We start from the raw sequence: 72,089 nt of genomic DNA, 5'->3' as shown, positions 1-72,089 counted from the left end.
ACTGAGTTCTGGACAGAAGCAAAGCACACCTCTTCTCAGCTGGATGACTAAACCATCTTGCACATTCTTGCACCTATGAGTGGAAGCAAAAGATTCCAAGATGGCCGATCCACAAGATAAAAGGAACCAGGATCTTTGAGTCACCACTTGGAGGAGAGACGGGCATCATTCTGGATCGTGCAAACAGATATTCTTAAGTTAGTTACTAAACCACGCTCTATCCTACTTTGTCTTGTATGAAGGTCCCGTTTCCATGAGGGTCTGATACAATACTCTATGGAGACGTGGAGGAATCTTTGAAGAAATGGACACAAATATTAAACAGGTCTGTGGTGTCCAGTACAGCAACCGAGCAAGTGAAATGACCCCAAAATGAGTCAGAAGGATTGCATGTGGACAGATGTATTATGTTCTCTCTAGAGCATATGTGTGTCTGCTTCCCCCCTCATCTCACATGCACACAGACATAATCAAATCCAGAAAATACATGTTGAAGCTAATCCCTTGCCTCAAGTCGGGCCTGAACGTGGTGTAATAGCCCTTGGTAAATTCCTTTCAAGGTTCATGTCTCAGTTTCTTCCTTTCTTCAATGGAATAAAGCCCATGGGTCTCCTTCTGGAGTGTTCTTAAGGTATACAAAAACCGCAAAGCAGACACTTGGTCAATCTAAAAGGAAAGAAGGAATCCAGGACGTTATCAGTAGAAATGACTTAAAGAACCACATGCATGTACAATTTCTCACTCAGGTACATAGTCCAGGCAGGGTTAAACTCTGAGAAGCCAAACTAGTGATTATCCCAAGGAGATCAACTTTTTTAAAGAAGCTGTCAAAGAAAAGTAGGTGGAGAGATGGATTAGTGGACTGGAAAGGCGCTAGAAGCTGCTGGTGAAAAGTAACAAAGATTTCGAGGAGAGGATTTTGAATCCTTAGACCTCCTTCTCATTATATAGCATCTTCCATGGTATGTGACTGTTGATAAATATTCATTGAAGGGGGAATGGACCTAATGTAATGCAAATCACATGCAAAGCAACATGTAAATTGGAACCATTATATGAAGTCAATAGGTGAGGTACTATGCATATTAAAAGTACAGGACAAGAGCTCCGAAAGCCCCAGAAGAGGCCCGTAATACTAGCAGGGGACCTTCCATTCCCAAAGGAATCTGATGGTCGAAGAGAGAGCCTTGCTATCAAAGAATGTCACCAAGCATGAAGTAGGGACGGTGAGGCCAGGACAGAGGGAAACAGGGATGGGGACAGCCTCCTGCCGGCTCTCCCCACCCCTTTCAAAGCTGTATTGAAAACAAGTTCCCCTTCATCGCCTTCCCATACCGATCAGACCTGATACTGACTGATTGGTCAAATCCACTTAGTGACAGGGAGGCCGTCTGATCTGCTTGTCCATTCGCCACGCTATTCAGGATGGCTCCGGCAAGCCTTCCAGCAAAAGAGCAGGGGACCCTGAGACAGCCCGTGAGGCTGGTCACTTTGAACCCGCTGGCACCACAGGCAAGACTTTTACAAGCTTTTATATCGCCCCAAAAACTCTCTTCCTGTGAGCACGCGTGGGCCTCAAGTACAAAGACGGGCCCAGAGACTCTCAGATACAGGCTTTTCCACCTAAGTCCTAAGGGAGTTGCAGGAGTTTGACCATCGTGAATGATCTGAGCCAGGGAAGGTCACAGGCTGTTTCTGATTGGAGCCCTCTTCTGTGTTTGCTTTCTGTGCCCCCATGGACCTCCTGACAGGACTGGGGGACATGGAAATAAGTCAGGGGTGACCCTTCTGGTGACCCATAGCCTCACCAGCCAACTCCTGATTGCAACCTTCTGGCTTCAGTAACAGCCTTTAATGCGGGCCTTCTGGCTCCACTGAGGCCAGAGCTGCTGCAGAGCTGGTGGCAGTAACCACGGCCAGGCTCGGAAGCTCCGTGCTTTCTCTCCACATGTGAGACAAGCCAAGGTCGGTGGGATGGGGGGCACCATACAACGGGAAGGAGCAAAGGCAAAGGAAGACGGGAGAAGCTTCTGAATTCAGCAGATACTCTCCCTTTGGCTACTGTGCACCCTTCTGTGTTCATTATGACGCTGGTACCCAAGCTCGGAACTGCTGGTGTTCAAGTCAATGGATGCAAACCTCATAAGACCGCCTGAACAATTGCGGAACAAGTCCTGCCTTCAAATCCCTGCCTCTCTGACATTAGGTTGTAGAAGCCCTTCTCACAATTCCCTGATGATATAATAAAACACAAATGTAGATGCTGACACCGCTTTATATACCCACAGCACACACACCACTTCTAAGGGGTCCCCCCCCTGCCCCCACGCTTACACACACACCTCTGCACATGGCACAGTCCGGGCAGCCCTGTACACCAGGCACACGTGGCTTTTTCAACAAGGATCTTATGTTGAACAATTGACATGAAAGGGTCAAAGCAACCTCCCTGTTATTTGCAGCCTTAGGTGTGGGACTTTCTCCCCGACACAGACAGGACATCTAATAGACTCTGAAATTGATAACTCCTCCCATCCAATTGTCTCCTTTTACAGATGATCGATCTATAAGAAAGAAGTGACCTGATCAGAGTTAGTCACACTGCTGAGTCATGAGGACAGCAGGGCTGGAATCCCAGGGACTGGACTCCCGGCCCAGGGCCCTTCACCACCACACACATTCCCAGATGGCTGGCCAGTGCCTAGTACCTCCAACCACTGCTTCCACAAGCCTTCCCCATCAGAGTCCCCTCTCTCCTACACAGGACTCTTGCAGGAGTATTTACAGCAGCCAGATCCTAAATAAATAGCAGTGATGACCCAAAGAGAGGTCCAAGTAGGAAGCAGAGGTGAAAGGCAGTAATCCAGGCTGGACCTCCACTGGCCAAGAGCCCAGGTCTGATCCAGGTATGTCTGATAGCCAGGTGCCACCCCCTCCCTCAGCTTCACAAATCCAAATCCAAACATATCCTATCTTTTGGAAAACTTGCTTTTCAACTCCAAGGTCCTTTGAGGCTCAAGGAGTTCAAAGACATATAGTATAAAAAGATGAAAGTTGCTGGAAGGAAGTCAGCGTTGATAAGCAGTTCTTTACAGGGGTGTAAACCCAGCTCCTCCCTCTCTCTGGGGAACCAGCAGGATTGCCTTTCCAGTCCATTCTGTGGCTCAGCCCCTCCCAGCCCAGCACAGAATATCAGGCTCCCAATGGAAGAAAACTGGCTGCTTAAGACCCCCGCTGCTTATACACATCGTAAACCCACTCTGTCGAAGTGATACGGGCTTAACATGTCACCTGCTTTCATTTTTCTCTCCTTTTGCAGTAGTGGTGGTGAGTTTTTTTTTTTTTTAATTTACTTCTTTTGAAAATTTCAAAATGAAGCCCATATCACATTATTTAAAAAGTAACTGGCTAATCATTCTCAGGGTTCCCTTTCAATGATTGGCATGGTGTTGAGCCTAAATGCTCTTTTTTTTTTTTTTTTAGTTTTTTAAACTAAAGTATAGTTGATTTACAATGATTCAAGTGTACAACAAAGTGATTCAGTTTCATATATATATATATATATATATATATATATATATATATATGTTCTTTTTCAGATTCTTTTCCATTCTAGGTTATTACAAGATATTGAATATAGTTCCCTGTGCTATACAGCAGGTCCTTGTTGTTTATCTATTTTATATATAGTAGTGGGTATCTGTTAATCCCAAATTACCAATTTATCCCTCCCCTACTTCCCCCCCGTAACCATAAGTTGGTTTTCTATGTCTGTGAGTCTGTTTCTGTTTTGTAAACATATTCATTTGTATCTTATTTATTTATTTTTTTTAAGATTCCACATGTAAGCCATGTCCTATGATATTTGTCTTTCTCTGTTTGACTTACTTCACTTAGTATGGTCATCTCTAGGTCCACTAAATGTTCTTTCAAATGCATGCTTTGCTTTTAAAAAGTGGACCCTTTTCTGTACGTTTGTGTGGAAGCATTATTTAATCAAAGCCTGAGACTCAGACTCACGTTCAGGCGGGGCTTCAGAAGAACTCCTTTCCCAGAGTTCATGACCTTCAGTTACCAAGTCTCCACAGGATTAAGGGTTTCTAAGGCATCACCTCCTTTTTGAAAGGAACTTTTAACCTTTTCAGTCCTGGGTAGTTTATTAGAAAAGGACCCCTCCTTGAACCCCAGATTGGAAGGCTGAGCGGCTGAACATGAGGCTAGGGTAGTTTTCCAACTGCAAGCTCCCCAGGTGATCCATCCATCCATCCATCCAGTCAATCAACAAACATGGTGGGCAGATAAACATAACCCCTGACTTCAGAGAGCTACAACATAGTCAGGGAAACACAATAACCAAGGGCCAAAATTGATGGAGCTTAGTTGCCAAGGAAGGGAAAGGTACAAGCTGAATCTGAGAGTCAGGCAAAGGCTCATTCCTCAAGGCCAGGAGGCCCCAGAGGCCATCATAAGGGTTTTGGTGTTCAGCCTAGAACAGTGGGAGGCCCCGGGTCCTGCTTCCTCCTTTCTCCTGCCCTCATGCTCTTCCAAAGAAGACACACCCTTCTGCTTTGCGTTAAAATTTTACTTCCAGGGCTTCCCTGGTGGTGCAGTGGTTGAGAATCCACCTGCCGATGCAGGGGACATGGGTTCGTGCCTCGGTCTGGGAAGATCCCTCATGCCACAGAGCGGCTAGGCCCGTGAGCCATGGCCGCTGAGCCTGCGCGTCCGGAGCCTGTGCTCCGCAACGGGAGAGGCCACAACAGAGAGAGGCCCGCGTACCGCAAAAAAAAAAAAAAAAAATTTTACTTCCATCCACACTAAAAGTCTCTCCCCCAAACCAAAGAGTATTTTTCATGTGATGCCACCCACAAGAGCCCCAGACACCACAGGCCCTGCATGAAGAAGACAGAGAGCGGGGTCAGAGTCTGAAGATCAGTGTTGAGAAGGCTCAAAAGAGTGGAGGTTCCCAGACTTGACCAGAATTTCAACCCAGCTGGAAAGCAAGTGTAAAGGTGATCCAATTGTAAGTTGGCCAGACTCTCCTGTTCTGTTTGGAAACATGTCAAGATGGCGCAATAGTCGTGTTTAGAAGCCGCGATGGGTCACTGACCATCCCATTGTGGGGCTAGCACATGCTCACTCGGGCAACGCCAACCATTCCCTGCAAGTTCTGACACAGGCAGCAGGCTCCTGCCCTATGGAAAAGTGGTTTTGCTAAGGGTCACCCTTCCCAGTTCCACAGTTGGACAGGAGGCAAAATAAGCTGCAGTGTAATTAGCAAAATGATGGGAAAATATGTAAGCAATTCAAGTACCATTACCTTCCCTCTAAGTGAACACATGAACAGCATTCAGTGCATGGGTGAAGGGGAGATGCAACTACCTGACCCCATTGGACAATTTTGCAAAGATCTTTCAGAAATCTTTAGATCGTGGCAACAGTTCAGTTTAAAATCTTCTTGAAGAATCCAGCTCAGAAAACTGGTTGTCACCTATTCCTAAATAGGATGAAACTGTCCTCAATTTTATCTTTTCCTGCTGGTCTTCAGAATGCAGGAGCTGCTTAGAATGGTTTTAAAGTCAGGCTGGTGGCTGGACTGTGAGTCTCCAAACCTTTCCTCTCTGAGTAGCAGAGGCCCTGCACCTAGAAATAGATGTTCTTATCTTTTCACATTGTCTGAATTATATTCTTCTAAGGTATAGGAAGACTTGACTTTGTCTAGTAAGTGGTTTCATTGGCTGGGAATCAAAAAGAAAAAGGGACTGGACTTATTTACAAAACAGAAACAGACTCACAGACATAGAAAACAAACTTACGGTTACCAATGAGGAAACGGGAGCAGGGGAGGGATAAATTAGGAGTTTGGGATCAACAGATACAAACTACTATATAAAAAATAGATAAACAACAAGGACCTACTGTATATCACAGTGAACTATATTCAATATCTTGTAATAACCTATAAAGGAAAAGAATCTGAAAAAGAATATATATATATGTGTATGTATACATACACATATATATAACTGAATCACTTTGTTATGCACCAGAAACTAACACAACAACGCACAACATTGTAAATCAACTATACTTCAGTTTTTTTTAAAAAAGGGAGGAGAAAAATAGGAAACAAGTCAAGTCAACTCTCGATCAGTCCCTGACGTTTGGGGTTGAGATCTTCCTTCGTTTTCTTAGAGGAGAAAGGATATTATATAAAACTTTCCCAAGATCTGGAGTGACTTCTCAGTAGGAACAATGGTCAGGATATGGAAGAGAGTCCAAGATATGTCACCAGCCAATGAAAGACAACATAGTCATTTTTTTCACTATTTTTCTCTAAAGAAATACTTTTTTCCCTTCACTCTATGTCCTAGTTAAGTGATACTGCCAGTCATTGAGATGATCAAGCCAGAAAACCAGGCGCCATCTTAGATCATTTTCCTTATTTCACTTCCCAAAGCTAAAAATCCTGTCAATTCCACATCCTAAAATTTCCTGTCATCTCTCCCTACCATCACCATCTAATTTGGGCCGTCCTTATTCTCATCAAAATATTTGTATAGTTTCCCCCAAATGTTGCCATGGCTGGATCCCTCACTTCATCCAGCTCTCTGCCCCAGTGCCATCTGCTCGGAAAGCACTTCTCTGGCCACTCGGTCTAAACTGTGACTCGCCATCACTTTTTATCCTTTCTCACTTCAGTTTTCTTAACAGACCCTACTCCCACCTTTCATCATATGACACATACATACATATATACATATGTATCACATAGTTACATATCACATATTTATATATCATATATTTAGTTGTATATATGTCATATATTTCTTGTTGGCTTTCCCTTCCAAAAAATAATCTTCTTTTGTTCACTGCTGTATCCCAGGACCTGAAATGATGCCTGGTGCACCAAAGGAGCTCTATCAGTATTTGCTTAAGGAATGAAGAACCAGGCTCCCTGCTTCCACTCTCATGTATCCTCCATATCGGTGAGACTTACTTTCTGAAATACAGATTGGACCACATTATTTCACCGCTGCAAATGCTTCCATGCCGTCCAGTTGCCAGCATGTCACCATGGCAACCACAGTAGCTGTGGCCTGGAGCCACCACTTCTACAGCCTCATTTCCCATGCCTACCTCCAGCTCCCCAGGCCTTACCCACCCAACATACCAGCCATGTGCAATGACTACGGGGTCCCCAAACATGCCATGCTCTTTCTGCCCTCAACTCCTTCATGGGGGACTGGGCTTTGACTCCCTTTGACTGCTGGGCAAACTCTGAAAAGCCATCCCTCATCCCCTGCTGTATCCTGCACAACACTCCTATGACAGGTTACAGAACCTTGCAGCGTATAGAGTGTGCACGTGTCTTTGTCTGTATCCTTCCTTGGTCTAGGAGAAGAGGCCATATCATAATCATATTTTGGTAGACAATTTTTCTAGCATTGGAAAACTTCTTTCATGTTGGTATCTCTTGTGAAATAGGGCAAAGCTTTTGAAAGAGAAGAAGAAAAACTCTTTCGATCTCTCAACTCTGCTTTTCTACATCCTTCCCCTGAGATTTCTTTTTTATTCAGAAACAAAATAGAGAGAGAAATCACAAAGAGGAAAAGAAAGGAAAAATAAAGAGAGTAGTGAGAGGTGAAATTTTCAGCCAAGTGAGAGAAAAAAAGTAACTGGCTTTTGCATTGCATTGATTACATAACTGAAGCCTGAACTCAGATGACAGAGAACTTGGCAAAATGACTGTCCCCACCATGAAGAGCTGCTGACCAGGTCCAGTGAGTGAAGATGGCGAGAAGCCAAAATGGACTGGACATTGCTTTGGGCTTTGACTTTTCTTTCTCTGGAGTGATGGGAAGACTGAGCTGGGAGATGAGGGTGCCTCAGATCCAGCCCAGGCTATACTGCCCCTGCTTACCAAACCTGTGCAGGCAAACCCATTACAAACCCGACCCGGCCTGCTTCCTCCGGCTCCACTCCTCTCCTCCCCACTTCCCAGCTTTCCTGTTAAAGGATTCCGTCCGTCCCAAGACCAGTTTCCTTTTCTTTGCTCTGTTTTCTTTCATGAGCTCACACTGAGTCAGGGGGGCAGCTGGGAATACTGACTGTCAGTGAATGTGTAGGCACTTGAGTCACCCTTGTTACCTCTGCTGCCACCACCCAGAGGAGTGAAAACAATATACATAACATAAAACATAAAAATACACTTCACTTCAGTGAGAGGGAAAGTGCACTAAAGCTTTAAAGGAGAACTAGAGCCTGGATTGGAACCCAGTGGCCGTGGGCTGTTCCCTTGAAGGAGCATAAACTTGAGGGCCGTCTTCAGCTCCAGTCTCTGGTAAAGCAAGAGGAGTTGGGTGGGAGGGGTTCTTGGGGTTGAGACCCCCCCCCAGAAGAGGGACCCTGGGGGTGATCATGCCAATTTGACTCGAGCATATTCCCTGTTCCATGCATTTGAGCGGGTAACTCTATCTTTGAAACTTGAATGTAAAGATCTCTGGTTTGACCCCTGTTGCCAGGTCTCCTAGAAAAGTCTGGAAATGGGGCAGGTGGTATCCCTAAGCCTCCAGAAAATATTTTGGCAGGACAGCCTAACCCAGGAGGGACATCCATTCTTTCATTCAAAAAATATAGTCACTACTATAAGCTCTGATATATGGTGAAACACACACCCTCCTACACACAATTCTTGCCCTCTAGGAACTTATTTTCATTTGTGGGGAAAAGAGAATAATAAAATTCTTTTTAAAAAGAAATAATTCAACTATGTGGCATGCCAGATAGTGAGGGCTAAGGAGGAAAAGAAAATAGAGGGAGGGTGTGTGAAGCGCTGGGAGCTCGATTGACTTGGGTCCAAGAGGGCTGCCCCGGGGAGGTGCCATGCAAGGGACCACATGAGGGACGGTGCAAACCTGTAAAGCAAAGGTTTGGGGTTATAATTAAGCTTCCTGGGTGTCGCACATTCTGTCCCACCCTGAGGCATGAGGAGCAAATAAAAATAAGAAGGGAGGAGGAGAACCGGAAACCACATCACCCACTGTACTTGTTGCCATCTGGTAGACCCTGGAAATCATCAGTGCATTTGGTTACCGTGTTTACACAGCCGGCAGGACACACATTGCTTGCTCAGGGCTCCCCAGAGCGGCCGGAATGGTCCCCGCTTCCCCGGATTCCTGAGGCCCCCGCATCCGGGCGCCGGGGCTCCACCCCTCACAGGGTTTTAAAATCCCCTTGGGTTGTCCAAAGACAGGGGCCTCCAGGAACTCTCTAGACCAGGTTCAGATCTTTATCTGGACCAAGTCCTGCGCCTGGGGGTCAAGCTGGGGTGGAGGGCTTTGGAAGTCGTTTGCTCAACCAAGAAGGGAGACAAGGCTGGGCTGAGCAGGCCACTGGGCTGAGGATAGGAAATGAATGAATCATGTGACATCTACCTGCAGTGCCTGACCCATGGGAAAGCACCCTGGATGCTGGCGGTCGCAACTCTGTTTCAGGTACGTGAAGTATGTACCTGCACCCCGAGGAAGTTACATGCAAGTTTTTTTTTTCCCATGACCTTCTATTTTTGACCGACTTTAGACCAAAGACACTGAGGTTTAGAATGTTCCATACCGCTCAAAAGCTGGCACAGGGCTTCCCTGGTGGCACAGTGGTTGAGAGTCCGCCTGCCGATGCAGGCCCCGGTCGGAGAAGATCCCACATGCCGCGGAGCAGCTGGGCCCGTGAGCCATGGCCGCTGAGCCTGCGCATCCGGAGCCTGTGCTCCGCAACGGGAGAGGCCACAACAGTGAGAGGCCCGCATACCGCAAAAAAAAAAAAAAAAAAAAAGCTGGCACAGTTAATAAGTGGTGGCCAGAATTTGAACTCAAGCATCTCCGGTCCTAAAACGGGCCCCAATCCCTATGCTTTAGGCTCTACCTACATTTAAGTGATGAAATCGAGGCAATACCTCCTGGTCTCACGACAAGCCTGACTCTTCTCTTCCTACTTCAGAATCGGGAAGAGGACAGTTTATACACTGAAAAATCAAGGAAGGGCGATACCCATGTATCTCAATAACTTCTAGTACTTCTTTTCCAAGAGGCTCTATTTATTTCAACTGCTAAGAATGGTACTTAGGATGCTGTGAAGAAGAAGCAGGGGGCTTAGAGTTTAAACAAGTATAAGGTCCATCAGAGGAAGTGCCCAGTCAGGCCTGAATCTTGTAAACACCGTGGCCTCTGTGAGCCTGGACCGTCATGGCATGATCTGCCTAATGTCTCGGATGAAATATTTGTAGCAATTCTGGGACTTGTTTCTCATTTCAGTGGCACTGAAAGCCACCGTAAGAAAGGCTCCAACAATCTGTGGCTTCTGTATAAAAGTAAGCAGACAAGAAGCCGGGGAAGTGAGAGGCCCTGTTTGAAGTCACTCACCAAATTCACGAAGAGCCTGAAGCCGGGGAGGACCCAGCTAACTCCGGGCATCACAGGCCATCGGGCTGGACACACAGGAACCAGACTGTCTTTTAACCCTTGGGCTAAATCATCAGGCCAGCAAAGAAGATCCGCATTTAGAAGAAGAAATATGTTCCGGTGCACCCTAACCCTTTCCCACCACCTGTCACCCCAAACCCCCAGACTCAGAGCTGCTGCATCCGAGACACATCCAAATAGACCTTTGACGCCAGGCTGGGCCCGTTCACCCACATGAAAAGGCAAAGGTAAACACTTTCCTCCCAAGGACTGGCCAAGGCGGTAGGTGGACCAGCCTGGGCCAAGCCAGGCAGGGGCAGGGCATCGGAGGCATTATTGACAAACTGGGTGCGTTCATGGACCCGAGAGTGATGGATGGATGCTCCCGAGAGAGTGTAAGAGAGAAAAGAACTTCCAGAATCTCTCCTCCAGCCTCAGCTCCCCAGGTAGGACGCCAGGGTGTTTCACTTCCCTCCCTCCCCGCTTTCCTGCCGTTGCTCAGAGAGCTGGGCCTTCCTTCAGGCTGGCTGTTTAACGGGCCGGTAGAGAATTTTCAGATGGGGACTCATGTGTTCTAATCCTATTAAATATGCACCGGCTTCCAAACCCGGCTTTTAAAAGCTTGCTTCCCCCCCCACCCCCGGCTTTGCCTTACTTAGTCCGACTTTGCTCCCTTCCAGCCTGAAAAGCCATTGCTCAGTTGTTGGCAGGGGTCCCACCGGCATTTTTGCAAGGATTTGGGCTGTGATTCAGCTACCTGCAGCTGTTCCCCGGTTACCACCCACGTAAAGGAATTTCTGATATTAAAACTGGTGACAAACTTCCTCCCCCCTCTTCCCCAAACACATTAGTTTGATTGGCATCCTCAGTCTAAGTGGCCAAGTTCACTCTTGCTTGGTTCCCCATGTTCTCTTGATGATACATTTAATTCCACCCAGCCACTGCCCCACCCCCACCATGCCTTATACACACGTCCCCTCACCCTGAAGGATGCCCTCTAATAAAGACCATTGAGATACCATTGCTGGGGGGATATTTTAAAAGCAATCTACTAAATCTCTAGAGAACTAAATTTTGTTCTCTCTTTAGTTATCAAGTGAAATCTTCTTACCGCCATTGCAAGAAATCTTCCTAACTTCTCCCCCAATGTGGAATGCCGGCCAGTGGGAGTGGGGAGTGGTAGGGCAAAGGGAGAGTTGAAGATTCAAGTTCAGAGAGTTCCACGGAGCCTCTCAGAGCTAATGCTGGGGACCACCTGCTTCTCTCCGACAGCACAGAGATGCCGGGGGTTCCTTTGGACCAGATGGCGTTGTCTCCACCAGGGCACACTGAGGGGGTATCCCCAAAGCTGGGCACAGGTCTGAGCTTCCTGGCTCTGGCTACTTCCCTTTGTGCGTGTGCTGGGGTTGGGAGAGACGGGGATCGGGGGACATGCAAACAGTGCAGATGGCCCCATCCTGCACTTCTGGCAGAAGTCCCATCTCACCCTGGGCTCGTCAAAGGAGGAAGAGATGGAGGCCGGCACAGCACTTACGAAAACATCAGCATTTAGCATTCTAGGTACCTACCTTGAGAGCAGACACTCAAAGGCGGGCTTTTGAGCACTGATTACACTGGAGCCCCTGGATGGATGCCGAGAACCTGGGCTTTCTCTGAGTTTCTCCATTCGGCTTGGCAGACACTCTGCGGGGAACAACAGAAGGGTCCCACCCGTCTCATCCACCCCGAGGCCGTGTCCCCTTGCTTCTGGGCAGTAGCCAGTAATGTGATGCTTCAAGGCCGTGCCAAACCCCCCTGTTGGGAATTCAGCCAATCTTGGGGCTCTTCAGGGAAGAAAAATTCCTTTCCCTGACCTCTGCAGGTGATCAGATTGAGGTCCCTGCAGCTTGAAATTTGATTTGATCTTTGATCTCTGCTTGCACAGCTGCGATGGTTATTATGCACCATAAAGGGTCCCGGCGCCCTTTCTCACTCACCTGCCCTCGGTAGCGAGTGCTTGGGGCCAGGTATTCGTGCTCTGGGGCCGAATATTACTTCTCTGCTTTTCTCATACTGCACTGCCCCCAGTTCAGTCCTACTTTCTCATTCCCCTCATTCCCAGGACTTAACCCCAAATTCCAAGACCCTGGACATTTTCAAGTCCTTCTAAATGAGAGCATGTGGTTTCAGGAAAAAAAAATACCACTGTGTGTTAAAAGCCAAATATTTAAACAAGGTCACAGTCCTAGAAGAACACGGCATATGTCTCAACAAGTTCTTAGAGGAGAGTGGTCCTCAAAATGAGTTTTCCTGGATTTAGTCGACTCTGTCACGGTGAGGTCATCCCCTTCAAAGTGACATATTTAAGATTGCAAGTTTGGTGGAGTTCATCAGACCTATATTCTTTTTTTATTAGTGGTAAGAGGCATATTAAGAGGTGACATTCATTGCAAGCTGACTGTGTTTTAGACATTATGCTAATGACTTTACCTTCATGGACACTTCTAAGCCTCAGAAACTCTATGAAGAATATAATTTATTCTCTCAGTTCACAGATGAGGAAACTGAAGCTTGGAGGGGGTTAAGCAGCTGGTTTAAAATTATACAGGCAGTGAGCAGAGTTGGGATTTCCTCATGGGCCTGCGTGATCCTGAACTCAAGTTCTGAACCAAATTCATAGACTGGCCACCTCAGGAAATTATGCGGTCAAGAGAACCTTGATATCTTGTCTATGCTGTTCCCTCAAGAAAACCAATTCAACATTTATTTTGTGGCTACCTCGATTTTAATCTAAAAACAAGATCAGAATAACATATTTCACCCCTTCTCTTTTGAAATTAATTAGGAGCTTGGGATGAACATATACACACTACTATCCATAAACTAGATAACCAACAAGGGCCTACTGTATAGCACAGGGAACTATACTCAATATTTTGTAATAACCTATAAAGGAAAATAATCTGAAAAAGAACATATATATGTGTGTGTATATATATATATTTGAATCACTTTGCTGTATACCTGAAACTAACACATCATAAATCAACTATACTTCAATTTAAAAAAATAAAAATTAAATTAAATTAAATTAAAATTGAAATTGTATTCAACAGCTTACAAGAATCATAAGAAGATTAAGTCCATCTTTTAAAAGAAACATCCAAATGGGTATAATTTACCTTCATCTTAATATTTAATTCCTGGGTCCCCATGTGAATCTTACCTTTGAGCCTAGACTTGATAAGAATATTTCTCTAGCTAGCTTTTTTCTTTTTTTTTTTTAGTCCCTATTAAGTGTCCGGCATTAAAGCATTGCAGTTGCTTTAAAGCTATGACTATCTTCCATGACTTCAAGGAACGGACTCATTCCTGTGCCTGCTTACCGCTTCCTCTGTGGTGGTTTTGTTTCCCCCCATTCAGCTGCTTTCTCTTCCATGAGGAAGAAGCATAGAGAAATCTGTTGTGTTTTGTCCCTTTGCCTATGCACGAACCCTGAAAGATCATCTTCCAATTTACAAGTTGTCTCCCAGCATCTAGCTCTAGCCATCTTCTTTCCTTTTATTTTTTTATTGGGTGGATGTTTGTGCTAAGTTTTCCCCACCTCTGATTGAGAACTTCAATAGACCTTCACTTACTAAAATATGATTGTATGCATTACTCTTGGCATCCCGCAACCTTTACAACTGAATTGTGACAAAGAGCTGAGTTACAAAATTTCAACTTATGCAAGTAACTACATCCTTAAAAGGGAGGTGACCATGACCTTTCCACTCAAAAGCATTTTCTCAAATTTTCATATAAACTTACAGGAAATTAGAAATAGTATAGATAACATCTATATAGTTGGTCCCTACACTCAATAATTGTTCATAATTTTGCCATATTTGTGTGTGTACTTTTTGATTTTTGGTTTTTGTTTTGTTTCTGGGCCACTTGAGGATAAGTAGCAGACTTCAGGACATGACACCTCTCAAAAGCCTAGAATGTTGGCATCCTCCTATGTAACCATATAGCACTGATGCACCTAAGAAAAACTCACAGTGGTTACTCATCATTATCTGCTACCCAGACCATGTTAAAATTCCCCAACTATCTTACAAATGTGTTTTAGAGCTGTTTGAGTTTTTGTTTCTGCTTTTCACTCTGAATTAGAAGTAAGATGACAACTCTCTTGGTTTGGCTCTATGTGTCCCATCCTCGGGAAAGTCTGGGGAGCGTCCCTCCTGATTCCATCCTAGGCAAGCTGGAGACGGTCAGTCCCCCCTCACCAAGAGCCAATCAAATTCCTGCATTGCACTGGATTATTATACCTACTTCGTATTTAATCTCTTTTAATCACATGTGTCACCAGACTGAACCCAGAAAGTTCAAGTTTTCCAGTTCAGTATCTGAAGAAGACTTCTTATACCCAGGGTGAGTCTGGTTTGGGGTGATGGTGGTTTGTCCACAGAGAACTGGCACAGACATCCAACAGATATGGTCTTACCAGCGAAAACCTTCGCAAATGAAAACTGTTGACTGCCACCACCAAAATAGTGTTTTTCTTTTGTTGTGCTTTGTTGTCTAGGGTCTGATTTGTTATTACGTTTCAGAAGCATTTACAGGTGAGTTGATGGATGGAATCATTGGCAGAGGCAACATCAACAGGTGAATGACCCGTTCAGATGCTGGACCTGGTCATTGGCTGCTAATGCTGAGATATCTGAGTGCTTCTGAAACTCTTGATTGTGAGACTGCGTCGAGGAGGAATCAAAGGGTGGCTATCAGACAGCCTGCTCCTCTCGTACACCATACCCTTTGACAGCACGTTCAAGATGTTCCTGTCTACAAAGCCCTCCATGAAGAAATGTGGGAACCAAGGTGACACCCAGCCTCAAGGTCCAGCTCTACATACAGTTGAACAGTACCACCTTGGTCAGAGCATCTCTCTTCTCCGAGGCTCTGTTTCCTTATCTGCAAAGCGATGAGCTGCTCTAGCCACCTTCTTCTTGGCTGGCCTCACTTCAGGCTCTCCCAGGAAGGAACGCCTGGGGCTCTGAGCACTTCCTCAGAATATAGTTAGAATTTCCTCACTCATCTCCAGGAAGTCACCTGTCTCACGCACACCTGCTAAATCAGTGGAAGGTCAGGAGACCGGCAATGAGCAGGCTTCAAGGGTCTGCTGTGCCCTCTTCCTGCCCCAGAAGAGTAGTACAAATGATACACCTGGCCCTCAACCCTCAAGAACAGCCCTACCTCATCCACTCTTTTAGCCCCTTCTGTGCTTCCCATGGATTGGGAAGACCTCGCTTCACTTCATCCAATATCTTTATGAAACGGTGGGAAGTTCAAGTAAGAGTTAAGATATCAGCCCTAAATTAGCTGAGTGCTCTGAGCTCTAAACCTGTCCATTGGCTGCCTCCCCCGCATCTCCAGCTGGATGTCCAAGAAGCATCTCATTCTCAACTTTCATTATGTCTTCAACACAACTCTTAATGCCCTTTAAACCACTCCTCCCCTAATTTTCCCCAAAGCATAAAACCCATGACTGTTTTACCCAGTTGCTCAAGACAGAAACCTAGGAGTCATTCTTGATGCTTCGATTTCTGCCACACCCCAAATCCAATCCATGCACCAGTCAGGTGAGCTCGACCTTCAAAATACAGCTGAGATGTTCCTTCCCATCAGCCCCACTGATGTCCCTCTAATTAAAACTGCCACTGCGGGCTTCCCTGGTGGCGCAGTGGTTGAGAATCTGCCTGCCAATGCAGGGGACACGGGTTCGAGCCCTGGTCTGGGAAGATCCCATATGCCGCGGAGCAACTAGCCCCGTGAGCCACAATTACTGAGCCTGCGCGTCTGGAGCCTGTGCTCTGCAAGAAGAAAGGCCGCGATAGTCAGAGGCCTGCGCACCGCGATGAGGAGTGGCCCCCACTTGCCGCAACTAGAGAAAGCCCTCGCACAGAAACGAAGAGTCAACACAGCCATAAATAAATAAATTAATTAATTAAATTAAAAAAAAAAAAAAAACTGCCACTGCCTCTTGCCTGAGCTACTGCAAGCATCGTCTGTATTTCCAGCTTCGCTTTGCCCTCCTACTGTCTAATCACTGCTCAGCAACCACTGAATAATCTTTTCAAAACCATCAATCAGACCAGATCTCTCCCTTATTTGAAATCTACAAAGAGTTTCCCACCGCATTTATGATAAGTTCTCAACACCTCGCCTTGGCCCTTCCTCGTCCTCTGTTCACCTGGGCCATCTCACCTCACTCCACTTTCTCCCTTCCCGGCTGCAGCCAGCTACAAAAGGCATCTCGCTGTCCCTAAACACATCGGGTCCATTAGACCCTTTACCCTTGCTGTGCTTGTTCACCTGGGCTGCACTTCCTTTAAATGCCACCTTTGCCACCTACAGGCCACCTACCTGCCACCCCACGCCCACTATCCCTGCCCCACTTCTCTCTGCCCTCCTGCCCCACATCATATTATGTGTCCTATGCACTTGCTATTTGTCTGCACACTGTGCCCTGTGACAACAGGTGTTTGGCTTGCTTTGTTCAACATCGAATCCCCGGTACCGAGAACACTTCCTGTCTCGAGTAGGCACTCAATAAATCTTTATTGAATTCATGAATTCATTATTCCAATTAAGACAAACGAGGATGCAGGGGATAAGCAAAAATACCTTCTGTACTTTGCCATTTTGTGTCACTGCCTTTCATTCACTTAAAAATAAGATTGAACTGTTATGGAGTTTTACCAAACTGGTCCCCAGCGCATTTCTGTCACAGTAGAACATCACTCTGTTCATTGTCTTCCTGGCCCTTCTTACAACCTGCAATTATTTTATTCATCACTACCCCCCTTTTCGTCTGTCTCATCCATTTTAGGATGTAAGATCATGAGGGCAGAAACCTTTTCATACTTGTTCCAGGCCATATCCCCAGCACAGAGCTGTTGACCCGGCACACAGGAGGTGCTCAATACACGTGTGTTGAACAGATAATTAAATAAGAAAGTAATCAGAGCTGGAAACCTCATTGAAAGAGATCGTGAGCTATTCAAGAAAAATAAGCAGGTTTTTTCTTCTTCACTCCCTACTAAGAGCTAACACAGTGCTTTGCACTTAGTAGGAGTTCAGTAAACATATTTATTGAGGGGAATTTCACTGAACAAGCCGAGTTTCAGAGGCTCCAAGCCCTAATTAGAAAAACTCTTCTGGAGAGGGTAAAGGCTTGGAGGAGGAGGTGTCAGGAGACCCAGGTTCCCAGCTTGGCAGGATACAGACAAAGGGTTCAATGGACTCATTTGCATTTGTTTTGCATAAATATGCAAAAGCTGAGTGGCTGAGATGGTGTCTCTAAGTATGTCAAATGGCAACTGACCGTGTTCTCAAATAGGATATTCAGGGTCTTACAAACTGGCAGGAGGTTCCCACCCCCAAAAGAAGGCGCTTCATCTGTGCTGGTTATGGGGAGACACCCCGAATCTGGCTGAGCAAATGTCACCTGACTGGGTCCTCCCCATGCCCTGGCCACTGACAGCCACTTCCCCATGCTCAGCCCCCGCGGAGACCTTGGCGAGCCTGTCTAAGGTGTGGTAACTTCCAACAGGGCGCCGTTGACAGAGCTTGAAACAAACCTCCCTGTTCACACAAGACTCCAGTGGATGGAAAGAGCCAAGTTGGGCTGTGGACTTGGTACTGGCTGAGGCTCCCAGTGCAGGAGAGAAGTTTCTAACAGAAAACAGTACCTGAAAAAAAAAATCATCTTTTCTGGAGCCAACACAGAGTGCTGGGAAGGCTCAGAGAGACCATGGGATTTTTTTTCTTCCCAGTTAATCCAGTTGTCCTGATTTGCATGGGATTTGCATAAACAGCACATTGTGTTCAAGCAGCCCTCACTTCAAGGGCCAAGATTAAGGCTGAGGATTTGTCCCACCCACAGTAGTTTTGTTCGACTTCCACTGTTGAGAAGCTCAGGGATCCCTAAAATAGCTCTTTATCTACTGACAGAGGTGAAAAGGATACAAATGATGACGGAGAATCGGAGGGCCCTGGACCCAGGGGATGGAGCACTCTGTCTTCTCTCCCAGGAGGGGAGGTTGAACGATATGAATTTTAAAGTTGCTTCTAGTTCTGGAATTCTGTCAATCTCTGCAGGGTGCCAGGCACCAAAGGGCTGGCCTCGCCAAAGCCTGGGATGACCCTGGGAGCGAGATGTACTGCGGCCAGATCCAGGCTGAGCTAATATTTGTGGAAGGCTTTTCTGTGACAGTCACTGTCATGTGGGAGAAGGGAGGAGATGTAACGGGAGTGGACAAGGGGAGGGATGGGCAAGACGGAATGTGGAATTCTTCCACCGCCCCACCACCACCGTCGCCCTGCAGGCCGTGAAACTGGGAGAAGCCCTCTAAAAGGCTCTCATTTACAAACCTCTCTCAACTCCCAGCCATCAAGCCTTACCTGGTCCTTGAATAAGAAACAAGAACTCAGAAGCACTTGTTGGCACGGGCCAATAGTCATATTCCATCTCCCAATGTCAGCTTGACTCGGAGTACTTCCCTGTGGCCCTTCCCACCCACAGTTGGCTCTCCCAGTGCCAATGGGGTCTTTGGAATTCCCTGGGTTTTTTAGCTTGGAGGAAGTTGCTTTGGCCCGAGCTCTCTCAAGCCCACACCCAGATGGCCCAACCTTAGCTTCTGCATTTTGTCAAGAAAGATCCTGGAACGTACTAGGCTACCCCAGGTAAAATGAACAGAAGTAATAACCTTCCAAGAGCAGATCGGGCCAACCTGCAGGACACTCATGAAGAGGGATGGGGGAACAATGTCCAAGGTCCCTGTTTCTTTCTCCCCCAACTTCCGCCATATGTGCAGAGTACTAGTTGCTGAGTACTACCTGTGCAACTGAGCGCCTGATACACGCAGCTTCTAGGAAAGCCCTGCCTTGAAAAGGGGAGAGAGGAGGGCAGTGAAAGGGAAAGGATTGGGGCCCTAAGATCTTCCTGACTTGGCTTCATTAAGCACCACTCACTTTATCTTCATAAAATCATGTAGGTCATCTCTCTTCTCCGGAGCATCATGGGGAAAGAAAACTGGACAGGAGTAAAATGAACAAGCAAAACCAGAACACTCATATCTAGTCTTAACCCTAAGGCTTGAAAGTTATGGAACTTACTCAAGGCATTTTAATTCTCTAGGGTTTTTGCTTATCCATCTTCTTTATAAAATGGAGATTTTAAAAGTCTGCCATACTTATCCTCCCAAGGCAGTTGAGAATCACAAAAGAAATCACACAGGTACTGATGGGGACAGACAGGTGTCAAGTACTGTTAGTCCTGGACTACCCTAACCCACGCCCAGAAAAACGGACATCCCTAAAGTTTTTTCCAACTTGTCCACAGATACAGAGTTATTCTAATCATCCTGAATTTGATTTCCCCTAAACATTTTATGATCAATTTCATTTTCTTCTTTTATTTCCTTTTTTTCTTTCCTGGAAGATATTGGAAGAAAGAAACTAGCGATTCCTGGAGTTTTTCTATCCACATGCAGCTTCTTTAACCGCTGTTAGGATATACACACCTAACCCATATGAACAATAATTCATTATGACCTTATGGCTTAAGAAAACCCTTTGTGATTCAGTGACTCTAAAATAAAGAGGATTTTCCCAAAAGGAGTAGGGTGTTTGGTTTTCTATGGTCTTAGGATGCCCAGGAACCAAACTTACCATTTAAAGAGGTGGAACAGGGGCTTCCCTGGTGGCGCAGTGGTTGAGAGTCCGCCTGCTGATGCAGGGGACACGGGTTCATGCCCTGGTCCAGGAAGATCCCACATGCCGCAGAGCGGCTGGGCCCGTGAGCCATGGCCGCTGAGCCTGCGCATCCGAAGCCTGTGCTCCGCAACAGGAGAGGCCACAACAGTGAGAGGACCGCGTACCGCAAAAAAAAAAAAAAAAAAAAATGTGGAACAGAAAGTCCAGTTCCCATTTTTGATGCTGACCTCCTATCAAGCTTAGATGCTGGTGGATTACCTAGCCCAACTTTAAACAGTTTCTAATAACATTAATTATCCTGCTTCACTTCTCTGTCTCTCTTTTTTAAGGTAGCCAGGAGGCTCAAAAGATTAAACTTGAGGAAAATTTCCCAATGCCTTTAGGCTGGTTTCCCATTTAAAACCCCATTTTCCTCTGAGATCCTTGGCTCTCCATGGCAGATGAACAATATATTTTAGGCCCCCTTCAGCTTGTACCTGAGACCAATGTGCCCCAGCTACTTATTTACAGAAGGTTGGGATGCTCTTCTTTCCACCATGAAATGTTGCCAAAGTCCAGAGACTACAGATATGGGGAGGGAAAAAACCAAAAAACAAAAAGACCCATATTGTTGCAATCCCCTCCTCCCCCTTGGTCATTAATTGTATCCTGCTGGGAGCCCTCCTGTGCACTCTGGGTGAGCATGTGTCAAACACATTTCCCTCTTCCCAGCACTTGAGGCCAAGGGTATGTTAGCCTCTTCGTTTTGAAACCTCCACTTTGAGACAGAGGGAAAGTCAGACCAGAGGAAGGAGGGAGAGGAAAAGATTACAGTGGTACCGCGGGCTGGGGTCAGGCTCTGGGCTGAAGCCTGCAAGTCTCTTTTTCTCCTCGGACAAAGGAGGGGGGCCGGTCAGCTCTTCTGTAGGGACCAGCTGGTGGCTGGGCAGGCAGAAGTGACCCACTGTGGTGACCGGCAGTGAAGAGGCTACAGACTCAGTTGGGGATCTCCTTTAATGATGGAGCAGCTAATCCTCTCTTCGCTCGTTCTGACCAGCCCCCCCACCCCCCCACGCCGCCCAACACGGCTGCTTCCCCTCCCAGCTGTTCTGAATTCTTCTGAGAGAGCAAAGTAGAAAAATCCTTCCTGGTTATTGATTTCCCCCAGGGGGCCACACGGTACACCTCCAGGGACCAGGAACAGTCTGTTACTGTCTATCAGGGGAAGGGGCACTCACACTCTGGGGTGTCCTCAGTCAGCTCTGCTCACGTGGAAGGGTCTTGCATCTCAGAGCTGCTCCCCATGCATGAAATCCAAGTCAGCCTCAGCAATTCCCCTCAAGGAACTGGAGGCATGAGGTTGTCTTCTGCCCCCTGGCTTAGCCCTCTCTTCCCTTTGGCCCCAGCAATGTGGAAAGAAATCAAATTATTCTTGCAGATCAAGGCTGACTCGAAGAGATGCTGTTTCTCCAAGATTCTGAAGGATCTTTTCCCAGGATCCGGAGAGGGAGCTATCAAGCCTTCATTTGGTTTCACCCCAACTTCTCCCTTTTGTAGTATTATACACAGTATCTTCAACTCTCCATTGGTCTCATGCCTGCCTGATCCTTGGGATAAACTGTAAAACTTGCTGGGAAGTGGTTATCAGTATAACAGGGCTACTAAGATGTCAGGCTTAGAGGCAGAGAGATCTTGGTCCAAATTTTCTCTCTTACTCTAATCTATCTTACTTAATCTATCTTGTCTGAACATCATCAGCTTTAGGGTCATCATCTTTTAAAGTTATTTTTAAATTTCCTTTTAAAAGACTGAATGAGAGTATGCATGTAAAGATCATGTATGTAAAGGGCACAGGACGCTCAAGAAATCTTACTTTAGTATTGCAAGAAGGTTAAAAGTGGTTATGTTACCGACCAGGGTTCTTGGCCTCCTTAATCGATAGAAATGGATCAGAGGCCAGACAAGAAATTCAGGCAAGGTTTTATTGGGGTCCCTGCTGCAGCAGCAGAGAGTGAAAACAGGTTACAGGTTCCCCTGCTCACTCACCCTTTGAGCTGGTTCCTTATATGGGGTGAGGGTGGGGTATATCCAGGGGTCGGGCTGGAGGGATGTGGCTCAGGCGTTTTGCCCACCCCCTTGGTGGTGCTGTGTGCAGGTGGCCTGCACAGTACCCTGCTTTTGCTCCCCACACCCTCTTTTTGCACCCAGCTCCTCAGAAGTCTTAGTTGGGTTTTTGGTCTTTTTGTGTCTTGTTGTCCATAATTTGCCCCAACTGCCCATGCATGCACTTATTTTTAGTCTCTTATAGTTTCTTTGTATTTTGTTGCTTGAGGAGACCTGTGTCCAGGCGCAAGCATTGAAGCAAAGGGTCCCAGTTTCCAGCTTGTCTCAGTAAAAGTGACATCTGCAAGCTGTGTTGGATCAGCCACATTTTCCAGTGCCATCGCCTGGCCGTATTGCTCCTACTGCCTCGTTCAAGGTCATCTCCTCTCTGGGCTGAGAGCACAGGCATGCCCATTAGCCACAAACCCTTCACCATCCCAGGAAAACTCAACCCAAATGGAGACAGGCAAAAAAAAAAAAAAAAAAAAAGGCGCCAAAGTCTGGCTCTCTGTGGACCCTTGCTTTACTTCCATTCGGCACGTCACCCACTTCTGCGCTAACTGCACAGCGGCCCTTCCCACCACGCTCGGCCCCAGTGTCTCGTATGTCCCCACAGGCTGGCATCTCGAACCCAAGTCACAGCTGGCTCCTTGAGGCAGCCTGAGGCCTGACACCACCTGTAAAGAAACTGCTTCTCTCCGTTGAAACTGCACAGGGCCCCTCTGCCCTGTCCCGGCCACTCCCCCGACGTTGTCCTACTACTGTTTCCGTGTAGCACATCTGGCCAAAGCAAACAGCTCTCCGGAGCCAGCTCTCCAGCAAGCAGCTGCAGTACAAAGTTGGCAGGCTGTTTCAGGAAGCCTCGGCCTTCCCCCACCTCCTCACCCTGTGAGCGCTCCTGGAAGACACAAGAAATGAGGCCACACCTTTTAACTGGCCTTCACACAGAGCCTGACCTCATTCTCTGGAGGAACTGGACCTCTCCCCGCCCCCCGCTCCACTCCCCTGCCATTGCTGTCATCCATCTTCCATGTGCTGGGTGCCTGAAGCCTGGGATTCACTTCTGTCCTCTTTGAGGAAAGGGATCGTGTACTGTGGACATGGGGTGATAGGAGCTAAAGGAGTAATTAGGAGGCTCAAATGAAGGAACTTTTTTTTATTATTCCATATTCATGGTTCCGTTTGCAGTCTGGGGATGGGTGAGGGTCTCAAATCTAGGAGTAATGAGAAGAGGAAAAATTGGAAGAATAAAGAGAGGAAAAGAAAGGGGGTGGGAGGGAAAAAAGAAGGGATTTTTAGCATCTTTTATAGTTAGGCGATGTGAAAAATGTTTTACGTGTGTTTTCCCCTTTAAACTCTATAAGGCCGTAGGTATTGATTACCCCCAGTTTTATATATAAGACACTGAGGCCCCAAAGACAAGTGTCTTGCTCAAGGTCACTCCGTTGGTAACAGGCAAAACCTGAGTTTTCTGGCTCCGAGGCCAGAAACTTTCCATCACGTTGCTGCTGCTGCCAGTAGCTTTGGGATTGCCTGTCTAATTTACTTATTCAGTCCCATCATCTGGAAAAAGGCCTCCATCTCATTCAACTATCAGCGTGCATCATTTTGGCCAAGGTTGGCAGTCCTCAATTTTGGGTGTTCCTAGGAGCTACTTGGTAGTGGCAATGGTGGTGGTCAGGGCAGTGAGGGCGGGGAGGGAGTGGAGGTGGTAGTGGTAGCAGTGGAGGTGGTGGTTACGGTAAAGGTGGTGATGATGGATGGTAGTAACGGTAACAGTGGTGGATGGTAGTGATGATGGTGACGGTGTTGCTGCGGATGGTGGTGATAATGGTGGTGGGGATGGTGGTGTTGGTGATGATGATCCTGATGATGATGGTGATGGTGGTGTGGATGGTGCTCATGGTGGTCCAACAATGATGATGGTGGTGGTGGTGGTTCCACGGTCTTGTTGTCACTAGTGGCAACTGTGGGGTTAATACAAGATATAGATAAGCCAGCTAATTGGCTTTCTCTGCCTCTAAAATCCTCCCTTGCATCCCACACCCCACCTCCTCATCTTCTGATTTTGTAAAAAATGTCCAGAGTTCTGAACCTTTGTTTGTTGGAGGAGCATCTGTAAGATGATATGACAGCCTTGTATTTATTTATTTTTGGAAGGATGTAAGGGAAAGAGCTCCTCTTATTTAAACAAAACACAGAGTCCCCAAGGCTTTACAACTGGAGGCCATCTCTCCAGGTGGGGAGGGAGGGCTGACCGAGCAGAGACGCCATCTCTCCTGAGTCTCCCCTTTCCCTCGCCCTGCGTTCCCTGTGACTCCTCTCCCACAGCCCTGTCAGCCCAGCCGTGAGTTACTGTTCGTCCTTCAGAGCTCGGGCCCAAGTGTAGCCTGCCATCTGCTCCCTTGATTCCCTTAAGCCCAACTGAGAGACTAGAATTTAAATGAGCAAGAGACAGAGACAGAGATAGAGAGACAGAAAGACTGAGAAAAGAAAACAGAAAGAAGAACAAACAAAACAGGATGTTTAGCCAACATCCAGGTTACAAAGCTTACTTTTCTGAACCTTCACAGCTAACTCAGTCCCAGGCTCCCTCGCCATGTCTCAGTCCTCACCTTATCTCATCAGCACAAGGTGCTTAGGACGGTTTAGGAGACACCTTCCAGGGCTCACACTCCCCAGAGCTCCTGACTTGTCTCCATGGGGAAGGGGTCAGAGCATTTATTACACCTCTACCTCTAGTCACTTGGTGCTCTCGGACCCTAACAAAAGATCACCCATCTCAGCCACCCACCTGGGGTGCTCCATCCCGGCCCCATCGCCCAGATGTCCGGCAACCCTGAAAGAAATGAGCAGCCACCCTGCAGGAGGGCTCAGGGCAGTAGCAGGGTTGAAAATCTGGGGGTCTGGGACCACCTTCAGCCATCTCCCCTGTTCCCTGGTGAAGGCAAAGTTGAAAAAAATTTAAAAGAACAGCAAACTTAAAACCCAAAGAAAAATAATTCGAACATCCCCAGGGCTGCAAACTGTTACTTTAATGACAACTGAATTTCTTTCTGAAGCATGAAACAGAAGGTAAATAGGCAAATGGTACATTGCACTCCCCCCCCCTTTTTTCCATTAGTGCTGTGTTCCTGGGTGATTTGGGGAAAATCTAGGCACTGACTGCAAGCAGCCAGCTCCCCACCCAGGGGTCTCCCAGGGTGGGAATACCGATGTGAGGGTGTTGCCAGACCCCCAGGCTGCCCCTCTTCTGGCCCTCATGCAACTGCTCCCTTTGGGGCTTGATAAAGGACACAGGATGAGAAGATGGAAAACAAGCACGGGAAGCATATCTGGCACTTTTTTTTCCTTCACCATTGTTCAAGCAACAATTTACGCCTGGTTAGTTGGGACAGCAGATTTTATTTATTTTGCTAGACTCCTACCCTATTCCCATCCCAGGGGTGGGGCAGGCTGATATTTTTCTTTCAAGGCTGTACTAAAAATTCCAGCCTCCCTCATGACTCTGACCCCCAGAATCGCCACTGCCGGCGGCCAGTACCTCTTCATACCTCGCAAGACGGCTGCCGAGGCCGGCCTCCCCCCACTCCCATGCTATTTGGGGTGGCCTTGAAGCATTTAGAGACAGTAAAGTACAAGACATTCTTCCCCTCTCCTATCTCTCCAATGTGTTACTTGAGGATTGCAATTGTTTCCTTTCAGCAGAACATCGCTGACAAAACTCCTTGGAGGTTATCGCTCCCCACCATATAATGAGTCCTAATCTTTCTACAGAAGTAAAACTGTTGCCATGCCCTGTCCCTCAGCTGGTGGCTTCCCAGCCTCTCTCCTGAGAGTGGAGTTTGGGGGGAAGTCTGCAGGCTGGTACTGGGAGGGTTAAGTTAGCCTGGCCATGGAAGGAGAGAGAGGGACCACAGCATTCTCCTGATCCCAGATGGAGGATGCTAAATAACTCCCTTCAGCAAGTCAGCTTGTTTGGTTGTCCTGGAGTGTGTACTGGGGCTAACTCATCCTGGCCGGTCCTTCCGGATGTAGCCTTGCTCAAAATCAAGCCTTATTCCCCGGGGGCTGCCTCCCCCTGCCTTGATAAAGAGTCTCATCATGGATGATTCAAGGGCTTGAGATGCAAGCTCTAGTGATAGCTGATGAGGCCTCTAGCCCCCAGCTGACCTCACTTTCTGGTTGTTGACAAGTTCAGTCAGGCTGGCCAAAGAGCAACCCATCCGAGCCAAGACAAATGATCTCCAGCTCTTGCAGCCCCTGTGCCTCCAAGTCCTTCTCCTGGATGGCAGTCCACCTCGAAGCCTCCCCATGGATCATCCCCAGGTGCCACTTCTTCCACAGGCAAATGAGCAGAACGAGATGGGGAAGGCTGGTTCTCCACTCCATGCTGGCATCGCTGGCTGTCTAGGTAGAGCTTGGCCTGGGTCCTCTTGGACCCTCCTTACTTCTTCCCAGACTCTCTCCTTCCCACTCAAACAGTTCAGGACCTGAGTAGGTGGTTTTGAGTCTTGAGTCACTTAAAAGCATGCAATAGACCCAATCCTCCTGTGTTTAGAGAAGACTTTAAACTAGGCAGGGACACGCGTGTGCACGTGCACACACATACACACGCATAGTAGCCCAGCCGGGACTCTAATGGGAACTGGAGGTCTTTTTTATCATCCACACAGCCAGCAGCACTGAGAGTCCCCAGCTCCCGGGGTCCAAGTACAGGACTGGAAGAGGTCAGGGAGATTGCAAGGCAGCTCTGAAGTCTCCATGTGGGCACCAGGCAGACTGGTCCAGGACATAATGTTTTTTCTGAGACTTCTAGAGTTAAGTATCTCTTTGGAAACACTGGAAGGGACAGAAAGTGCCGGGAGTGTTTGGGAGGAACCCTACCCCCTCTTCACCCGCAAGGCCAATTCTTGGGGACCAGAGCTCACGCTGATGTACAGCTTGGGCTGTGTCCACACCGAGCTCAAGACTGAGGCTGAAAAGGCTCCAATTCTGGTGCCAATGTAATCCACAGGGAAAGACCCAAGGGCTTCAATAATACTGAGAATAAATCACACTCCCTGACCACCGAGTGATACTTTGCTGTTCTCTAAAGGTTTTTCATATATATTATCTGACCCTCATGACACATCGGTTAGTTAGGTATTATTACCCCTCTCTCTTTTATCAAGGAGGAAACTTGGCTTGGTAAGAGCAGAATGAGGATACAGACCTTGGACTTCTGGCCCCAGATCCTTTGCTCCTCCTTTGCAGAAGAAATTTAATTAGACTTGGAAATGGATACTAGTTTACCATAACCTAGGGAGTTAAAGGCTTAAAAGCACAATGATGACATTAACAAAGGCAAAGTGAGAGAAGAGAGGAGGACATTTTTCTTTTAAGAATTTTTAAATTGTTCTACCTTGGCACATTGTAAACGTAATTATGCGTTACCTTATGTAGTTAGTCCATGGTTATTGTAGAAAATTTGTAAAATGCTGATAAGAAAAAGGAGAAAATAAACCATTAACTATAATTCCAGCCACTGTATATGTGTACATACAGACATATGTACATATATATCCATGGAGAGTTGTTCTATTTCTTTATGCATATAAATATTATATATAAAGATCACACATAAATATATATTAATTGTACATTAGTATAGATCCCGGCATAGCTTCTTTTTTACTTAGAAACATAGAAAAATGCTGGAACGATCTTTCCATGTCAGTGGATACATTTATATTATTCTTTAATGATTGCCTAGAGTTCCATTGTATTGATATTATTGGACACTGATACTGTTTTCATTTTTTTATAATTGCAAATTATGCTGTAATGAAGCTTCGTATGCACATATCTTTGTGCAGCTGTCTGATTATTTCCTTAAGATCAATTTCTGGAAGTGAAATAACTTGGTCAAAACACACGAAGGTTTTCAATCTATTTTGCCAAAGGGTGTGTGCCTTTTTATAGTCCCAGCAGCAGGATCTAGGGTTCAGAAGGCTTAGTCAAAGGACACGGGAGTAGGAGGAGAGCTGGAGGGTCAGAGAGCCAGCTGTATTTAAGGGGTCCTTGCGTGACATGAAGTAAAGATTGGACTTTGATTTCTAGGGATTAGAGAGGTACTAAAGTTTTTGAGCAGAGATTAATTTGGCCAGAAGTGGCAAGGCAGAAGGAAAGACAGATTGGCAGGGGGACAAAACCGGAATAGTAGAGAACCCTGATGTAAGAAAGGGAAAATGGAGCACTAGGGTACTGAGATGGGCTGTGTCAGTGTGGGGGGAGGTCAGAGAGGGGGGAAGAGATGAAGAAGAAGAAGGAGGGTGAGGGAAATAAGACAGCTGGGAGTCATGGCATGTATGCAGATAACTAGAGAGGATACAAAGCTTCTGAGTCTGAGCAACTGGGAGAACAGGCACGCTAACAACGCCGAAGCAAACGGAGGGAAATTTCAAGGGAAAGTGGGATTTGGGTTGAGGCGTTTGATGCTAACATCCGTGCAGAGCTGGCCCTCGGGCTGCGGGACGCGTCAGCCTCAGCGGCGCAGTCCAGGCTTTAGGAGGTGGCGACATTGCAAGGAGTGACGGACGGTAGGAAAACAGGGCCAAGGACAGATCCCTGGAGAAAACCAACTTTTGAATAGTGAGGGAGACAGAAGGGCCACAGAGGATCGTACAGAGGGGAAGAAGGAGAAGAGGGAGTGCTCTGAGTGACAGGAGCGGAAGACCGGAAGCCTAGAGGAGGAGTGATAGTGTGTTGGAAAGGATGCAAAGAGGCCAGATAGAAAAATACGGAGAAAGCAGCCATTCGCTTTGACTGCACTGGTGAGGTCCACATAGAATGAGACGGGGCACCATCCAACTTGCCGTGAGTCTGGGTAGGACTTGGTCCCAGTCTTTGCTAAGGGCAAAGATGAGAGTGGAGCAAAGCAAAGAGTACACTGGGGCCAGGATGGTGGCAGGAAGGGGACTTCCAGGCCAGGCCCAACCAGGAATGCTTCCACCCAGCTGGCCTGGCTTGAACTATTTAAGCCTGATTGGGGGCAGGGTTGTGGTGGGCAAAGACTTTTTGTGAATTATCTAAATGAATGCATAGCATCCAGGCTGGGTCAAAAATAAAACGAGATACACACGTTTGCATGCTCTGTTTAAGGCAGTGATACAGTGGTAGCCTAATCAATTTTTTTAAGTAACATTCCAACCCAGAGTAAGAAAGGTAAGATCTCATTCTCTGTTAGGGGGAGGTGGTAAAATTTCCTTCCTCTTAATTTCACAAAAAAGTTCTTTGGGTCGACACAAATACCACCCTCCCTCTTAAAACATAAAATCTTGAGGTACAGAAAAATTATTCTCCCGGAGAAGGTGAGCACTTGGTTATAATCTCCACGTCTTGGCTCTCTCTGAAGGCAGTTCCCGTAGCTACATCCCCCGTCCTAAGTATCAGAGGGCAGGAGCTGCCCACCAGCTGAATCCCTCTGCTCTGCTTTGCCTTCCCCAGGACTCAATTGAGAACGCACACTAGGCAGAACAAAACAGTGGCAACTGATGACAAATGGACTGAGCTGCCCCTAGATCCCCCTCCCCACTCTCTGTTACCATGGTGACACCAGCCAGCCAAAGCCAAGAGATCAGGAAATATCCATAAAGGACAGTCTGGTGGACACAGGTGTTTGGGGAATCAATGTGAACCAACAAGATCCTTCAATCTATTGAGGGTCGGAGGGGGATAGGCACTGAGATGGGGAACTGGGGGCTGAGGTACCAACAGGTGGGCTTCGTCCTTGAAACTAGAAGCCTCTTTTCTCTCCACAGGGAGTTGCATCATTCTGATACTTGTTAACACCATATACCAAAGCTCTGTTTTCTTTTCCATGTTCATTTCTTCTTGCCGCTTCTTCTTCACCTACAAATCTGGATAACATCTAAAATGGGCAGCTGGATATATGCTCAAGAAGGCATGAAAAGAGGCAAAATATTTGAAATACGGTCACTGGAACCTCCTTCAGCCACTTTGGAAAGTAGACCACAAGGCCCAAATGCCACCCACTCTTTCCAGTTGGAACAAATGATAAACATATCATCTAACTTTACAGGCAGGAGGGCATCTATTTGAAAGGGTAGTGACAACCAAAGTTTGAGGAAGAAAAGGAGAAGAAGAGACTGAACCTATATTGTGGTTTATTCTTCACTACTTAGTTTTTTTGTATAACAGGAAGCCGATAGTCAAATATTAACTAGAGTTGTATCACAGCTCAAAAGGTCTGGTGGACATAAGTTCCACCAAACAACCATCATCAAATATAAACATAGGAAGAAGGGAGGAAAGAAACTTCTCAGTTACTCCTACTTTTTTTAAAAATGTAAATAACATGTTCCTACTTAGGTGCTTTGAAACTCGGTCATTTGAATCATTCAAATTCTAGGTATACATCAGGATTCTCATAACAAGCCACTCTCCATACTCAGCCCACAGCAGCTGGAGGACTGATTCAGCCTGTTGCTCTAAGCATTCAGGTCATTGCTCTGTCATTGCAGTAGCCATAAAGGTGAAGACCAGGATTTTTGCAGCCAATTGCCAAAACCTATCAGGGTTCATTGCTTGTGGAGGGCACTCAAAACATGTGGGTTTATTGAATATTGAAAGATATTTAAAGTCTTAACTGTAGTAGAAATTATAGCTGAATCTCCACCAACTCTTCGTTCCTCCATGGTTTAGCAGTCATGGAATTTAAGTGGAGATGGACCCCACCAAGCTGCAAGTTTGGACCAATCAGAGATTAGATTCCAGTCCTCCTGTCACAATGATTGGTTCAGGTAGATGAAGTCTGATACATCAATACATGGTCTTTTCCCATCTGAGTCCTGAGGGCAAGATTGCTAGGACTTCTGAGAGAGTTTGTTCTTACCTTTGTCAGAGAGAGCCACCAAAACCCAGCTCCTCCCTCCTGGACAGCATGATATGAAGATAACAATCCAAGAGATTTGGACATTTTGCCATTCTGAAGGAAACTGGCCTGAAGATAAAGGCGGCACCAATGAGAACAAAGAAAAGAGGCAAAATAAAACCAGGTCCTTGATGACTTAATTGATCTGTTGGATCAAACCAACCCTGAATTCCACTTTATCCAGTTTTCTTTCAATCAAGTAAGCCAATAAATCCTCTTTGTTGTTTAAGCCATTTTGAGATGGGCTGTCTTTTCGTGTACTTGTTTGTTTTGTTTTCAAAATAAAGAGTTCTAATAAATTGTTTTAAAAAATTTAATAACAAAGAGTCCTAACCAATATACTTAATGAAACTGTCATCTCTTTGACAATTTTGTCCTTTTTTTTTTTTTTTTTTTTTTTTTGCGGTACGCGGGCCCCTCACTGCTGTGGCCTCTCCCATTGTGGAGCACAGGCTCCGGACACGCAGGCTCAGTGGCCATGGCTCACGGGCCCAGCCGCTCCGCGACATGTGGGATCTTCCCAGACAGGGGCACGAACCCGTGTCTCCTGCATTGGCAGGCGGACTCTCAACCACTGCGCCACCAGGGAAGCCCGACAATTTTGTTCTTAATGGACAACAAAAGTAAGTTTTGGAGTCCTGGAAACTGAAATAGCAAATGGAATCTCCTGTTTGGAGAGATACAAGCTGGGGAATCCACCAAACTGTCTCACCAGGAGTAACCTGTCCAGGGCATTGATGTTCAATTAGTTCTTGATAGTTCTTGTTAAAGGGAGTGGAAAAAGTCCAAGATGATGGAAAACATATTGCAGTGCAAGGTATGTACTCTGAAAAGGAGATCCATCTTTATATGTAGATAAAGCTAGTATTAAAATGAATTTGAGTTCTCTAAGCATAAAATGTGGACCACTGTGAGGACAGACAATGAAAGTGCTCAAGCATTCCAGAAAATAATAAGGAATTTAAAATAGAAGTGAATAATATAAAATGTAAATAATCCCATGTCAGCTGCTGAGAGTCTCTAGGAATTCTTTTGAAATTAAACTATTTGTCATTTAGCTGAAAAGAAATGTTAACTATCAGTCTGCAAGAAGACCCCCTGGCTTCTCTGATCAGTTACACAAGTGAAAGTACTAACAATATGATGCCAAATTTTTTTTTGGAGATTTGGTGATTTATTGGCTATATCTCTTTTCTGCTAATCAAGGGGTAAAGCTGTATTTTGGTTTTTGACCCTCCAGAAATACAGAGTCAAGAAAATATGAGATGCTCAAGAAATAATGGTTCGTTGTATGTATGTATGGAGACGGATGCATAGATGGATGGATGGATGGAGAGATGACAGGTGGAGTTTTACTGGAAAGAAGACTAATCCATACCACCCCTGCTTGTCCTAAACATTCTCTGCAAAGGCAGGAACTAGCCTCTAATTCTGTGATTACTAACAATTACATTCTCCAGTAGCATTTATCACTCACCCTGGCCCTAAAATCCTTATAGTTTTAGATACTTCAGCAAATGTCATGATAGTAGATGACCTGTAGTATCTTAGCCTTACATATTGCAGCATCTAACACATATATCTTATTTATTCCTTCTTCAATGAGGACTTTTATGTGACTTAGGTTCATTGAGTTCCAACCAAACTATGTCCTTTTGCAGAGCCCTCTAACTTTGTTAATAAAACTACCATTTTTCTTTGCCAAGGGTCCAAATTAGGAAAAATGGTTGTTGTTCCAGACTTCTCATTTGGTCCCCACATGCAACTTGCAAGCTCTTAAGAACCTACCTTTTCATTGTTTTACATCTTGTTTCCCCTTTTCCATTTCAACTGCTACCCTCTACTTCAGGTCTTCAGTAGCTTCTCACTTAAACAATATCAATTTCTTCTAAATTCATATCCTATTTCCAGTTTTTACTCCATGCTTTTACATCTTACCCATCATAAGAAAACATGATACTGTTTCAACAGAACCTCCTGTTTTATTTTTCCAAATTGAAGTCTTAACATAAGATGGAAAAAAGCAAAGTTTCCTGGATAAACCTGGAATAGGGTTAGAGGAACAGACAATGCATTACCCCCCATGACAATCCCTTCAGCAATTCTGCAGAACCCTACAGCTCTAGCTTCTCTTCTGATGCAGCCATTGGTGCCCTCTAGGAGAAGGCTGCTGAGTGGATGCAGAGAGCATAGCATCAACTTTGAGATGCTAAAGAGTATGGTGTCCCTTCATCTTCACTGGGCTGTAATCACATCTGGAGCCTGGAAGCAATGGGAAGTGCTCCCATTTCCCCAACTCTGGATCTCATAGTGTCACCTAGGTACATCTCATTTCTGACTTTGAGTTTTTGCTTGCAGCTGTTTTTCCTATAAAAGATCAAGCTTGTGTCTGGGACCAGGCTAGGGAATGGTCACCATTCTGTTGGCTACATTATTCTTGTCTCCTCATCTCTCTCCCAGGGACCAAAAAAATACGATCACACTTCTCTAGATAGATAGATGATAGATAGATAGATAGATAGATAGATAGTAGATAGATAGATAGATAGAAATATAGATATAGAGATAGAGAAATTGATGGAAGGAAGGAAGGAGAGAAGGGAAAAGGGAAGGAGGAAGTAAGAAAAAGATATTTAATTTAGATATAGATATGGATATACCCAAGATTTTCACTGACCCACCAATTTATCATACCCACCCAGAATAGGACTACTGTTACAGTCCATGTCTATAAACTTGTTTTCCAAATGGAAACCTGGAGGTTGACCTCAATGTTTAATTTCTTTCATCCAATATCTAGTTAACTGGTTCTGTTGATTCTACCTCTTAAATATTTCTCATTTCCATCACTTTCTGGCCATCCCCACAGTTCATCACCCTACTTTAGGCCCCAAACATCTAATGCTTGAACTGCTGCAATAGCTTTCTGACAGGTCTCTCTACCTTAAAAATCATCTCCTTCCTTTCCATTTGCGATATATATATATATATATATATATATATATATATATATATATATATATATCTGTTTAATTCTTCAGCGTAAAATTGTTCAGTGGTTTTCCTTGGCCTAAAGACAAAATCGAAACTCCCTTAATTATCTGGTTCTTTCTCTGTAGTGGCTTCCTCTATGGTTGTCTCCCCAGAAACTCTTTTGAGAACTGGCCAAATCTCGCATCCCCATTCATGGGGGCTCAGAGGAGATTGTCATGGTGGAACATAAGCCTGCCCCCGGGGCCAGAGTTGCTCAGTCCTGAGTGGGCATTTGGCCATGGTTGGGTCAACCATGGTGAGTTAACTCACCAGGAACACTGTGCAGTGTTCAACTCAGGAATCACTGTGACCTATGTGGCCCACCATGCTTTACATGCACCTGCTGTGAGATAGAATGATGGAAGCAGCAAACACAGAGAAGTGGGAGTTTGCCCCAGGGTGAGGGGCCTGATCGCTCTTGAATCTCTGGTCCTAGCTGTTCCTGAAGCCAGGCTACGTCCCTACTCTTCCAGGTGCATGGCTGAGAGACTCTTCCTTGGATCCCATGAGCTACACGTGTATTCTTCCTTTCAAGTTCTCTTTTTATGCATGCCAATTAGAGTTGGGTTTTTACATTTGCAATCAAGAGTCCAAGCTATGTATCCCACCCTCCCAACCACCACCACTTCTCAGCTCCTTGAAGCCAGGTCTCAGTCATCTCTGTTATCCTCAAGGCCAACTTATTGCTGGCGCAAACCACTTGTTGAATAAGTAACTGGTTTGTTACCAAGTGTAAGTTTCTAGCAATCTCCTTTTGGCCGCCTTCCTAGCTCACAACCAAAGAGAAACTGAATAATAATTTGATTTACGAGACATTTGCAGCTTTCACCTCTTCCATGCTTCCTGGAGCAGAGGTATCTTCTCTTTGGAGAAAGTTTCAGTTATCACAGCAACTGCAGTGGACACTGACATCCACATGTGCTACTCATTTGATCCTCCCAACAATCCCATGGGGTCGTGCTGATGTTACAACCATCTCCATTTTTACGGATGAACTGAGGCCTGGAGAGATGAAACAACTTACCCAAGATCAAATGGTGACACTGCAACCCCAGCATCGGTCTGCCTGGCTCCAAAACCGTGCTCTTACGATTTCGCTTGCTGGCTTTCTCCTCGGATTTCCTGAACCGATTGCCTCTGTTTTTAGAGCAGAAGGAACCCCAGAGTGCGAGCAGGTATTTAAAATTCCTGTTCGTCTGTCTCCAGCCTCTTCTGCCAGGTGGAAACAAATCCACCTGAACACCTGTGGAGAGGTGACTGGTCATATTTTGTGCTGGACTCAAACCAGATGGTCTTTCCTGCCAGCAAAGTGGGACCGCATGGGCCGGGGACACTCTCGATGGTCTCAGAGCGTCCCACGTGTGGGATGTCACACGCCTCTCCCCCTTTCAGCATCGATACCATCCTCCAAGCCCAGAAAGGTAATTTTAGGAGCTGGCATTTTGAGGAAGGAGCAGAAATTGAAGGACCTTCAGAGGTGGGTAAGAAAGAGTTAAGGCCCCAGCTGCGGGCAGCACATGGAGTGTGGAGTTACGCTCAGACTGGGCCTGTTGGAGACCAAGTCAGCTGTCATCGGAGAACAAAGCATCCCCCAGAGCCGCTCAAGTTGTGTTACACCCGGGAAGCCCTGAGAGCTCCCTGAAGCTGAGGAGCAATGAGCAGGCCACATTCACACAGGCTGCAGCCCGACCTGCCGCTGTCCCCCACCTCCATGCCCTCCCACGGGGCTCCAGAGACTGCTACACCTCCATCGGCTGGGCGGGTATCTAGAGAGCTCCAGCGGGGCAGGGGTGTGGGGAGATTTGCCACGCAGGGGCTCCTGGTGCTCTCAGAGGAGGGGGACAGAGGAGGTCACTCAGGTGTGTGTGTGTGGGTAGGGGGAATAAAGAGGGATCCAGGGCAAGGATGGGGGCAAAACAGAGGCTCAGCTCGGGATTTGGGAGTTCAGATTTGGCTTTCCTGTTTCATTCTGTCCAAGTCTGGGTGATAAAGAGTTTTGTGCTGGGCTTCCCTGGTGGCGCAGTGCTTAAGAATCCGCCTGCCAATGCAGGGGACACGGGTTCAAGCCCTGGTCCGGGAACATCCCACATGCTGGAGCAACTAAGCCTGTGCGCCACAACTACTGAGCCTGTACTCTAGAGCTCGCATGCCGCAACTACTGAGCCTGTGCTATAGAGCCTGCGAGCCACAACTACTGGGCCTGCATGCCACAGCTACTGAAGCCCAGGCACCTAGAGCCCATGCTCCACAGCAAGAGAAGCCACCGCAATGAGAAGCCCGTGCACCGCAACGAAGAGTAGCCCCCACTCGCCACAACTAGAGAAAGCCCAAGATCAAATGAAGCAATGAAGACTCAATGTGGCCAAAAATAAATAAATAAATAAATAAAGGGCTTCCCTGGTGGCGCAGTGGTTGAGAGTCCACCTGCCGATGCAGGGGACACGGGTTCATGCCCCGGTCCGGGAAGATCCCACATGCCATGGAGCAGCTGGGCCCATGAGCCATGGCCACTGAGCCTGCGCGTCCGGAGCCTGTGCTCCGCAACGGGAGAGGCCACAACAGTGAGAGGCCCGCGTACCGAAAAAAAAAAAAAGTCTTTTCGGGCTACATAAGTAGAACACAGAGCAAAATATTGGCAGAGCCAAGATTTGAACCCAGATCTGTCTGCCCCCGAAAGCTCTAGATCACTGCATTTTCGGGGTCCCTTCCCCTCAATTAAATTCCCAGTCTAAATTAAAAAGTCTTCAGTGTGCTACACTTACCTTCTGTTTTCTTCCTTTGTTTTCTCAGGGCTCATGAAAGATGGAACAAGATGGAATTATCACCACCAGAGGACATCCATCACTGGTAGACAAAGGGCATGGGTGCAGGAACCAGCCCAATTGGTTCCAGAGCTAGCTCTGCTGACACAGGCTGAGTACCTCGGGCCAATCACCTACTCTCTCTGAGCTTCAGTTTCTTCATGTGTGAGTGTCTGGAGATAGTACCAATCTCACTGATATTGTGGGGATTAGAGGGAGAAACCAGAATAGGAATGCCTGACCCATTGTATGTATTCTATAAATGCTAGTTTTTTACCTCTTCCCTCCACAGGCATAAAGGCAGCTATTAATGCCTTCCTCAAATCACATGGCTCCAGATGAAATAACCTCCCAGAAATGGTTCCATTTTTCAACTTTCCATTTTCTTTGCTCTTTTTTTGGACCATCTTTTACTCTTCCTTAACACCTTCTTGAATCCTGGCAGGACCAACTGCCAAGAAATGTTGTCTAAAGATGCACCTTCATAAAAAGGAAGAGAGAGAGAGAGAAGAAAAGAATGATGATGTGGTCATGTAATGGATTCATTTTCAGACTTGGAAATGCATAAGTAAAGTGAAAAAAAAAAGATGAGTTTTCAGAACCCTGGACATTAGAGTTAAATTGTGTTGCTTTCGTAATCTGGAATGTAAGTCTCTCTCTCTCTCTTTAAAAAATTTTTATTTTATATTGGAATTTAGTTGATTTACAATGTTGTGTTAGTTTCGGGTGTGCAGCAAAGTGAATCAGTTATACATATACATATATCCATTCTTTTTCAGATCCTTTTCCCATATAGGTTATTAGAGAATATTGAGTAGAGTTCCCTGTGCTATACGGTAGGTCCTTGTTGATTACCTGTTTTATATATAGTAGTGTGTATATATTAATCCCAAACTCCTAATTTAAGTCTCCTAATTTTAGCAGAAATGCCTCTAAGCTTGTCACCACTGCTTCTGGATCTGAGAAAGGACGAGGCACTAAATGAGAGGGGGAGCACGTTCAAAGCAGGAAGTTCATCTAACACTAATGGCCAATGTGACTGCAAGAGGCAGGCGGTGGTGATGTCCTTCTCACCTTTCTCCAAAGTCCTTTCATGTTGCTTCAGAGTGAGGCATCACACACAGGGTCATCAGGCTGGAAACTGGGGACCTCAGACCCTGGAGGGAAGCCACTGTGTTCTCAGGATATTGATAACTTCAGCTTCTGTTTAGGTATCTGAGCTCAGTGGCAGCTCTATATGTCTGGTGTGTTGAATGAATGAATGAAGAATGAGTGAATAGATGACATGGACCCCTCACCTCGAGACTTTCTCTACCTCCAACTAACTCTTGCCCAATGACATCAAAGTATTATCAAATCTTTTTTCCCAGATTTCATTTTACAAAGTCAGCTCCACTCTTGAAATGAATGGAACGTTCACATTGATGTGGGGAGATGCCAAGAAAAGGCATGAAACATGATTGCTGCACCTTAATGACAAGACAGGAGAGCAGAGGTATGACATGATTGGCTGGGGTGGGGGATGGGATAGGACCAGGGGAGCGAGGATGTGCCAAGCCTGGGAAGAAGAATGAATAATAGATTTGAGGAAGACATGATTGCCATGATCATTTTGTGCCGTTTGGCCCACTCGGCCACTTACTGAATGGGAAACCTCAATTTCCTCACCTATAGAATGTGGAAACAAATACCCATGTTTTCACAAAGCTCTTGTGAACACAAATATGGAGCCTAGCACAAGGAGACACTCAGTGAATGTTAATACTCCAGGGCGTAAAGATCTGTGGCCGTAACCCCAGCAGTGACTGTTCCACAGGTAAGAACGCTTCCTGCAAAGCTCCTCTCAAGTGATTAATTATGACGTTCAAGCCAATAAGAGAAAGAGAGGAAATACCTATTAACTCAGGGGAAGGAGAAGAGTGTGTTCTGGATGATCTCCAGGGTGGTGGCTTAGCCCTAGGAGAGGCCCCTCTGATGGCCACAATGGCCCTGGGGGCCAGGACAGTCCAGGTGCAAATTGTGAAATACATTACATCTGACCTTGCTGTCACCACCTTCCTGGTCTGTACTTGTTCTAACTCCAGATTTTACCCTTATTCCCAGAACCCAGAGATTTCACACTGTCCCCCTCTCCCTGATATAAAGCCTGATCTGCAAACATTCATTCATTCATCTAATGCCAAAACATAGGAGACGGCTGCCAATTTAAAATAGAAACCCACCCCACAGTTATTTGCATTGGAAAGCTAATTAAACAAGAGCGCTGATTTGGCAAACGTCTTTGGAACTCTGGTTTGTTCCAAGCACTGCGACAGGCACTAAGGAGTACAGAGAAATTATCCGTTCCTGCCTTAATAACATGATATGGAGGGAAGGGAACCCTCCTACACTGTGCGTGGGAACGTAAATTGGTGCAGTCACTATGGAGAGTAGTATGGAGGTTCCTTAAAAATCTAAAAATAGGTCTATCATATGATCCTGCAATCCCACTCCTGGGCATATATCTGGAGAAAACTCTAACTGGAAAAGATCCATGCACCCCAATGTTCACAGCAGCACTATTTACAATAGCCAAGACATAGAGGCAATCTAAATATCCATCAACAGAGGAACGGATAAAGAAAATATGGTATATATACACAAGGGACTACTACTCAGCCACAAAAAAGAATGAAATAATGCATCTGCAGTAACATGGATGGACCAACAGATTATCACACTAAGTGAAGTAAGTCAGACAGAGAAAGACAACTATCATATGGTATCACTTATATGTGGAATCTAAAAAAATGATACAAATGAACTTATTTACAAAACAGAAACAGACTCACAGATTTAAAAAACAATTTATGGTTACCAAAAGGGAAAGGAGTGGGAGGCATAAATTAGGAGTTTGGGATTAACAGATACACACTACTATATATAAAATAGATGAACTACAAGGACCTACTGTATATCACAGGGAACTATATTCAATATCTTGTAATAACCTATAATGGAAAATAATCTGAAAAAGTATATATATATATATATATATATATATATATATATATATATATATATACATATATATATCTGAATCACTTTGTTCCACACCAGAAGCTAACACAACACTGTAACTCAACTAGACGTCAATAAAAAAATAATTAATGAAAAAACATACACTCCTCTCACAAGTTTTGTCAATGTGCAGGATTCTTTAAGGTTTATGCATGTTCTGGTTATAGCTATAGCCCAAACTGGAAACTATCCAAATGTCCATCCACAGCAGAATGGAAAAATAAATTATGGGACTTTCACACAATGGAATATTTCACCACTATGGGAATAAACATTCTACAGCTTGATGCAACCATCAGACTGAATGTCGAGTAAAAGGAGCCTGATGCAAAACCACACGTACCGTTGATTTCATCTCTATAAGGTTCAAAAATAAGCAAACGAATTTATGGTGTTAAAAGTCAGGAGAGGGCTTCCCTGGTGGCGCAGTGGTTAAGAATCCACCTGCCAATGCAGGGGACACAGGTTCGAGCCCTGGTCTGGGAAGATCCCATATGCCAGAGCAACTAAGCCCGTGCGCCACTACTGAACCCGTGTGCCACAACTACTGAAGCCCACATGCCTAGAGACCGTGCTCCACAACAAGAGAAGCCACCACAATAAGCCTGAGCCCTGCAAAGAAGACCCAAAGCAGCCAAAAAAGAGTCAGGAGAGGGGCCTCCCTTGGCGGGGAGGAGGAGAGCTGGAAGGAAGGAAGAGGGGCTTCCTGGGTTCTGTTTCTTAATCCCAGTGCTGGTTACAAAGGGGTTTCAGCTCATGAAATTCATCAACCTGCTCACCGATGATCGTGGACTTTTTATAGGTATATAATTCTACTTCAATCAAAAAGCAAAAAGCTAGGGCTTCCCTGGTGGCGCAGTGGTTGAGAGTCCGCCTGCCGATGCGGGGGACGCGGGTTTGTGCCCTGGTCCGGGAGGATCCCACATGCCGCGGAGCGGCTGGGCCCGTGAGCCATGGCCGCTGAGCCTGCGCGTCTGGAGCCTGTGCTCCGCAACGGGAGAGGCCACAAGAGTGAGAGGCCCGCGTACCAAAAAAAAAAAAAAAAAAAAAAAAGCAAAAAGCTAGATGTATAACTATGGTAGACATCAGACCAAAATAACACATAGAAAAACATACAGATTTTACAAAGCAACTTTGAGGTTGATGGTATTTTGACTCTACTGCTGTCCTAAAACATGGAGATAAAGAACATGATAGGAAACCACTTGGTTAAGAACGCTTGCTTTGGAAGAGTGGTTTTTCACTTCAGATTGTAAATTCCTAAGAAGTCGTTCTTGACCCCATCCACGCTGGTGAGAATTCATTATGACATCACCAATTCAGCTCTAATGAACTGGACCTTTATAAAAGGTGTGCAGATTTTCTTAAAAAATAGGAATAGAGCTAAAAGCTGTTTCTTCTTGTTTCTAAATTATGTATTTTTAAGTATAAAATGACAAACCAATTAACTTGAGAAAATCAATACCAATTTCAATGTTTCCTTTTGTGAAAAAAACCTCTTTGAGACTTTTTTCCTAACCCATTCCCTGGACCTTCTCCCTAACAGTTTGTCCCTCACAGTTCTGAGCCAGTTCAACTCTGTTATAAAGGGAGATAGAAACATCCAGGGCCATGCCCGATTCCTACAAAATTCCCTCTCAGACAAATTACGTCTTAAAGTCTGAGCTCTTAGATGGTTGAGAATGAATAAATGTATTATTTATGCATAGATGCAGCGAAGTAGATAATAAAGGCATGGTAGCTTTTCATAACCCTATTTAGAGTGAGGCACTCAACTTTTTAATGGCAATGGGGGACTTGCATTTTAGAGACTGTCTTTAAAAGGAAAAGTTTCCCAGAATGTCCATTATCCTATCACGTTTGCAAATTTACCTTGTAACCTCCAATGCCTTGGAAGATGAATCTTCATATTTGAACGTGAACTTTTTTCTATTAAAACCAACCCTCTTAAAAAAAAATAAGTAGGCTCTTTGGGTTAATTAATTGAATTGAAAGTGTTTTTTTCTTTTTTTTCATTTTCAAGTGTTAACCACTCCTAAGGCTGTTTAACTCAGAATCACTGTCTGCTTCATCGCAGTCCAGCCTCCTCTCTTGGGAGGGCTGTGGATACTGCAGTGGGCTGGGTACTTGTCAAAATGCAAATTCCCAGGGCCCTCCCCCAGAGAATCTGAAGAGTCTCAGCTGGAGACCAGACTTGCATTTTTAACGCCCCCAAAGTGACTGCTACAGGTCCCCCTCGGTGGACTCATTGGGATGTGTGCTATATATAACCCCCTGGATTCTGCATGAATCAAATAAGGAGGATCAGCTGCCCTCAGAGGCCCAGCTACTTCCTCTGTGCCCTGATTCCCTGCAGTTCCCATGTCCAGTCTACACACGGATCCCAATTTGGGAATAGATGGCATTCCAAGGAGTATTTTGTCAAGCTTAATTGGAACTAAGAGCTCATGGGGCTTTTTTGTTCTTCCCTTTTGAATGGTGCTTTGGTCCTTGGGCGCCCTTATTTAACCTATAAGGGAGCAAAGTTGCAGCAATGACTATTGTCGGCAAGCTTCTGGGAGCAGAGGGATAGAAAAGTGAAAAGTCATTGTCAGAATTCCCAGATGGGAATGAGCTTAGGTAAAATGTTGGGGGACAGGGGAGAAGAGGGGGAGTTAGTTTAAAATCACGCCTCTCCCTTTCCGCATTTCTCTTTCCTGGGGCCCTTTCTCTGAGGCTGTTAGGGCTTTCTTAGCTCTCATCCAGCCCATTCCAGCTAATGAAGTCCCCATTCTAGTAATCAAGCTCCCATTACCTAGGGCAGCTAATACCCGTTATTAGTTAAGAAAAAGGCAATTTGATGGAATCAGTTTATGCTCATGTGTGAGTGGCTGATACAACTAAGTGATATTTCAATAGCACAGGTCAAAGTGTCTCTGGGCCCTTCTCACTCCAATACTCTGATTTCTCTTGGAAGAAGGCCGCCTTCCAGCCCCTCAACTGTGCACCTAAAAGACATCCTACTTATCATTGGAAAGTTGGCCATCCCACTTAGAAGCCCCTTCCCACAATCTCACAGACATACTCCACTCACAACCGGAACTGGCCAGGATCTCGTCTGAATTCTTCATAACACTGCTTGTATACCCGTAAGGATCTGACCTGGCTTGTCCATAAAAATGCTACCATTTCCCTCATTTTTGTTCTATTTTTCCTCCTTGCCCATTTGTACATCGAAGGCTGTCCCACTTCCAAAACTCAATGGCAATTATATTAGAAAACAGCAAAGACATTCCCAGCTGCCAATGCAAAAGTGATCACCAACCTGACTGCCACGCAGCTGGTCCTACAGACAGAGTGACCTCCGGGCAGCTCAGCGGAGTGTCCTGTCTCCCCCCGAAATCTGGGAGTAGGTCTCTCCATCCTCATTATACTGGGATCTTCCTCAGCGTCTAAGCTTTTGAAATGCAATGGTACCGATAAAACCGTTCTCAGGACAGACAAATGGAAAGCCAGGTTGAAGCAAACTTAGTGTCATTTTACAAATGGCAAAAAAAGGCATTGCATACTTTCTAGGTTAGTCCCAGCATCCATGACAGATCTGAAAGCGAAATCCAAGACCTGGGGGTGGGGTCCAGCTGCCTTCATTCATTTCACTTAATCAACAGCTATTGGGTGATGCCCCCCAAGTACACACATTCTAAATCGACACTGGTCGGGGGCAGGTGGGGTGACAAAGGTGAGCCAGAGACAAACCTAAGTCTTCTGGGCTGGAGAGCCGGGGAAAGCATACTCTGGAATCATGATTACTTAAGCACAGTGAAAGAGGTATGAAATCCCATGAGAGGTCAGAGAAAGAAAAGAGTTCTTCCAATTAGAACAGTGTGAGAGATGCAATCTGAGCTGGTTCTCCAAGACCTGGGATGTAATTATATAAGAATCAATTATATAAGAATCAACATCGGGGAAGAGTGATTTGGGTAGAAGTGCCAGAAGGGCAAAGGGCAGAGAGAGAGGATGCTCCTTCAGACAGACACTGGGAACTGGAGAAAGCAAAGAGAGCCCAGCATCTCCAGGTGGGACGTTTTTGGAACAGGTAAAGGGCGGGAGGCTGGGCGGTGGGCAGGGCTAAGATTACAGGTGGGCTGCCAGAGTCACAGGGCTCAGTGAGCAGAGAGAAAAGGCGGGTCCTGAGGAATGTGTCCCATTTTCCTGGCTCCTTGGGGACTTCAGGCATTCTAACAAGAGACGTGTCGCCTGCCAGCCAGCAGATGTGGCCCATGAATAAACATCCCCGCAGGGCCAGGGAGGTGGGGGGAATAACAAATATGAAGAGAGTGGTGACCTGCCCCTCCGTGTCCCCCCGCCCTGCTCCCAGGGCAGCAGACACGCTCGCTGGCCCGAAGGGGCGGACTCAGACGGCCTCGCTCGGGGCTGGGTAGGCCGCACATTAATCCGGGTGGATTTGGCCATCTTGTGACACAGCCAATCAGTTCGAGGGAGGGGACGGCAGGAACGCCTCTCCTTTCACGCCACAAAAGGATTTTCGTCCCTTGAGAGCACAATGAAGGAAAAAAAAAAAAAAAAAAGCCAATCAAGGCGGGATCAGCTGTGGGCTGGTCGCTGCAGATCTGTCTGTCCCAGAGGGGGGTTGGGGGACATATTGGTCCGTGTGGGAAACCCACAGCCTCGGCTTCTCACACATTGTTCTCCTTCTCTTCGACTACACCCCTCCCCACCAGCCCGTACCCTCCCCTCTCCCCTCCCGAAAGAAAGCCGTTAATGCCACAAAAGATACTTTCCCCATTGTGCCCGGGACAGCTGAGAGGTCCCAGTTAGCCCTATGCAGCTGTGCATCCTCTCCAGGGAGAAGGGGCCTGGGCCATCCAAATGGAGAACTGGATGCTTATCATACAAAGGAATTAAAGCCACTTGGGCTCTCTCCTGCTAATCTAGGACTGGGGCGGGGGGCGGGGGGGAGGTTAAACACGGTTACATTTTCATTAGGTGCTAATAGCAAAAGGGCAGCTCCGGGCAGCAGGGACCAGACATTGTTATGCAGAAAGTCTCCCCCAAAGGGAGGGCAGGGCAGGTGGGGGGGATGGAAGGGGGCAGCCAGTGTTAAAGCTCGGTGCAGGGAGAAAGCGGGGGGCATGCAATGGTGCGTTGTTGGCCCAGGAGTTCCATCAATGGGAAAAGTCATGTTTTCTCTGAAGGAAACAAGTTGAAATTGTTGGGGAGGGGAAGGGCTAGTGGGGGGCTGGCGACAGACTAAGGCCACATTCTGCGGGGAGCGTGGGGTCCCCCATCACCAGTTCTACTCTGAGGCTTTGCCCGGGAAAGTGGAAGATTCTGGTGCGTGTCTAGGAGATGGGGAGAACGAAGGTGAGCTCTGGCTCTGCAGCTGTCTTACTGGCCCTGGGGCCTGGAGCATCTGTGTGACTCTAAGCCTCAGTTTCTTTTTAGTGCCAAATGGAGATAAATCCTACCTCCCCAGACCCTAAGAGTCTTCAGTGAACTTCAAGTGCCGGGTACAAATGAGGGGTCAGAAAGGGGAAAGGCTTTCTCCTCTCACCCTCAACAGAGGAGCCCCACTCCCAACAACTCCTAAGGAGACATTTGAAAAGGCAAAATGAAAGAAGGCCGGCTTTGATACAGTGGGCAAACGTCACTTCACCCCCTCCCCCACACCTCTCCTTCCCTCCACCCCGCAGTACAGACAGCATTCCTGCTTCTTCCACTTGGGAGCAAACTCCTCTTGTCTTCTCTGCAGTTTCCTCCAAAACCCTGTCCGGCCCTCAGCTCCGCCACAATGTCTTCTTGCTTAGACTTTAGTCCGTTCAGACATTACCATCTCCCAAACCCTGCATACTTGTGCATACATAAATCAACGGGTAAGCCAGTGAGTTATTTTCTGCTTTGCGTTGCTCCGTGTACGTTTATGAACACACTGTTACAAGGACGTCACTGTGGGAAGATGCTGTGCAGGATGGACTCCGTGGGGATGGAGGGAGGTCTGCGGGGGAGACAAGGAAACGAACCTTCGCACGTGCAGGTCTATCGCTCTTTAATTCAAGCTCCAAGCCTGTGTGTCTCCCATCATTCCTCAGCGCACTCAGGATTCCCAGAAACTCAGGATTGAATTGAAAGCTAAATAACAAAGTGGTGGATAAAGAACTGCCAAATCAAAAATACGAATGATCCTCTCTACATAGCAAATGGAAAGACAAGTTTCAGTCTCAGCAGCACGAATTCAGAAGAGGCCAAATTCATATGGACATTGACTTTCTGGACCTAGTGGGGTCAGAGTGGGAACCACATCCTTTCACTCGTGGTGACGTCACCGCCGGCTACTCCCATTCTCTCTCGGGTACAGACTCTGCATACAGTGGTCTTGGATCCACATGGAGCCACTGAGTGCTTCTGATGGGGTTTCAGGCTCCACAAGAATGCTTTTCAACCAGAACTAAGTGCCAAGTCAGGCTAACTGTCGCCAAGAGTTCTGAGACGGGTTACATACAGTGTCTCTCCATGGGAGTCTCTCCGTACTGACTTATGAAAAAAAAATCATTTGAGATGTATGTGTGGATGGGGAGGATTAGGCAGTTATTTCTTAAACTGGCTGAGAGTGTCTTGGTTGGTGCTAACATTTGTCTTATCATGACCGAGTTTCTCTAGTCATTGCTACTTCGTAGAAAGTAGTTTGAGAATCGCAGAGCAATAATAATGGAAATAATGGAGTCATCTACAGGATCACTGAGATGAGAGAACGGATTATTCTCCAATCCAGGTAGCATTCAGAAAACCTCTTCACTGCAAATTCATAACCAGTGGTCTGATATGTAAAACCTTTAATAAGCTTCCTCTTACTTTCACCAAATATTGCATGTGATTTTTGATCTCTTAGTAAATGTCAAGGTCCAAACTAAAGAATTCGGAGGAAGCTAAGCACGGGGGCAAAATGAGGTTTCCAACTTCACCCTGGATTTCCCCCCGCCCTTTGAAAGATGAGAATATGCCTCACCCAACTGGTTAATAAAATTAGCATTCAAAATCTTTCCAGGTGCAATGATAGACCCCTTTAGAGGAAACTGCTTCCCTGAAGCCAACAGTGCTCAGAAATTACAACCGGTTTCAGCAATTAAGAGAAGTAAAACATTAAAAAGCATGAGGCAAAGTACATTTGCATGCTAATAGCCCCTTCTGTAGTGCTGGGAAGCTGTGTTTTACAACAAAGCAGATAACTTTCCCACTAGAGAAATATTAACCCTTGGGTTCTCACTCTAACTTCTTGGACCCATTCTAATATCTAGAATTCTTCTGGCCCTGGTTGGGGAAGATACAGGTTAACTTTGCATATCAGTCCATCCACTGTGGCCTAATTCTCTCTGGCTTGGGTAGGAGAAGAATGAGAAGGAGACTTAAAAGTTCTGAATGTCTTTAGGGGTAGAGAGAGGAGGGTGGAAAGATGGACCAGGGGGTGGAAAAGAACGTTTCCCTAGAAAACACACAGGAATGTGTTGGGCACAGGCACTGATGTCAAATGAGACTTGAACTTGAATCTGGCTGTACCTCTTCCTAGTGATGTGACATTGGACATGTTACTTAAATTCTTGGAGACCCAGTTTGCTTATGGAATAAGGTGAAATGAGGATTAACTGAGGCGATGGGGTTAACAGTTCTCTTCCCCAGTGACTGTCTTGGTTACTGTAATGGGACTGTAGGTGGCGTTTGCAGTGTTTCAGGAGGAACATTACAAAGAGCTTTTGGGTACAACAACATGAAAAAGCGCTATAGCTTTGTTGAAGATGCAAAGCAGTCCTTTTTGCTTCATACGGAAAGTTAATCTTGGAATAAGTGCAGATTATGTGTAAAGAATCCTTTTATTTCTTTCCAAGGTGGAAACCACCAACGTATTAGATTTCTTTAAAGGTAGCAATCCTCAAGAATATACCATAAGCCCCCAGGAATCAAGAGAAAACTCTCAACCTCTATCAGAAGACAAGACATTATGGCATATAGAGCTGGGGTTTGGGAGCTGGAGAGACCTGGATTTGAGATCCACTTGCTTTGAAACTACCTGGCTGTGTAACTTTGAACAAATTTCTTAACCTCTCAGTGCCCCAGTTTCCCACTGTAATGAGGATGATAAAAATCTCACACATTTGCTGTAAAGTTTCTGTGAGTAAGCGCTCAATATGTCAATTATTAAGGGATATTTCTTGTTTCTCTTTTAAAAACACGTTTTCCCTTGCCCTTCCCCACGACACAATGAGGAAGCAATGCCCAAAGTATGTCATGTCTTAGATACCAAGCCAACTCATTGAAGTCAAGTAAAGATGAGGAAAGAGCAGTTTCTGTTCATCCACCAATGTCCTTGTCACTCACCGCGGTTCTCCTGATGGGAAAGAGAGGTCGCCGGAAGGAAACAAAAGTTCCTCAAGGACTAGCAAAATATTAATCTGGGAGCTCACGGATGGGCAGTGATGCACGCTCCCCAACAGCGGGCATTGCCTTCATGTTCATGCTACCTGTGGGCTGAGCCGCCCGACCCTGGCGCTGTGGGCACTCACTGTGACAGGCTGGGCATCCCCGGTTCTAGATCCACTTCCAAATTGCTTTCCAAGGCAGGGCTGGGGAGGGCGTAGAGAGACAGAACGTAGACTAGAAGACAAGAGACAGCTCTGACTCTGCCAACGGCCCTTTTCTTTAGAAGGATGTATTTTTTTCCCCCTAGATGGGTGGCTTTTAACCATGACTGTACGTTAGAATCACAGAGGAAGCTTTTAAAAAGTATGCTGGGGCTCTACCCCCATTGGTTATGATTCAGTTTCTCTGAGGTGAGCCTTGAACATGGGTATTTTTAAGTTTTCTAATAAGACTAAATTTATTCAAGACCCTAGTAAAAGTTTTGATTTTAAGTACCCAATAGTATAAAAAGTACAAAACAGATTTATAGATTTCTGATATATTAATACAAAGTGCATGATGGCTACATACAGTATACATCCTATAGGCAAAGAGAGGTGGAAGGGGAAAAAGAAGTTTGTGGTTGAGGTCTAGTAATAAATACATAAATACAGAAGTAGAGATGATCCATATTGTAGTATATTCTACCACCAATACTGCAGCCAAAATGTATTGGGTTGGCCAAAAAGTTTGTTCGGGTTTTTCTGTAAAGCTGTTATGGAAAATCCCGAATGAACATTTGGGCCAACCCAGTAACCCTCCCCCCAGCCCCCCCACCACACCCCCCAAAAAATCATTTCAACATAACTCAGGAGGAAGATGATAATGGCTGGGATTCTTGTAACACACCTCGAAGTCTATGGGAAAGCTGACCTAACTCACTGTGTAGCATGTACATATGGTGGCTTGTAGTTTTTTCCAAAGGAAGAAATATAAAATGTTAAGTTTAGATTAGATTAAGAACTATAAAACTATAAGGTGCCCATAAAAAGTGGCTCACTCCTTATTAAATAGCTCTTCAGCAATTCTGATCATGGAGCCAAGCTTGAGAACCGTCGTCCTGCTTGGAAAATCCACCAGGAGCATCCCCACCGTCCTCTTGCTTTCCAGGATGTGTTTGATCTGCAGCAGTGCTGCGTGCTATTGGCTGATGTTAGGATTACCTGGAGGGCTTTTTAAAAATGAAGATGTCTGGAACTCACTCCCAGAATTTCTGATTTAATTGGCTCAAAGTGGGGTACAGGATCAAAGATACTTCCACAAGCTTATAATTCCATATATATAGAATTATTCATTACAGCATAATTTGTAATAACAAAGATTGGAGGCAACTCAAATGTTTATCTATGAGAGTCATTAAATCAATTCTGGTCCACCTCAACCTAGAATACTACACATGTTCAAAAAGAATGAGAAAGATCTCTCTGCACTGATATGGAAAGACCTCTAGGATATACAGAAAAGAAAAAAAAAAAGCAACAGCCAGAAGACTGTTTATAGGGTACTATTGTTTGCGTAAGATGGGAAGAAAATCAAGAATATACTTTTACATTGCTTGTATTTGCATAAAGAAACACTGGAAGAATGTACAAGAAAATAATAAAAGTGGTGACTCTGGGGATGGGGGGTGACAGAATGTTTGGGGACGTGGGTGGAATAGAGACTTTTTATAGTGTCTTGACTTTTGAAACATGTAAATCACCTCTTTTCAACAATAAAGTGCTTAAAAATTTCCTCATGTGTTTCTAATGAGTAATCAGGTTTGAAAACATTTATCTAGAGCAGGAGTCAGCACACTATAACCGGTGGACCAAACCCAGCCTGCTTCCGGTATTTTTTTTTTTAATAAACTATTTTAGAACAGTTTTAGATCTTCAAAATTATTGAGACTATAGAAATAGTCTCAGAAGTTCCCCATATACCCTACACCTGGTTTCCCGTATTATTAACATCTTTTGTTAGTGTGGTACATTTGTCACAACTAATGAGCAAATATTGATAAATCATCATTAAGGGCAGGCCAGACTTCGTATTTCATCAGTTTTCCCCTTATGTCCTTCTTTTGTTCCAGGGTCCCATCCAGGATCTCACATTACATTTAGTCATCATGTCTCCTTAGACTCCTCTTGGCTATGATAATTTCTCAGACTTACTTCCCCCATTTTTGATGACCTAGGATATTTTGAAGGACACTGATCATGCATTGTGCTGAATGTTTCTTAATTGGATTCGTGTGTTTTTTTTTCATGATTAGACTGGGATAACGTGTTTTGGGAAGGAAGACCACAGCTGTCCTGTGCGGTTCCCATCACATCATATTGCAGGTACATACTATCAACAAGATTTATCACTGTGGATGTTAATCTGGGTCACCTGGCTGACGTAGGCCTTGCCAGGTTTCTCCAATGTAAAGCTATTCTTTTTTTCTACTCCCTTTCCATACTGTACTCTTTGAAAGAAAATTACTAAGAGTAGCTCACACTTAAGGGTGGAGTATCTACGCAAATTATTTAGAGTTCTTCTGCGCAGGAGATTTGTCGGTTCACCTCTCTTTAGTTATTCAATCACTAATTTATGTCGTTATGAACTCATGGTTACTTATTTTATACTTTGGGTTATACATAATATTGCTCTATTTTCTGGCTCAACCATCTTTGACCGTCAGGGGCTCTTTCAGTTGGTTCCTGTATCCCTTTAACATATCCCATCATCGTGTGGCCCTTTTTCTGGTGCTGTTTTGTTTTCTGAGCATTTTCTTATTTTCTGGCACTACAAGATACTCCAGGCTCATCTTGTATATTTCCTGCCCCACCAGAATTAGCCATTTCTCCAAGGAGCCCTGATTCTCTTTCCTGGAGAAAATCTTGTTATTAAGAACGAAGTTCTGGGCATTAGGTGTGCTCATTGCTTCAGGGGTATCATGGCTTCTAGGTTCTCTCAGCTGACAGAACAAAGAGACATAAGTGTATATACTAACCTGCATGCATACGTATCTATAAATATTTCTGTATGCAATCATCTGTATCTATGTTGACCTAAACATGAGTTCGTACTGATGTCTCCAACTTTATCCCGTTGTCACATGGATCATTCTAACCTCCTCTTCTTGCTCATGTGTAATCCCCCACTCCAGCAATGAAAACCCTCCTCCCACCAACCTCCATCCATTTTCTTAATTGTCCAATGTACGTACATAAAAGTTTCAGAACTGTTAACTCGTATACCTTTAGTCTTACCAACTCCACTCATTTCCAAACTTACTTAGGTCAGTACTTTGTTCTCTAGCGCCATTCACTGATGTGCTTACGTTTGTAGTACACTGAAGTTCTGTGGTCACATTCCTGGTCACATTCCTCATTCCTCCTAGGATCCTCCAAACTCTAAAATGATTTTTTTTAAATCTGTATACATTAAAGTTTACTCTTTGTGCTGTAAAGTTCTATGCGTTCTGTTAACTGCTTCATGTCTTGTACTTATCGTCATAGTATAATATGGAACAACTTCATCACCCTAAAAAACTGTGTTTCTATTCAACTCTCCTTCCTCTTCAAACTCCTGGCAACCCTTCATCTGTTTATCACCTCTATAGATTTGCCCTTTCCAGAATGTCACAGAATTAGAATCTTACACTGTATAGCTTTCTCAGACTAGCTTTCTTTACTTAACAATATGCAATTAAGATCTACCTGTATCTTTTGATGGCCTAAAGGCTCATTTCTTTTTATTCCTGAATTATATCCCATTGCATGGATGTACCACAGTTTATTTACTGAAGAACATCTTGGTTGTTCCAGTTTGGGCAACTATAAATAAAACTACTATTCACAGGCATACTTTTCTGTGGACAGAATTTTTCAAACCAGTTGGGTAAATACCTATGAATGTGATTTGCTGAAGTGTAGGATGAGATGCTTAGTTTCAGAAGAAACTGTCAAACTGCCTTCCAAAGTGGCTGTACCATTTTGCATGTCCACCAGCAATGAAAGAGACACCCAGTTGCTTTGTATCCTTGCCCGTTTGGTATTGTCAGTTTTTGGATTTCAGTCATTTTTAATAGATATGTAGTGGAATGTCATGGTTTGAATTTGCAATTCCCTAATGACAAACGGTATTGAGTATTTTTTCTTGTGCTTATTTGCCATCTATATACCTTCTTTGGTGACGTCCTGTTCTTATCTTTTACTCATTTTTAATTAGGTTTTTTTAGTTGTTCAGTTTTAAGAATTCTTCTTCATATATTTTTTGATACAAGTCCTTTATCAGACATGTGTTTTGCCAATGTTTTTTTCCAATCAGTGGCTTGTCTTTTTCTTCTTTTAATAGGAAATTAATAGCAGAAGGTTTCAATTTTCATAAAAAGTCTGACTTGATTTTTTTTCTTTTCTGGATTGTGATACTGGTGTTGTATTTAAGAATTTATCACCAAACCCAAGGTCATGCAGATTTTCTCCTATATTTCCTTCAAGAGTTAACTTTTGTGCGACATATAAGATCTGAGTCTAGAGTCTTCTTCTTTTGTTTGCTTATGGATGTCTAATTGTTCCAACATCGTTTGTTGAAAAGACTATCCTTTTTCCACTGAATTGCCTTTGTTCCGTTGTCAAAGGTCAGCTGACTGTATTTGTGTGAGTGTTTTCCTGGGCTCTCTATTCTGTTCCATTGATCTATACGTCCATTCTTCCACCAACAGCACACTGTCTTCATGATTGCAGCCTTTGAGCAAGTCTTAAAATCTGGTGGTACAAGTCTTCCAACTGTGTCCCTCTTCAATACTGTGTTGTCAAATTGAGGTCCTTTGCCTTTTCATATACACCTTAGAATCAGTTTATCAATATGGACAAAACAGCGTGCTGAGATTTTGACTCGAATTGGGGTGAATCTACAGGTCAAATTAGGAAGTATTGACATCTTAACAGTACTGAATCTTCCAACCCAAGAACATAATATATGTTTCCATTTATTTAAATTTTTAATTTTTTTCAGCAGCATTTTTCAGTTTTTCTGCTTGTTTTTATAAATAAAATGTCATTGGTTCATAGCCATGCTCATTCATTTATGTATTATTTATGGTTGCTTTCATGTTATCTTGTCAGAGTTCAGCAGTTGCATCAAAAACCATACAACCCATAAAGCCTAAAGTACTTACTATCTAGCCCTTTCCAGAAAAAGTTTTCTGACCCCTGATCTAGAGTTTAAATTGTAGAACACCTTTTCTTCAATTCTGTTTTCTATGATCTCTTTCTTTTTGCTGGCTTTGGGAAAGAAGGCATCATCAAAAAAGGAATGAGAACACCTTCGCTTCAGCAATGAGTTAAAAATTCTCTTCAGACAGTGGACATGAGATCAATAGGAACCTTCTCTATTATCAAGATCTTGTGGGTTGAGTTGGAAAGTAGATTATTACCAGGTTTGTTTATGTTCTGAGCTCAGTGCAACTGACCTAGAGGTATCTCAGAATGCCCATCACAGCACCTGGAACACAGACGGTTCTTAACAAATGCTTGATTGATGGATGAAGAAGGAATAAATGATGTGTGACAGAAGATTCCTGCAGTGGCTCCTCTGGGGTCAGCTGAAGGGCAAAAGTAACATGCTTAGGAGCTATGAAACTGGGGACAAATGCAACAGACCATGAGGCTATAGCCAATGACAGGTACATAGCAAAGATGGTCCTTTGTCTGCCAAGAAAGCTAACAGATAACATGAACACTGCTTTCTACACTTAACAAATGTAGTCTTGCATTGAGTCTGTATCTGTACCAATGCAATATGGAAGAGAATATGTATTAAGCATCATGTTGTTCCAGGTGTTGACCTGGGGTCTTTACATGTGTTATTTCCAATTCACATAACAGTTGCAAGGTATCCATTAGTATTCCAGTTTCTTAGCAAACTAAGACTCAGAGAGCAAAGTGACTCCCTTACAATGTCTTCATTTTGAAGTAATGGAGCCAAAACTAACTGTGGTGGTGTAAAGGAATCTTGAACCACATCACGCTTTTCACCCACACTCAGTGTAAGCCCCAGCAAATAGCACGATATGTTGCATAGCACACTGCTTTTATTCGGGTGGCATTTACAGATGCCAGCTCTGGGGATTTCATAGGCATGTCACAGATGTGAAGAAACTAGCAAACATATTTCCAAGTCTGTGAAAGACCATCCCTACTCCTAGTTTGTTAATCAATTGGTTGGTCAGCCAGGGGCCGTGATGTCCAGTAGCCTTTCACAGTGGGCACTGAAGGGTATCAGCAAAGGGTGAGACCTACTTCCTGCCCACAGGAGCCTCATGCTTTCCTGGAGATCATGCACCTCCCTGTGTCCCCAGGGGGTACCAGTGAATCCATTAAAAAGCACAGTCAGACAAATGATAATTGCTATAGATTTATATATACAGGCATAGACTCAGTGTGATTAAAAAGCTGTGGAGCCTTCAAACTCTTCAATTGTTTATGCATTCATGTATAGAGCAAATCCTCATCAGTAACCAATTTCCACTGTCCAAGTGGTCATCTTAAAAAAAAAAAACTAACATTTTATAGCACATTACTGTTCACATAGACCTCACAAATGCATTACCTTCCTTGCAAGGTAGCTGGAGCAGGAGTTATTATTGTACCCATTTCAAAGGTTTGTGTACTGAGGCTCAGATAGGTGAGGTAATTTGCCCAAGGTCATACAGCTAGTAAGTCAAGGTCTGTCCACTAGCTTACCATTCCCTTCACTACTCTCATGTCCCCAAAGCTCTCATGCTCTAATCTTTTCTCTCATTCCATGTGAAATCCACATGTCCCCCAAGGCACTGAGAATGTAATGATGAGAGTCTGCTTTTCTTCTCCTGGAACTTCGACACCAGAAGGCTTTCCAAGAGGTGCTTGGTAATCCCCTTGTCCCATGTCCAGTGAAACGAGATGGCACCAGTTCCAAGGACCAGCACTGATACAGTCTGCCTGGCACTTGTGCAGCATCTGCAGGCTCCAGCTGCCCCAGCCTAGCTAGTGTGTCTCCTTCAGTGTGGAAAGCAGGTAGGCTCAGCAGAAGCCTTCCCAATGCAGCGGCCACAGAATCTTCCACAGACCTCTTAGCACAAGGCAAGTGAATCTGCTTGAACTCTATAAAGCTCTCTGGCCCCAACCCACTCCCTCACTCCACCCACAAACCAGTCACCCATTCTCAGCTCTACCACTGTCTTCCCACACCCTGTGACCTTCTAGTGTCTTCCAGCCAAAGAGAGACCTACCCCTCCCAGGGGGTAAACAAGAGAGAGGGAGATGGAAGTGGGGGCAGGCTCCTGGAAAGGATAAACGGCAATTCCTGCACTACCTTCCTTCATCAGCAGGTAAGCACCCACCCGCCAACGTCTCAGATCCTTCCTGAAGGACAGGCTGCAGTGCAGAAAGGTTAAATGGATTCACCATTCTGTGGACGGGCAGGGATTATGACCCAACCCCCGGGATACTAAGGCTGACATCCAACCCAAGTGTTCATCTTGTAATTGAAAGGACTGACACGCTTGACGAATAAGAGCTCAGGAACCAGAACTGGGCCAGCATAGGCTCTGAAGTGCATCCTACATCCATGAGGCTCACTGTGAACAGGGGCTCTTGCATCTTGTTCTGCACCATCTCTATCTTTGAGCTAAGTCAGTGACATTGAGACCAAGTCAGATCAATGCATTTCAGCAGGCATTGAATCCAGGACCCCTGGCCACTTTTCCATGCTGCACTAACAACATGGACCATCACGGTTGGAACACAGATTCAGCATACAGGAGGGACGTGGGGAGGATTGAAGGACGGAAGGTGAGCAGTCACGGAGGCCAGAGCATCACACCATTGAGACTGGAGAGGACCAGCCTGCAGATGCATTAAAGATGGTCAGACTGAGAAGGTTCCGTGCAGAGGAGAAGAGTCTTGAGCCATTTCAGAACAAGCGTTTCATTCTCTGATTCAAGATTCGTAGCTCTAAACATCAACTCGTGGAACATTCAGAAGTCTCTTCCTGCTCCAGGAGCTCCAGGAGAGGAAGTATTATTATTATTATTATTATTATTATTCACCGCTGTTGCCGCTGGTCGTGGTGTGGCCACTACCGCTACCGCTACTGCTACTCTTTCCTTCTCTGACTCATGTTTCCCTTCCGCTTCCATTTCTTGCTGGAACGGCTCAGGAGGTCATAAAGAAGGAGCTCCCAGCACTCTCTCCCCACCCCGCTCACTTTGTTTAAAGAAATATGTATGAATCCATAGAGGGAGACAGATCACAGTCCCAAGATTGGGCGGAGAGACTGCAGCTGCAAAGTTATAAGCCCATAAATAAAGTTTATGGTTAAACTGGCCTGACCTGGCTTTGCCCCTAGGTACAGAAGCAGTATCTTGTCATTAGTATGCAGAACACATCAGCCTAATGTCTGCTCATTTGTTCTCAAGCCACTCTGCTCTATAAATCTTTTGGCCAAGGGCAGAGTAGGGAAGGGGGAGCCAAAATGAGGGGCAGACAGAGAAAGGGTCAGGAGAGAGAGAGGGGGAGGGCTGCCAGGAGAGTTTCACTGCTGAGACCAATAGGCAGCCACTAGCTCTGTCGCTCGGTGGAGAGGAAAGCCACACGTCACAGAAAATAAAGCCTTTAGCTTCTCCGGTGATAGGTCGAGAAATAAGAGACTGTGGGAAACAAAAATCTCATTCATAAAATAGTTTTGAACTCTTTTAGCTCAAAAACCCAGTTCAAAATGATCTGTCCTCTGCTTTTACTGAAGAAGCCAAGTCCCCTGCTTTTTTGGTTGCTTATCTTTGTTTTGTTTTGATTTTTTGTTTGTCTGTCTGTTTGGGGGGGGGTTTCCCCCCACTTTAAACAGAGCTCTGGGATTTGGCTTACCCACACCACATGCAGGGCCCTTAGAGAAGCTGATGGGGGTGTCTGCAGTATCCCCATCCTTGGCAGGCTGGCACGCCGCTGAGTGTGAGTGTTGAGGAGTCCGTAAGAAAAGGACGGACAGGCGTGCAGGAACGCAGCCCTTTGAAAACCTCTCTGCACGAGGCGTTACTGAGAATTGACTTGGTTTGCTGAAAAATGAGAGTTATTCCTTTGCTGGGCTGACTTTCCACCCATTTCTCCTGTTGTAAGAACCTACGAATAAAGATTCTGACAGTCTCCTGCCTGGGGATTCTGCTCGGGGAGGCGGGGAGAGAGGTGGGTTCCAGGAGAAGGCAGCCCTATAGTTGCTGCCACTTCAGGGCTTTCAAATTTCCCACTAGCCAGCAAGCCAGGGGACATCTCTCTTTCAGCCTCCATCTGGGCAGAAGGAACACCTGCATATTGGAGAGGTGTGTACGGCTCCCATCAGGCAAGGACGGTGGCCGGGAAGGGCAGAGAGCTGGAGAAGAGGGCCCATCCCCCAATGTTGTTCTATGCAAGAAAGATGGTTAGAATTAACCTCGGGGCAGCGTGGAAGGGGAAATCAGAGGCTGCGTGGCCTGCAGGCTCTGAGTGGGGGAGTGGGAGGGATTATCGGTCCCAGGCTGCCCATCCAACCCTTGATGGTGATGCTTGGGGACCTGAGGGTACTTTTAAGTTGAGGGTTTGTATTTAAGCCTCAGGCCTGTACATTAAAACGAATTTGTTTCTTCCTTTATTCTTGGGTTTCTCAACGGCAGCCATCTTTACATTTGGGGATGGATAATTCCTGCGTGCTGCTTGCATGCTTGCGTGTGCTTGTCTGTAAGTTTGCAAGGTGGTCGGCAGCGTCCTTGGCTCTTACCCTCAAGGTGCCAACAGCATCCCCCAACCAACTGAGACTACCAGAAAATACCTGCAGACATGGTTAAATGTCCCCCAGGTGCACAATCGTCCCCAGCTCAGAACCACTGCCCTACGCATCTTCTGCCTTGTGCCTCCTCTGGTCACTGCCATCAGCTTCGACTGTGCTGGCCTTGCATGGGCCTTCCACAACAGACAGGAGGGGCGGGGCCTCCAGGGACACAGAGATGGAGGAATCACAAGGAAAGATGCCCAGTTCCTGGCCTCAGGGAGTTTATTCCCCCAACGTGTTTTTAAACTCATCCTTAGGACCCAGACCAACAAGATACAAGCAAAATGACTCTTCAGGTGGGGCTATCAGATTTAGCAACAAAGCCAACATGGAGCACATTTTTAGTGTATGTCTTGTGTAGCATTCAGGACAGGCTTATACTAGAACATTATTGCTTGTTGATCTGGACTTCAATTTTACCTGGCCGTCCCATATTTCATCTGACAATATGGTCTTTAGATAGAAGTAAATGCATCAGGAAAAAATCCAGAGAGGGAACAGATAGTCTCATGATGCAGAAATATGCCATTTTCTTGGAGCAGGATTTAACCTGTAACCAAAAAAAAAAAAAAACATAGGGGACCTTTCCTTCATCTCACTTAATGAGGCTGGGCTGAAAGACCAGAGCATCCCTGAGTGATTGCCTAGATTCCTCCTCTGTTCCCCATTGGTGGTCTTACACGCCCCCCTCGGAAACTCTGTCCCTGGGCTCGGCTGCAAGAGGAAACGAGACCGTGGGCGGGCGAGTCCCTGTCAGGCTTTATCTGGAAGAGGGAGACGTGACCACGTCATAAATCCACAAGGAACAGGCACATTTGCTGCTGGAGTTGGAGAAGCAGGGGAAAACCTTCACTGGCCTTTTTCCTCTGCCACCAATCTTGCTCCCTCTTTGAAGGAGAGAGATCATTACTCACGGCCTGACAAAGTGAAAAGAGGGAAGGAGGAGCCGGGGGAGAAGAAGAGAGACCTAGCATGGCAGGTGAAGCATCTGGGGACCCAGAGGGCTGGAGTGGAGAGGGACAGCCGGGCTGGGAAGGCAAGATGGGCACAGCAGGGTCCAGAGCAGGAGTGAGGCTGACCATGAAGCAAACCCAGAAAATCTGGTGTGTCTGAGTTAAAGGGGGAAACCTACACACAGGGAGGAGGGAAAAGCAGGAAGGAGACCACCACCAGCACAGAGACACACAGGTGCTCATGTAGGTCCTTCAGGGCCATCGGACCCCAGTGTCAGGGTTCAGAAAGACGTGGCTAAAAGCCCTGGCTGGGAGTCAGGACCATGGTCCAATCTTGGCCTGCCTGGCTCTGGTCACTCACTTTCCCTCGCACACCTTGGTTTTTTCATCTGTCAAATGAAGGTCCTGCTTTTTGGGGGGTTTTAAAAATATATTTATTTATTTTTGGCTGTGTTGGTTTTTTTTTTTTTTTTTTCTTCTTTTGGCGGTATGCGGGCCTCTCACTGTTGTGCCCCCCCCCGTTGCGGAGCACAGGCTCCGGACGCGCAGGCCCAGCGGCCATGGCTCACGGGCCCAGCCGCTCCGCGGCATATGGGATCCTCCCAGACCGGGGCACGAACCCGTATCCCCTGCATCGGCAGGCGGACTCTCAACCACTGCGCCACCAGGGAGGCCCTGTGTTGGGTTTTCATTGCTGCGTGCGGGCTTTCTCTAGTTGCTGCGAGTGGGGGCTACTCTTGGTTGTGGTGCACAGGTTTCTCACTGCAGTGGCTTCTCTTGTTGTGGAGCACAGGCTCTAGGCTCGCGGGCTTCAGTAGTTGTGGCGCACAGACTTAGTTGCTCCGTGGCATGTGGGATCTTCCTGGACCAGGGCTCGAACCCATGTCCCCTGCATTGGCAGGCGGATTCTTAACCACTGTGCCATCAGGGAAGCCCGAAGATCCTGACTGAAACAATTCTTACAGTCCCTCTGGTTGTCAAAATTCTGCCTTTACCGGTTCTGTTTTTCTTTCCTTTTCCCTCTCATGGGATATGGGGAATGCCCAAGCTTGGGGCGTTCTGTCATTTTCTTCCTTTCATGAAATTCCCAAGCTCTGAGAAACCCTAGGGAACCCTTGACCACTAAGATTTTCTTTGAAGATGATGCAAAGAGATGCTATGTCCAACAGGAGAGCACAGCATGTCAGAGGACTAGCCATTATAATCCTAAGGAGTGAGGAGGGAACCAGGTAACACTGAGACTCAGTCATACCCACCTGTAAAATGGGGGAAGTAATCCCTGTACAGTTGACCTATTGGGAAAACAAAAGAGATGGCTGCTAAGGAAGCATTTTTTAAAATAGAAAAGCCCTACACAAATATATTACACACACACAAAAACACACACCGAGCTATATGACTCCAGCAGTCTCTAGCCTCCAAGAGGGGAAGCAAAACAAGAGCGTGTCTGGGAGGGAGGGGGCAGGTCTTTGGGAAGACACTGCCGGTCTGTCTTTCCTTCAGGACAACAGCTGAATTCCAGAGCCTCATCAGACGGGACCTCCATGTCTCTGCAAAACTAAACGGACAAGCATGACCTCCCCTTGGCAGTTAACCTTATTGAAGCTGTCTGGGAGGTGAGACATTTATTAACACAGATGGACTGCCTTCCAAGGGGACCCCACTGCTGAAGGCTCAGCAGAATGAATCCTTCCCCAGATGCAATAAGTCTCTGCTTCAGTGTGGAATTTGATAACATCCCCCTTGCCAAAGGGCCTTGATGGAAGGGAAGCTGTGCTTTTGACATGGGAATAGTCAAACCATGGGACTGAGGAGCTCTACTTGCAAACACCAGTCCTGGGAGGCACATGGTTTCATAATTCTGGATGAGCAGCTGCAAACTCAATTTCCCTGTCTGGGATCTGGGTTAAAACTCTCTACAGTGGGGATGGGGATGGGAGGGAGAGGGGTAAAAATACCCCTGACGAGTCATCCATTCCAATGTTCTCTATACTGGAGACCCAGAACACATATCCGTATTTAAGATGAGATATTTGGGAAAAAATCTCTGAACCAGCTTAAGCAGCACAGAAAATGTATCAGCTATCTACTGCTGTGTAACAAACAATCCTAAAATTTGGCACTTTAAAACAACAAAACTTTATTGTCTCACAGTCTCTGTGGGTCAGGAATCCAGGCTAGGCTCAGCCGGTACCTCTGTCTCTGCATCTCCCAGAGGCTGTGTGCATCTCAAGGCTCCACTGGGGTGGGAGTGGGGAATGCTGTCTGAAGGACTGATATGATCTGACTGATATTTTAAAGTTCTGAGTGGGTGAGTACTTTACTTATTCAGTGAATATCCAGAGCAGTGGTTCTCAATCCGAGCAGTACATTGAAACCCTAGGAGAGTTAAAATAAGAAAAGAAAAGCTTACACTCCACCTCAGAATGACTGAATCCAAGTCTGGGGGCGGGTAGCATCCAGGCATCAGTTTAAAAAAATGAAACATGGACATATATACACTACCAAGTGTAAAATAGATAGCTAGTGGGAAGCAGCCGCATAGCACAGGGAGGTCAGCTCAGTGCTTTGTGACCACCTAGAGGGGTGGGATAGGGAGGGTGGGAGGGAGGCTCAAGAGGGAGGAGATATGGGGATATATGTATACGAATAGCTGATTCACTTTGTTACACAGCAGAAACTAACACACCATTGTAAAGCAATTATACTCCAATAAAGATGTTAAAAAAAAAAAACTCAATGGTGAAAAAACAAAACGAAACAAAAAAATGAAAAAAAAAACCCCTCTGAGAGTGATTCTACTGTGCAGTCAGGGTCCAGATCTAGGGCCTAGAGGAGGGTTGGCAAACTACACCCCAAATGGGCTTCTCTGCCCAAATTGAAATGTCACAACAGCCTTTTCAGTCCCTCATGAAACCGTGGTGTGATGCCCTCCCACACAGGTTCCTGAGTCACAGCCTCTGAGCATTCAGAGGCTCAGAGGCAGCGTCACTCACTGTAGCCAAGAGCTGGGGCAAAGTGTGGACCATGTGCACGAGCTGGTTATGTCCTAGGGCAGGATGTGCAAGGCCCACACCTCTGTTCCCAGCGCTGCCTTCTTTGGAGAGTTTTGCTCATGGGAACAGCCCAACATATGTCCAACACAAGGGGCATTTCTCTGGTGCAGTGGCTCTCAGCTGCGACCGAGCATCCTTAGGACCCCTGTGCAGCTGAAGAGAACTAAACAGTAATTTGATGCTGGGACCACAGCAGATTCTGGGGAGTCTCCTTCAGTAGGTCTGGGGTGGCAGCTGCTTCGCTGACTGTTGTAAACAGACACTCATGCCTGGGAATCATCGTATTAGACTCTAGCAGCTAGAGCAGTGAGTTCCAAACGTGAACCGGCATCAGAATTCCCTGGAGGGCTTGTGAAAACACAGGTTGCTGGGCCCCATCCTAGAGTGTCTGGGAATTCCGGGGTGGGATCCATGAATGTGCATTTCTAGCAGCCTCCTCGGTGTTCCCGAAGCTCCTCTGGGGACAGGACTACGAGAAGCGCTGTTTCAGTGGATCGTGAGGTTCTCCCATGAAGGGGACTTGAAGAGGCAGAGGAGGAGTGCGGGCTGAGCTTTAAGCACTTGAGTCCCGTTGCTAAACTACGAGCAAGGCAGACAGTGTCTCCAAATCTCTGTACGGTTGTGTGTAGACACCCGCCGAGTCCCCCGAGGGCCTCAGCGGGGTAGCCTAACATCAGCTGGTCTCTCCTGGAAGCCACCAGAAAAAGAGCAAGGGTGATGAACGAAGGGTGAGGAGCACAAAGCCTTTCGAAAATGAAGTTACTCAGAGCTCCTTTAAAACCCACCACCAGGGGCTTCCCTGGTGGCGCAGTGGTTGGGCGTCCGCCTGCCAATGCAGGGAACACGGGTTCGTGCCCCAGTCCGGGAGGATCCCACGTGCCGCGGAGTGGCTGGGCCCGTGAGCCATGGCCACTGGGCCTGCGCATCCGGAGCCTGTGCTCTGCAGCAGGAGAGGCCACGACAGTGAGAGGCCCGCGTACCGCAAAAAAAAAAAAAAAAAAAAAAAAACCACCACCAGTGGGAACCCGAACGTGTAATTATTTAACCCGTGAGTGTCATTAGGCACTTCCCTTCTGTCCCACCCACTTCTGCCAAGCTTTGTGTTTGGAAGGATCAGAAGGGGGTCTTGAGAGCCTCCAGACTCACCACATAACGCCTCACATTCCCCTGCCCTGACAAACTTCCTCCAAAAATGGGACTTGGATCTGTCTGGAGCCAAACCCCAGAGCTTCCCGTCCATCACTTAATATTTATGGCGCCTTCACAATGAGCTAAGCAGGGATATAAAAGGAAACAGTTCCTGCAGACTGTTGTTAAGCCAAAGGAGAGCAAGTACCTCGCCTTCCTTTTCACAGGGTGTTGGCAGCTGGGTGGTTTGTGTCTGGGTCAAAATGAGCATTCAGCCACTCATCCCCTAAGCATTTATTGAGCACTCTGGATGTCACAGGCTCTGCTCTAGCCTCTGGAGGTGTGGCCGTGAGCGAAACAGACAGAAGTAGCTGCCAGAGTGGCGGGGAGAGCAGAGAGGCCCTAAGAAGCTTAGGGGCAGAAGCTACAGGCCAATCCCCTCACTCGGGAGCCCCGTCCTGTGACTGGGTCAGCTGGTCTGCTAGAGAGCTGCTTGTGCATTTCATATGCCCTTTTCCAACATCTACTACTGAGGCTTAAACATCTGCAGTTTCAAGGCCAGTGGGCGAAGGGGTCTGAGTTTAGACACGTGAAATGCACTTTCTCCACAGAGGAATCAGATGCTTCTTGGATTTTTCCAGATCTCTTGCCTGAATGAAATATTCACTCTAAAGCCCTGAATCTGAAGACTCAACCACCCCCTCCCTCGCCCTGGGGCATCATCTCCTCAGCATCTTTGTGCCAGTTCAGAGGCTGCCTTGACCCTTGCTGGAAGCTGTGGTCAATGGTGGCTTCTTGACCTCCCATCCCCAAAGGGACAAGTGGTTTTCCTACAGGTAGTGCCCTTCTTGGAAGGTGGCTGGGTACTAAGGAACCCAGATCCCCAAATGTGAGCCTGATCGGTGTTCTGAATCAGGATCTTGTGAGGGTAAAGTTCACGGTGACAGGTACCATTTGCTTTGTCCAGTGTGGCGACCCCAGCACCTAGCACTTTGCTTGGTTCCCAAGAGGTGAGTGAATGAATGAATGAATGAATGAATCAGAAACAGCTCATGGAACTTTGGAGTCCCAAGGGCTTGTGCCAGGAACACTTCCCCACCCTCATGCTTGTCACGTTGACCTCACCGATGACACTCACAGTGCCCGTCGGGCATGGAGGTGAGACATGAGGCCACAATTGTCGTTGGAGATCCACAGAATAGGAGAAACATCCACCTGACAACCCACACAATTGTCCCGCAAGGGATGAATGGAGGGATGAATTGTGAGCTGGAGAAAAAGCAGTGGGCCTCCTTTGCTTCCCTCCTGCACCCCCGCTTCCAGACATCAGGGAACAAGGGGGAGCTGGGGTAAATTTTGAAAGAGAAGGATTTGAACTCATTACCTTTAAGAGCAATAAATCTGGGATGAATGGGGATTGAGCCCCGTATTTGGAGATGAGAAGGAGGAAACAATACATACAAGAAGCTCAGCATGGTTAGAGTGTGATATGTGAATGTTTTTAGCATGCATAGCATGTTAGCATAAACACACCAGCCTGCGCAGAAAGTGTATACAGAGCAAACCTAGTATATGTTCTACAAGGAAACAAGAGTCCAAAAACCAGACAAGTTCATGAGAAAAGTCCCACTTGGGATAAACAATTACCATGGACTTGTTCTCACTCTATAGAACATGCTTTGCTCTCCTCTACCTTGAGATCTTTGCTCTTGGCGGTTCTCTCTTCCTGGGGTGACAAGACTTCTCTCTCTGGAAAACTCCTATTCAGCTCTCAAAACTTAATTTTCATCTCCCACCCCCAAAAAGACTGCTTTCCCCAAGGATTACCATAGCACTCTGAACCTCTGCTATGGTTGTGTGTATAATTTAACACTGTGGTTGAACGTGTTACCCATCTAACTACTTTATTTGACCGTAAGTTCCTGAAGGCCAGGATCCTTTCCTATTTATGTCTCTCCAGTATCTGGCATGAGGAAGTCCTCAATACAGGTTTTTTTTGGTTTTTGGTTTTTTTGATTTAAAAAAATGCAAAAAGACTGTTATAAATCACGTCCAATTTGGACATCCAATAGGGACACGTCTCTATAAGGAAGACCAAGTTTTCACAGAAAGTTGAAAAATACTCCCTGCATCCAACCTTCCAGGGTGTGGACCATGGCGAAGACCACATGTGAACGCTGGGTGAGAGCTACCCCATCATTCAGGAGGCCCTCTCAGAAAGCAGGGAAGCTTGCAGGCGACTGAAAACTTATTTGCATCAAATAAGCACTCGCTGGAGTGTTCAAAAACCAGCAGGTTCCAACTTGAACTTTCCAGAGAAATCATTGCCATATACCCTACACTTGGTGCGACAACATGGGCAGCCAAACCGAGAATCCCTTTGCCCCTTGATAAGAGACCCATGGGAGCAGCCGGAGCTCCAGTCTCAGCAAGACCTCCAAACCTTTGTGACGATAAGCCACCCCCTCTCGGTTCCCTGCCAGGTGTCTCAGTGTTGCTACCTGAAAGAGCAGTAAGCAAGTGGAAATAACTGTAGGATTTATCGCTGTGAATTAACACCAAGGTGCTCATGGCTAATGTGGTGGTATTAAGGGCGTGGTGCAGCTTTTGGTTACCGACTGCCTCCTTTGCAGGGTTATAAACTCCAGAAGAGATGTCTCCTCCTGGCTGAAACTTGGCCGCTGGCCTGAGGTTATTCCCTGTGTCTGGTGCCCGACCTGCCTGCTCATCAGCCTGCTGAGATCTGCCTGCAGACACTGCTGGGGCCACGAGCTTCTGGAAGACTTGCCCATTGGAAGCCACTTCTGCTGTGACACTGGCATTAGCAGCCCCTAAAGCAAAGAATTAAAGAGTGAGATTGCCATGCTCTAGAAATGTCCAAGTCCTTATGAAGTCACCCAAAGAGCCACCAGGAGATTGTCCATGAAATGAACAAGGCTGTCGTTATAGGGCAGGTAGCTGCAGAAGTGTTAAATCAAGAACGAATCTGTTATTCTTGTGACTCAGTTCTCCACCTTTCCAGCAAAAGCCCTCAAAGGGTTGCTTCAGACGAGAGGATTTATTAGGGACTGGGTAGAGTGATGCATCTTTTATTTGGATTACATTTCTAAGTTATAATGTTTCTCGTCCCTTGGGCAATTCTCACATCCCACGGTGTTTTGCACTTTGCCCATTCTCTTGTCCATAAACAAACTATATCTCATTTTAACTTTCCTCCCTCCAGCAACCCTCTGAAGTAGGCAACGGGAGGTATTAGGACTCTGATTTTACAGATAAAGAAATCGAGTTTCGGAAAAATTCAAATGACTTTCCCAGATTCACACGGCAGTGACCAGATGCAAACCCAAATCATCTGACGCCAAGCCCAGTGCTCAGACTTTCCACCCTAGCATGCTCTTAAAAAAAAAAAAAAAAAAAAAGTCAGCATTTTTCTCCCACCTGGTCCCACTTCCTGCAAAGTGGACGGGCAAGAGGGTCCATGGTACTGAATTATGAATTTCCCTCTGGGAAAAGAAGTGTTGCTCAGTGAGCCGCGACTCTCTTCCACTTAAATTTAAGAGCAGCTCGGTTCAGTTGAGCTCAGATTTCCACTGGTTAGGGACCCAGGATGAAACGCCCTTCTGAACCCTGCCATCCAGGGTTCTGGATCAGAGAAAGAGAACCAAGGCAGATGACTCCAAAGACCACTGCCAGACCCTACACCCCAATTAACCAAGAGGTATATAATAACGTAACCTTATCCTCCAAGTCCTCAAAAAGCAATAGCATGGTAAAAGGAACCAACAAATTAGTAACCCATTACTTACAGATTTTAATTAGTGATGGGAACTAGATCCAACGTGAACGCCTCCCTAGAAATTCTTCCTGTTCCAACCACCTGGCAGGGACATTCACTCTGATCTGGGAGTGCTTTCAGGAAGCTAGCAATGACCAGCTCAATCTGCCGCATCCTCTAAGATGAAGAAAACAACCCTTGGATAAGCCACGGAAGCCCAGCTAATGACTCCAGCAAGGCTCAGAGACACGTGGAAAAGGGGAAGGGTGTTGGTCACAGTTGCCTCTGATTTCTTAGTAAATTTTGGCTGAACCATGTAGAAACCAAAGACCGAGAGACACACCTCATTTTCATACTTGGAGATTTAAGAGCTACTCTTGATTACCCACCTGAACAGACTTCACTAACACAGAGTGTGTAACAGGGTACTTGTGTTTAATTTTGAGATGAACTAAATATGCTTTATTTTGCAATTGCTTCCCTACCTGCTTAGAGTTGCTTTGGCTCACATTTATGTCTTGTGTAGCCCTTGATCACACATCAGCCATGCAGTGGGAAAAAAGAGCGATGAGAGGGGAACGTGGACTGAATACGAAGGATACAGCACGGGATTGCACTCATGAAGCGCCTGCATGGCATATGGCCCTTGGTTCTTGCTCACAGCCATTTTCCTTGCTGACCAATGAAAGGAGGAAGAATTAGTTTTAGTGTCTCCTATGTCCAGGGAATTGTCTCCGTCACTGCCAGTCCTCAGGCCCCACCACAACTGCTGCTTCGCTGAGATGACTTGGCTGGTGATCCACAGGATGCCCGTGGGTGCTCTCTTGGCCCCAGATCCACTGGAGCAATCCACAAGGTGATGGGAAGCAGATATCTCTTCTTTTCCCTGGGACCTAATTGAGGGTAAGCCCAGGATTGTAATCCATGTCACCAAAACTTGACTTCTTCCTTCTGCCTTTCTGGTCTTTCCCAAACCATCTACATGAACATCTACATCGTTTCACAGAAGGGTCAGGAAGATCTCAGAAAGCAACACTGGGAACTCCACCTTACTTATTTCCTTGTACCACACCAAGAGGAAGAGGTACCATAGAACTCAGGAAGGCAGGGGTCCCACATGGGTGCTCCCTTTTCCTGACCTGTCCATTTTCTCATTTTCCTCAAGAACTCCACTCTTCGACAGAAGAATGGATAAAGAAGATGTAGTACATATATGCAACGGAATACTACTCAGCCATAAGAAGGAACAAAATAGTGCCATTTGCAGAGACATGGATGGACCTAGAGACTGTCATACAGAGTGAAGTAAGTCAGAAAGAGAAAAACAAATATCATATAATATCGCTTATATGTGGAATCTAGAAAAATGGTACAGGTGAACTTATTGGCAAAGCAGAAATAGAGTCACAGATGTAGAGAACAAACTTATGGTTACCAAGGGGGGAAAAGGTAGTAGGACAAATTGGGAGATTGGGATTGACATATACACACTACTGTATATAAAATAGGTAAGTAACGAGGACCTACTGTTTAGCACAGGGAACTCTACTCAATGCTCTGTGGTGACCTAAATGGGAAGGAAATCTATCAATAAAAAAGAGTGGATATATGTATACGTATAATTGATTCACTTTGCTGTACAGCAGAAACTAACACAACATTGTAAAACAACTATACTCCAATAAAAATTAATTAAAAAAAAAAGAAATCCACCCTCCCCCTTGTTCCCTACTTACATCTTGCAAATTTAGCATTCTACTAGATGCTAATGGAGGATCTATCTCATCGACATGTGTTTGGAAAGAGAAGGAAATGAGTCCCAAGAGTTGGGAAGAAGGTAGGAACTCAAGCTCACATTACACCTTCAATAGAAAGCTGAAGCTGATATGCTTACAAGTTGCCTAAAAGCAAGCTCTCCTCCTCACAACCAGCATCATTATTTTCTTCTTAGATGCATCCCTTATGGGTCTTAGATGAGGAAAACACATTCCTCCTAATAGTACAGCTTAGATTTTGTTCCTTTTGAAAACAATAATTCTGAAATTATTGTACTAAAATGTATTTGATTCCAGAGATTTACTTATATAATAAGAGTATATTATGAGTGGATGAAATTTACTCTTCCAGGTGGATGGTGACAGTTACAATCAGATAGTGCTGGTGACCTAATCTTTCCTCGGTTTATCTCACCGCAAACTGATAATTCAGAGGTGGTTTTCCAGAGTCTTCTTTTAATGAACAAAGCTTGCCTTGAGCTCCTTCCCATGCTGAGATGAAATATAAGTAAAGTTAATAATGGAAAGAACCCCAGAAGTTTCCCCTGTTGTGTGATACGTATTACATTGCTGCAAAATGACAGCAAGCAAGACGTGAGTGTTTTAACAGGGGAGGTCAGCTACTCACAGAACTTGATGGGAAAATTGGTCTTCTCGGTGGAGGAAGAATGTCTCTTCTCAGCTGAGCCCACAGATGTGGGAAGATGTGCGTTTTTTACAAAATGGGATGCTCCCTTAGCCTGCCAGATTACTCAAATAACCCCTGTGACCAGTGGGTGACAGATCACTCTCACATCTATAAACAGGTATGAATAGATTACATAGAATAGGCAAAATAAATCAAAATTGGTTGAACTTTTTCAACCAGCCATGAAAGACTACACGGAAAGCCCACGGGAATTTGATACTTCCCTCTGAAGAACTCCACCAGCAAATGCGATGCTTGCAAGACCAGTCATTGTTCCATGCATTCATGTGATGTATGTATTATTATTATTATTATTATTTTTTTTTTTTTTTGCGGTACGCAGGCGTCTCACTGTTGTGGCCTCTCCCATTGAGGAGCACAGGCTCCGGACACGCAGGCTCAGCGGCCATGGCTCATGGGCCCAGCCGCTCCGCAGCATGTGGGATCTTCCCAGACCGGGGCACGAACCCGTGTCCCCTGCATCGGCAGGCGGACTCTCAACCGCTGTGCCACCAGGGAAACCCTGATGATGTGTGTTTTATTTCAAAGCCCTTTCACACCTCTAACTTGTTAACATCACAGTCTATGAGGCTCATTGTGAGGACATTTGTATCTGTAGGTTTCAAGTGATAAAATGGACAGCAAGGGTAAGTGACTTTTTCACGGTCACATGATCTAATTGAAGCTATGTCCAGGATTGTAATCCATGTCACTGAAACTTGACTTCTTCCTCTCCTCCCCAACATAAGGTTCTGGTTAACTCATGCCATCTGGGTCATTCCATTTCCAAGGAGAACAAGTGCCTTTCTTAAGCTAGACTAAAGGAAATAATAATCTAGAACTGCTTTGTCCTCTTGACCTTAAGGCACCCTTGTTAAGTGTTGACAGGCATTTGTCAGAATGAATGAATGAAAAAGAGAGGATGCCCATCTCCCCCTCTTCCCTTTTCATGTCCTGTGGTTATTGCTCAGGTATTTCAGCCCCTGCTGTACCAGGGAACAGGATTAGACAGGTTAGCTAGGCATCAGATTTCAGACTCTTCACTTTTTCACTTTTCTTCTCAGCACGTAGGCTTGAGAACTGACACCAAGACAGGAAGAGGGAAAGTGGCAGAGGCAAAAAGGAAGATTAAAAGTTGATAGACAAACCAGAGAGATAGAGGGGAGAGTCAGAAAGTGGGGATGTAGAGACCCCAAGGGATTGCATGTAGCCAAACAAATAGTATTATGTGGTGGCCATGTCAGTGTTTGACCTGGAGACATCTGAAGCCTTAAAAAGGAGGGAGGGGATGAGGGATTCAGATAGAAGGCACACATGAGAAAAGTAAGTCTTATCAAAAGTGGGAGAATCAATACTGACTGTTAAATTCTGTGCATTCTAGTCTTTGATGAAAAATAGATATAGCATTTACTGAGATGACGATCTGTGTAAACTTCAATGGATAAAAAAATAAATGAAGTTTTTTAAATTGTCTTGAGCTGTAGCAGGAGAGAATAGAGGAAAGGTGCCAGAAAAGATGCCTTATCAATTGTGAGGCTGATTTTTAAAAGAGGCCAAGTGATCCAGGAGTGCATTAGAAGAGGGGACTCCATTTATTGCCTGGATAAGAGGCTGAGCTGACCTCCAATGGCCCACTTGAATTCTACATTCCACAGCTGCCATGTGTAGGAGACAGTCTCCCAGCCGGCACTGAATCCCACAGCAAGGTGAGGTGAAAAGCCGAAAGGACCTGCTGATTGTCAAGTTCAACTTCTTCACTATGATAATCAACAAGGGCACAAAATTTGGAGTCAGAGACTTGGGTTTACTTCCTGAATCTTTCACTCACTGTGTGACTCTGGGTGAATCACTGGAAGTCTCTCTGAGGCTTTCCATTGCGTATGACATAAATGATCATGCTCATCACAAAGTATCACTGTAAGCATCATACTTGCAGAATAGGAGTAAAAGTACTCAGTGCCAGAAGATACTTTGTAAGTGTTGGTATCATTCATCTTAGAGCGTCAAGACCCAAGGGGTAAATTAACGCTCAACTGGCTAGTTAATAAAATAGCCGGGACCATAACTTAGCTAATGCTTCTTGCTAGCTGAGAACCAGTGATTCAAGGGTGTTTATAAATGTTATAATGTGGTGATTTATTGAGATGCTCCCTTTTGCTCTCTGGATTGAGCCGTGAACAAACCAATTGCCAAGGCATTCGTTTTCTTCCCACTCATACTGAGGGTACAGAAAAGGAGTGCTTCCCTCAGAGATCAATATGGCAGCTTCCCAAGGGCCGTGGGAACTTTCCATTCAGCTTGGCCATGAGGAAGCAGCAGTGGGCAGCCTGGAGAAGGCATGCCAGCATGC

The sequence above is a fragment of the Mesoplodon mirus genome (assembly GCF_964341445.2).
Source record: "Mesoplodon mirus genome assembly, chromosome: 18".
In the NCBI taxonomy this organism is placed as follows: Eukaryota; Metazoa; Chordata; class Mammalia; order Artiodactyla; family Ziphiidae; genus Mesoplodon; species Mesoplodon mirus.
Note: the sequence above shows the minus strand (reverse complement) of the source record.